A 61,140-nucleotide genomic window follows, 5' to 3' on the forward strand; every position below is an offset into this window, starting at 1 on the left:
AAATCAGCTAGAAGGGATCTAAATCCACGTGCTTCAGGGTGAAAACCAACCTCTGAGTGAGATAATCACATCCTCCCCATCCCTGGAAATTGCAGGGAGGTTTTCCTTCTGCACACAGTGATTACTGCAGGGCAGCTTTCATGGGACAGGTTCAGAAGACTTTTGCAGTGGGTTTGAATAGGATTCCTGTATTTGTGCGGCATTTCGGAGCCCATGTCAAACAGGCCAAGAGCTGGGTTCAGGAAAGGAAAAGAAAAAAGCTTTCACCTACCAATGCCTTCATCCTGCTGTGTCTTCTTTGTCTCTCTCTGCCCTCCCCCTCTTCGTGTTTATTCCCCCTGTGAAAAGGACAAACCCTATGAGGCATGAAGCACTGAGGGAAGCAAGGAATGTGTTACTGAAAGCCTGTTGTTTGATAGTTGAATCCAGATGTTAAAGGAAGGAGCAGAGCTGTGTGAGTGGGACAGAAAAAGGCTGGAGCGGGAGAAAGTAAGGAGCACCAAGCCTGCCCTCCCCATTAGACCAGTTGAACACAAAAGGAGTGTGAACTCAGCTCTCCAGGTACAACTCCTATTCTGCCACCAGAAGCTGGACCAGTAGGGAAGCCTGCCCAAATCTTCAATGAAAGAGAAGGGTTGACCAGCAAAAACTACTCAATTCTGCATTCCTGATCCCAGAGGAGAAGGCATCCACAGCCAACGCATAGTCATGAGTCTGCTTCACAAAAGCAACTATTGCTCACATAAGGAGCTATAGAACAGTATTTGCCACGAGGGAGATTTTTCCAAGCATTTCCTAGTTGCTCCCAGATGTACACCATCAGCATGAACTCTGAAGTCTCTCCTTCAGACAGACCAGACTTTTCCATATGATCCTTCCAGCTCTCATGGCCTTTCCAAGGAAAGGCAGCCCAGATCTTGACTACTGTTAGTGGACAGTCCCCACTAGCTCCCACATTTGAGGATTGTCTCTTAGGGCCTCAGGTCCCCTGTGAGGGATCCTTATCTGTACTGTGGCTTCACGGGTATTATTTTGTGGCATTTTACTATCCTACTCTATCTATGAACCAGGTCACACAGACCACAGCAGGAGCAGGATCATGCTTTTGAGTCTCCTCCTGTGAATTTACCCAGGAGAAAAGGGGCAGAACCCCTCCTGTGCCTGCCAAGAACCACTCCAACTGCTCTCCTCCCCGCTCCCTCTGCCTTTCTCATCCTCCCTGCAGTTGCATCCAGCCTCTGAATAAATAAGCATGAGATCTCAATTAATGTGCATCTAATCAGGACATGAGCATCTCTGGAAGAGAGTCTGCATCGGCCGCGGAGGTTGAGGACTCAGTTAACTTCCCAGTGCTCTGCCACTGGGGCCTCTTCATTTAATTACACCCAGGCTGCCGTACTTCTCAACCTTTTAATTGCCCAAGACAGAGAATAGCGTCGTAAACAGGTCAGAAATAGAAGATGATAGACATTGCTTAAAGAGAGCAAAGCTGTTTTAAACACCATTCAGAAGCTTGTTTCATGTAATTGCCAAGAAAAGGAGGGCATTCAGGAGGGGCAGCAGGGAACACTCAAAAGGGACGCTGAATAGTTTTTAATTAATGAAAAATGACTTGAAGCCCGATTCCCTTCTGTAACAGTAAGATCTTTACTGAACAGCACAACACAAATACTTTCCCAGAGCTTCAGATCAAGCCATAGGTCCTCTGTAGTAATACTCCTGATAATAGCTGGGATTTAGTCAACAAGTTGGGGACTAAGAGAGTAAAAAACATCCAATTAACTCTCCCAGAGCTCTGTTAGTTCTGCAGTGCTGTGAACAATAGTAAAAAGCTGGGTTTTGTGTGCTCACATCCCAAAAATAGTTGCCCTGATTGAATCCTTCAGAAAGCACTGATGATTCTTTCATGTAGCTTTAAAAGTAGAGTTTGGCATGAAAATGAAGGACGGAAGATTAAAGAGATCAAGGCAGAACATTTGGGTCTGATCCCTGACCACAGTTACACCAACTTCAGTTGAGATTAACACCAGTGCAACCTCACTGGTGTGCCTGCCCTGACAGCCAGAGCTTCCGAGCTGCTTTGTGGCTTCTGCGCTGAATTTCTGTTCAACAGATTGCATGATGCCTCTAAAGGGAAAGGCAACCTGAAATGGCAAACAAGAGGCCTTTCTGAAGAAGCAGAGACAATTTGGAGTACCTAGAGCTTCTTGGGAACCACTGTGGTTGTTGATTCAGCATGCTGTCTGATGGGAACCACGCTGGCAGTGATGAAGCTTGTTTCTACAATAGCAGAGTTGTGTGGGACTAAGATCAGGTGCTCTTCCCCACTGCCGGGTTACCAGGATTGTTTCTTACAATAAGCAGCTCATTCACAACAAACATCCTCGCTCTTTGATGTATTGGTGGTACTGCTGTTGTGGCATTTTAAATACCTTGGTTTCAAGCTCATAATAAGAAAACTGGCCACAAAGCCTTACTGTAAGTTGATGAGAAAGTAGCAGTAATTATTACTCTCTCCTCCATGGGAGAGTAAACTTCAGATGCTAATGGCCTCTAGAGTATTGACTGATTACTCACATTGGGGTGAAACAGCAAGGGGAAAGGGCTTTTATTCTCTCTGGTCTTAAATGCTTCTGTATTCAGGGGGTTGGTTGGGCAGGAAGCATCCTAGACTGCATAAGAGAGAGTTGCAACAGTCTGATTTTGGATTTCTTTGGGGTGGTGAGGAACAGGACTGGTGTATTCCTGGAATGGATGAAGGAGAAGATGGTGCAGGTATTTATGCATCATCCAGCGTGACAGCATGGACGCAACAGTGGGTGGGTGGTAAGTGGTGAAGACAGGGTGGCTACAAACATTTTTGTTTGCCTGGTAAATTTGCATGCAGGAAAGGCAGGGCTCTTGCAAGCAGCTTACCCACAGTGTGGGATGCTGTAGGACTTCTCACGCTCTCTGTTTCTGTTTTCCTTTGCCTGCTAGGGCTCTACGCTTTTACAGCAAGGGCTGTCTTTGAGTCCAGGTCTTACTGGGCATTGATCCTTCCTGGTTTTCCAAGGTGCTGATGTGACACTGAGCTTCTGTAAATGAAGTTTTGAGGCAGAGGGAATGAAGGTCTGTAGCTTGGCCAAATATTAGTGGTTTTCCCCAGGGATGACAAAGAATCCATCTCAGGCACCAAGGCAAGCCCCATGTCAGATTGTAATCCCTGCTGCCACGCACTGCCCTGCTGGAACATCACAACAAAGCACAGCGGAGAGTGTTTTCTTTTAACAGCATATTTCTTCCCTTAACCTTGTTCTCAAACACAGCTGAGGTATTTTAATGGAATTTTCCTCCCAGTAAAAAGACTGCAGCGTGCACACATACCAGAAACTCTTGGCCCAGACCATTAACATTCAGTAAAACTAAATGTAACTCAGTAACTCATCCTGCAATGGGAACGTCAAACTGCAAGGCATGTTTCACTTTTCCTGCAGTTCAGAAAAGAGATTGTGTGCATGAAGAGTGTCCCACATTAGCAAACAGCAAAGATAAAGAGGCTGGCTGACACTAGTAAAGTATTGGTTTGGCCACTCACTTTGTCCCAAAGTCTTTGAGCTGCACTTGCCATTCAGTACTTCTCCACTCACCACTAACCTGGTCAATGCCTCTTGCAGGGATGCTGACCAGCAGTGTCTGTCCATTTCACTTGTCAGCTTTCAGTCTCTTTCAAATCTCAGCAAAGCTCTGCTTCCTGTGCTCCCTGATTACTTTTCTGTTCTCTGCTATCTGCCAAAGAGCGACTTGCTCTTTACTTCTGTTTGCCTGCCAGAGTTTGGAATCCCCTTCCCACCTTCCAATACTTCTTGCCTGTGTGTCCATTCATTTTGGGACTGGGCTCAAATCTACCATTCCCGGGTCAGATTCAAGGTTCAGTTGTAGTCCGCTCAAATTGCAATCTGCACGACTACGGCATTCCTGGCAAGATGCTGAGCCTCATTGAGACAGCCTGTTTTCTGGTTTCCTTTGCTCTAGGACGTACCAGGAGAAAAATTATATCACTTGCTCCAAGCCAACTTTGTTAGCTCGGCAACACAGAGAGGAACAGTCCTGAATTACCTCTTGCACCCCAGGATCCAGGTACGCAGTAGGCACTGCTGAAACCTGCAGCTGACAGAGTGTATTCCCACAAATGCATATTGCTACAGAGAATGCAGGCTTATCCCTCCTTGTGCTTCATCACATCGCATCCAGCACAGACAGGGGACCACACTGTGTTCTGGTGCTTGGGGGTCAGTTGCAAACTGAAGGACCTGAAGTAACCCTGGTGCCACAGGGAAGTGGATTCCAGATTTGGGCTGAGAAGCAAGTACGGCCCTATGGACTGGAAGTCTTCCAAGGGTTATTTGTGCCCACTGACCTCATGGCACTCCTCCTTCCAGCCCCCGCTGGGGTCCTCCTGTCTTTTTGCATAATCTTTTCTGAATAAATACACTGTGAGTGGGGCCTTCTCCTTTGTATGTTTCTACCTTGTGGGCCCTCCCTCTCTCGCATCCAAGCTGAGCCATTTCTTTTCTCCCCTGTTTGCACCCCTTAACTTTTTCCTTTCCTCAGCTCTCATTTTTAGCACTGGTATTGTCCTGAGAAGTGTTTCGAGGAGACAGTTTGTTTGAGGGAGGCTGTGAAAATTTAGGGTTACAACTTGCGCAAGGTCCCACAAAAAGCACTATTTGGAGAAGAGTGATCTCTCTGCCTGGAAGCATGGATTTAAATGGTCGTTTCCTTTTTATTTCTGTGCTTCTCCTTGCAAAGCTCTTGCTCTGAGACCCTGATCCTGCTGCCACAGTGACCTTTGTGTTTGCAGAGAGACCTTTTGAAATCAAAGGGGCCCTTCACGAGCATCTGCCCATCTGGAAGTGATTGCAGAACTGGGTGGGTGAAGGGTAGATCGGGAGCCTTTTGACTGTGACCTGCAGAGTCTGAAGTGACCCAGGCCCACATGCCTGTGAAAGAACATCTGAAGTGGCCCAGGTTACATGCTCCGGGGCAGGAATTCATCCAGCATGCCTCGTGACAGACCTGTAACGGTGCACTGGCTGGGCAATCATGTAAATGTCGTTTGATTCACAACAACCACACGTTTGGAGGACTCTATTTGCACAGGCAGGAGAGCCGGGCTTTGTTGTTAACGCTGCCTTCTCAACTGCAGTTTGTAGATAGTTATGTATCCCGTGGGAAAACACCCAAACCACCCAAAGCAAGCACAGGATTGCTCCGAAGCTGCCCGGAGAGGACGTCTATCTCCATCCTCCCGCTGCACCCAGCTGACGGGAGGGAGCGAAGCATGTGCGGGGCTGCTCCCCGGCCCGGAGATCCCTATCCCGGCCGTTCTGCGGACTCTGCCCGCTCTCCCTTCCCCGACCGGGCGCAGCCGCGGGCCGGCGCTGGCCCTTTAACGGCGGGGCGGTGCGCTGCCTCGGTGGGGCAGGTCCCTGGGCCTGGGGAAGGAAGTGACGGGCGGGGGGCCAGGGAAGAGCCCGCCGAGGGCTTGAATGAAAAGGGCGAGCGGGCGGCGCGCCGAGCCACCCCAGCGGGGCCGGGGCTGGGGCCGCGGCGGGGCTCCTTCCCACGCCGCCGCCCGCCCCATGCCGGCGCTGCCCTGAGCCCGCAGCGGCCGGCCCCGGCTCCGTGCCCCGACGGGGCGGGCGCGGGGGGATGCGCGGCCCGCGGCACCGGCTGCCGGCGCTGCCCGCGCTGCTGTGGCTGGCGCTGGCCCCGCTGCCCGGCACGCCCGGCCCCGCGGCGAGGGCTGAGCTGCGGGTGCGGGTGCGGCTGCCCGGCGGGCAGGTGACGGAGGAGAGCCTGCAGGCCGACAGCGGCTCCGACTGCATCACCCTGGAGCTGCGCACGGCTGACGGCGCCCTCGTCACCCTCACCGCCGACTTCAGACAGGTAGGGCTCGGGCTCCCGCCCCGCTGAGTCGTCCCAGCCCTGCGGGAGAGGCATCCCCGGCGAGCACGGGAAGGTGCCGGGAGGAGGGTTCCCCGGGGGGGATGTGTGCGCTGGGAGCCTGTCTCCATCCGTGGTCCCCCCAGCCCTGAGGAGGGCGGCGGGGGGATAACCCGCAGCGCGTTTTGCGGGTCTGGTCTCCCACGGTGGTTCCCCGAGGAGATCAAAGGCTGCGGCTTGGGAATGCTGGCGCATCACACCTCGCGGGTCGGCGAGAGGATCGGGTCAGGGCTCTGGCATGTTTTTTGTGGCATGAGCGCTATGATAGCGGTACACGAGGTCCTTCCGGACTTGGGACTGATTTGGAGCTGGGGAAAACCCTGGCTGAGGTTGGAGGGTCCTTTTGCTTGTGCAAGGAAAAGTCCATCCAGCACAGTTTGGGGTCTTTGTTTGCAGTCTCTACAGAGCAATTCACTCATGTTTAGCTCCAAGTCTTTTAGGCAAGCTACTGTCCCCAGTGGTGTTACACCTGTACCTTGCGCTGCTTCTGTACTCTGGACAGGAGTGTCTGTGCGGTGGGAAGACCCTTCTGGATAGGGTTTTTATGCTCTGCTCTATCTCCAGGACATCTCTCTCCATGATGCGTGTGGGGTACAGTTAGTTCCATAAGTGGACTCCTGCTGCCTTTAGGAGCACGTTTGTGGTGTGGGAAATGCTTGACTGATAGCTCTCTGCGGGACTGACAACAGCCCCCCTGGAAGGGGAGCCTTTCCCCCCAGCCCATTGTGCAAGAAGTGGCCTCTCTGCAGGGAGATGATACCTGCTGAGCTGAAGCCCAAGATCCCATAGTGAGAAGTAAATGGTAGCTTCTGGGCCAGCATGGCATGCTTCAGAGCACGCCAAGCCTGCCTAGATGCATTAAGCTTTGTATTGCACAGGGAAGAGCTGTTTGCCACCATGTGGGTGGTACGGATGTCCAGTGGCACAGAGGTGTTATCTCGTTCCAACCCTCTGTTCAGACTGTTTGCTCGGGTGGACTTTGGTTTGCAGCGGGAGGAAGCTCAAAGCCACGAGATAGGAAGGCATTGTGTCCCAACCTGTTGTGAACCTTGGAGCCTTTTGCCAGGGATGGTTCTAGTGCCTCTTCCGCTTTCAGCTACACTCTTCGGTCTCAGCCTCCTTGCAGGCATCTCAGATGGTCCTCTTCCATCTGGAAGGTGCAGGGGCAAGCCCACCTCTTTCTGATGGAAAAGCCATGGTGATTTTGGAGGTGATAGCATGCTCGCTGTACTCCAGCACACATGCAGGAAAGCAGACCTATGATTCCTGTTAAGACAAGGCAAGACATGGCACATCAGGGAAGTTAAGGGAGGGAGGAAGGGCTTCTAAGTCAAAACTTGCATACTGTAGTGTATTCTTAGCCAAGGGCAATTCAAACTCAGTACAGTTCCTCTAAGTAGGCCCTTAGGGATCAGTGGGATGTGACAGGGGGACTTCTGGTGTCCTGAGCTGTTGATCATTTCAGCATTTTTCACTTCTTTCAGCTCTTCTTGAGGGGAGCTTGCTCTCAAGTCTCATCTACAAACCCAACAGAGTGTATCTTGGCTCTTATCTCGCTTTCATCCTTGTTATAGTTGAGCTGCTTCTAGGTACTGCTTCTCTGAAGATATCTTGACTTGAGTGTGTTAAATCCTTAGCTCCATGCATCCCTCCAGCTCTTGCTGGCAGTACAGAGGAGATGGTTGCTGGAAGGCTTGGCAAGCATCAGGCTTGCAGAAGTCCATTGCTAATCCTCAGTTTTAGAGCGATTGTGTACAGACCCTCTCTGTTCCATGGCTTTGCTGGAAAGTAGCTGGAAAAGGCCAGAAAAACATAAAGGATTGAGGAGATGAGGTTGTGGTGCAGTGAGTAATGATGTGTGCAGGCAGCTGCCTGGCCAGGCTTCCCCTGCTGACCCGGCTGCATGCAGGCATTTCCCTGTTCTGCTCTGGTGCTCATCTCTCAAAGATTACACAACTTCTCCTCTCTAGAGAGAAGGTCTTGAGGCTCTTAGCCTTGGTAGAAGCAGCTGGGGTTGTTGATCTGGCTTCCCCGAGCTAGATTGTGTGGTCATGCTGTGGCCAGGATGCTGAGGTTTTGCACAAATGATTTTTCCACTTCTCTGGCTTAAACTGCGGGGGGTTAGTCCAAAGGCAGACCTTTTTTTCTCCTTTGCTGACAAGGAGTTGCTGCTAGACTGGAGAAGAAAGGACTTAGAATGAGATCACAGTACACTGCTCTGCTCTGACAGTGGTGGAAGCTGGGTGGACTTGAGTGGTGGTTAAGGCTCCCAGAGAGGTGGGATTTTAATTGCTCTTCCACCCCTGCCTCTCCTTCAGAGCTGAACCTGAAGGATTCGTGTCCTCAGAGCACCCCAGTTTCTTTCCTCATTCTATAATGCAGCGCAGACCAGTCAGTGGGAGTTCAAACTGGGACTTGATGTTTTCTGGGTAGTGCAGTAGTGAAGATCATTTCTTGTAGTCTAAAAGAATGTGATGAAAACACTTCTTTTCCTGCATAGTACTGTCAGGCATAAAGTGCATTGCAAAAATGAGGGAGGGAGACAGCACCCCTAAATGTTGTGTCTAATTTGAATAGCGTGATCTTGCCAGTTGTTAAACAGTGGCCTGAGAACTAAGTGGGTGGTTATATTCCAAGGTCAGCACGAAGATATAGAAACCTTTCTTTTTCCTCTTGATTGCTGGAAAAGTTGTGTTGGAAACACAAGGGAGAAAGCATGGGCAATGATGTTTTAACGCTTGCACTGCCAGTCTTTTCAGTTTCCTTGTTAATAAAGCTGATGTTATGTGATATTCTGGGTGCTGTTTTGAGAATTTCCTTGTGCCCCAAGGGCCCATCGTGTTAAATGCTAAATGACCAGATGATACGGGAAAGCATCTCTCCAAAGATAATGTCTGTGTACTTTGGAAAGCGGTCTCTTTTCTGTAGAGATACCAAAAGTGTAAAAGAGGGTCATAAGGAGGCTCTGACAGTTACTTTTAGTCATCGCTCAGGCTGTGGGTGCTGAGCATGAGGATGCTTAACTAGAGGATGTTCTTCCAAGCATCTTGGAGCAATGTGGGGATTTCCGGCTGCTCAGTGCTTGTAAGAATCAGGGTCAAACCTTATTGCTCCGGAAAATGTGGGTTCCCCCCAGCACATCCTTAATTCACCTTTATAGATACTGTGATATAAGAGGCAAGACACCAAAGTTTCTTCATTCTAGTAATTTCCAGTAGGAGAGGGGTTAAAAACATGACCCGACCTCTTCAGGGTAACTCAGCTGGCTGGACCCCCAGTGTGGATGCAGTAACACATTCTCTGTGTTGTACAAGCACAAGGACTTTCTGGCCAGCTGTAGCTGTTCCCCTGGGGCAGTGCAGCAGGGCCCTGACCACAGCAAAGGCCGCTGACCGGGTAAGGAATATGGCCCAGGAGTGCTGGTGTTACCCAGTGCCCCAAGCAGCACATTCCGCTTTGCATGTATCCCCCACTCTGAGCAGGAATGCAACAACAAAGACTAAAGTGGTCCCACAGCAGCGCTAATGTCCTTGGGGAGAGAAATTTGGCAGGAAAGCTGAATGGGTTGCAGGGAGGAAGGCATTGAAATAATTTATTTCCCTGGGAACTGGTTTGCTCCACTCAACATGAAGTCAAGATGCTGGGCTCAGATCTAGACCACACAAGCTTGTAAGTCTCTACTGGGTAATCTAGAAATGGACTAGAAAGGGAGGTTGAATTGTTCTTATACATCAGATGACAGTCCCTGGAGGGAAAGGAGGTAAGGAGTTCAATGATTTCCCTGCTGCTCCTTGCAGGCTGGTCTTTACTGGAAGTCCCTTTGGTAGGTGCAGGCAGCCTGAGCTGTTGGGAGTTCAGTACGCTGATTTCCTTTCTGCTATAAGGAAAGAGGAGCTGCTCTCTGCTCACTGTGAAGGCCAAGGCTGCGGTTACCTCCAGTGCCATGGTTAGAGCAGGGCTGCAGAACTGGTTGTTCTCTGTAACACCAAGTGTTTGTCATCCAAAGCTGAACAATAGCTGTAACTGTACCCGCCACGAGTGCGGGTCAGGGCCAAGGACTCTCATCGCCCCCGTGATGAGTTCATCTGGAGAGTCCCCACATTGCAAAGGCAATGTTCTGCTGGGGCTTGTTCCCTGCTGGGAAGTTTTGCAGAGACCCAGAATTAAAGGTGTCGTTTGTTGCCTTGGCCAGGTACCCACCCTGGCACTGATTCACGCTGCTCCTGCTGGTGGGGAAGAGGTGGGGAGGGAAAGGTGCTCTCTCTAAGTAGGAAGAACACAGTGGCTCTTTCCGTGTGAGAAGCGTGACATGTTTGTGGTGTGACAAGCTTCAGTTCTTGCTTCACCTGAGGTTGCATAGTCAGGGCAGGGAGAGCTGGGAAGCTAGGGAAAGCCAAACAAGTCTTTGCGACACAGGGGTGAAGCAGGGCTTCCTTCAGGTGTCATGGAGTAAGACACTGCTGAGAGAGGTACATGGGCCAGAAGCACTAGGGACACAGGGAGAAGCATCCTTCCATCCCCTACCAATGAGCTCTTCTAGTGATGAATTTTGCACGGTTTTTCCTATGTGCTGGGAATTCAGAAACAAATAATTGAAACCTTTGTCCAAATGCACCACTGAACAGTGTCACTAAATCCAGAAACCCTTTGTATACTCTGGAAGTGGCACTTCGGGACCTGAACCAACTTGGGAGGGACCTTATCATTGCCTGGACTGTGTGAGGACAAGTGAGGGAAGGCTGCAGAGGAATTTTGGGTCTGCTTGCCCTAAGTAATACAGGGAGATAATGGCTATGTGATATTTGGTTAACAAAACAAAATGAGACTCCTTGGAGGTTTGCCTCCCTCCTTGGTAAAGGACAGAAACCCCCAGCTGTTGTTTGAGGAAGCCATGGATGTGGGATGAGACCTGGCAGCAATTTGTCCTTGCCACAGTGGGATTGCGAAAACCCTTGCTTCTTTACAGGCACCAGTTATTTATGCTGCAGGCTTTTGGGTGGGATTGAACCTGGGAACTACACCCCTGTGCTCAGGTAGCAGAAGTATGAGACCTTTGACTTTGTTCTTTTGGCTGGAGCCTTTCTCTTTGACCCTGACTTCTCAGTTCACCCCAGTGATGCCAAAGATCGGTGATTCTCAGTCTCTTTATATATCTCTTTGTCAGGAGGTGAAGATCTTCCGTGCCTTAATCCTGGGGGAGCTGGAGAGGGGTCAGAGCCAGTTCCAAGCGCTCTGCTTCATCACACGGCTTCACCGCAACGAGATCATCCCCAGTGAGTCTATGGTAAAGCTGCGGCAGGTAAGAGGCAACCTGCAGCTGGTTTCAGTCCCAGCTCCACATCCCAGTCCATCCAGGGTTTCTGGATACTCTTCCCAGGCAGCTACGTGATTGTTCAGCTATTAGACCTACCTTTGACCACCCTTCCTGCTTGAGAGACTTGGTATTAAACTAAGTTCATCAACAGTATTGATTCTGTTCTATTAATACACTAGAAGGAGGCATGATTTAGTCAAGCCTAGTCTGTATCAAAGGGTGGGTGCATGGCTAGAGCAATGCCATGAAAACCTCTGCCCCACACTGCCCAGTGAAGTAAGAACTGATTCGTTGAGAAACAAATCAGAGCAGTGATAAACTATCGTAAGTTTCGGCATCAACAGAAGTTTAAGTGCCTTCCATCCAGATAGGATGCAGGTGCATTTACAGGGGAACATCCATTTGCCCGTCTTCTGTTGGCATGAAATCACAACGTGCTATAAGGAATAATTTGTTGCAGCCAAGATCCAAGTTTTCATTATTTCATCCTCTGCAGAAGAATCCCAGGGCAGTGCGGCAGGCTGAGGAGGTGCGGGGCCTGGAGCATCTCAGCATGGATGTAGCTGTCAACTTCAGCAAGGGGGCCCAGCTGAGCTCTCACATCCACAATGTCTGTGCAGAAGCCAAAGAAGCAATTTACACCCGAGAAGAAGATGTCAAATTTTGGCTGGAGAAAGGTAAGTTTCCTTCGGTTTCACTGGCCCTGCTCCTGTCAAGTTGGCACTCGGCTGTGATCTCTCCTGCCAGGTTTCTAGTGATCAGCGCAGATCACTTTGGCTTCTCTGTAACTCTTTAACAGTGAATAAGGCATGTGTATTGCTTGCTTGCATGTCCCATTGCACTAGTCTCTTTGTCAGTATATCTGACTTATTTTGGCGGTGCTCTCCTAGTGAACCTGATTAGGCAGGTATTTTCAAGGTAACCTTTCACCTGGTCCACCACCCAAAAGAAATATGTTCTTAATGCACTTTGTCTATTTTTTGGCTTACTTTCCCCAGTGCCCTTTCTTCTCCCATGGTTTCTCTTCAGACTTGTGTCCACTCAGCCCCTGTCTAACCTCATTCTACTCTGCTGTCTTGGACACTGTGCAGAGGGAGCAGCACTTGCTTTGGTGGCTCCCACCTTTGCCCTCCTGGCAGTGCCCTGAGCAGTCTCTCTGCTTTCTCCCGCAGGGGTGGATGGCTCCATGTTTGAAGTCCTGCCACAGACATCGGATCTGCCTGACCTGCAGCGCTGCAAGCTGTGTGCAGACCGCTGGAAGCCCTGCATTTGCAGCTACACACTGAGCATCGAGTGGTACCCATGCATGCTGAAGTACTGCAAGAGTCGTGATGCTGGGGGCAAGGTTTCTTCTTATAAATGTGGTATCCGCAGCTGTCAGAAGGGCTACACCTTTGATTACTATGTGCCACAGAAGCAGCTATGTCTCTGGGACGAGGAGACTTAGCAGAGCCAGGCCAGATCTTTCCAAGGGGCAGCTCATGTGCTTCCTGCCACCATTTGTGATGCTAAGGGCCTCCTGGAGCTGGCTGCTCCAAAGAAGGAATACAGTTCACAGCGGTGCCTTGTACCAGGGGAGCTCTGTGTGTGTGCCTTTCCTTCTGGCCCCCTGTGAATCCCTCCCCACCTCATACTGTGATAAGCAGGCTCAGCTCACTGCATGTTGAAGCTCTCCTGCCAGCTGCTGGGAGATGTGGCTTCCTGGAAGAAGCAGGAGATGAGGTGAAGCACTGGGAGGGGTGTGTATTGTCCTGCTCTGGAGTTAGCAGATGTGAAAGGGGGCAGCTCTGATCAGTTACTATGCTCGAGCATCCTAATGAGTGGTCAGGGCAGGGAGACAAATGGTCTTGATGACCTGGGTTGTCAAACACCTCTGACACCGAAGAAACCCGTTCACCACCTCTTGGTGACGCAACAGCATTTCCCAATGGGAAAACAGCTGATCTATGGGACCACATACGCTGAACAAGGAAGGTACGAAGCCTACCCAAAGCAAGAGCCTGCCTGTAGCTTTTTCTAGTGTCTGACTGGCTGATACATCCTTCCTCTGGCTGGAAGATGTAATGGGGGGATATATCCCAGCAATGACATTTGGCCCTAAAGGGCTGGTAATTAGGGCTTTAATTAATCCCTTTGTAGACTAGTGAAGGCCCAACTTTTTGTGTTGGTCTTGTGACTCTCCCACTAAGAAAGAAACATCTAGAGACTTGTGACTACCTTCACAACACTGTGGTTGCTGGGGGGGAGGATGATCCCAGGTGGGTTCACGCTGTTGCTTTGAAGAAGACAACATTCTAAATCTACATCCAGTTTTATGTCCTATTCTGCCAGCTATTCACAAGAAGCTCTTAGATAATTGTACTGCTTTGCTGTGCCTTGGTTTCCCTTATGTGTAAAACAGGGATGACACTGAAGCTGACCTTGGCCCTGGTGTATATACCTGTAGGGCATCAGACAAATAGCACTGCAGAAGTGCTGCCTGGTGCCTGTGTCCTTTTCCACTCAAGTTAGAACAAGCATGGAAGGGAGAGAAGCTGTTGGGGTCATTGTGAACCCCTGTACCTCCAGGTGAAAAGCCTTCACAATGTGCCTTTTTGCCTAAAACACAGAAATTTTTGATGAAAAGAAAAGATTTGGTCACAATTATTTTTGTATTGATCACTTAAGGGGGAGAAGGGAAAGGTATTTTAATATTGCTACATGAAGTAAAATACACTTGAAATGATTTTTTTTTTTTTTAAACAAATTATTTATCATTTGTAAGGTTAAATAAACTGATTTTTTTAAAAGGATCCCTGTAGTAAAAGTTTCTCTGTGCAGCGTAATCTGTGTGTGCTCCGGTTGCTTGGGTTCTTGGTCAAGAGTTATTCCCTTATGGGTAAGTCTCAAGCCTGCACCTAGGATATTGAAGACTCATGGATTGGGGGGGGGCATCCTGCTTGTTCAGCATGACCACAGCACTTGTCAGTGTGGTCGTGCATCTCACCCGTACGGTCAGTCCCTCAGAAGGGAGACAGCTTTGACTCATCTCAAGCAACTGCTGCAACTTTGAGCCCAAACGTTGGTGACTAGAAGACCAGCAGTAGAAGCAAGTCCTGGGGTTGCCCAAGCTGGTGCCTGCTCTTCTCTCTGAGTGATGGTGGGGTCCCATGAGGGGATATGATGCAGATGTGGCTTGATGCTTGTCTGGGTCCAGCAGTCTCAATAAAGTCTTGTCTCTTCCTCTGCAGCTATAGCTGAGGGGAGATGAGGGCAGCAGCTCCGGGCCAGCCCCGAGCTCTTAGCTCAGTGGCTGTTCAAGGGAGAAATGTGGAGTGCTGATTCCCCCTAGTGTGGTGAATGCAGAGATGGACAAGCACTGCTGCAGCCTCAGCCCTTCTCTGCATGAGCCACCAAGGCAACTGATCCCTTTACTGTGATTTCTGGGAAAGCCGAAATAGCTTCTTTTTCACTTTCATGGTCAGCACTTACAGGGGTGTGTTCTCTGCTGCCTCGGCCCTGCTGCAGCAGGACATGGTGTGACTTTGTCCCTGCTTTCTGGAGTTAAACCCAGCTGTGGGGTGAGGTGGGCTGTGAGCAGAGTGGGAGATGATTGCAGGCGCTGCGTGCCTTTCTCCTGGGAGCCCTGCGTAGCCCATTTCCGCTGTTGCCTCCTATACAGGGCTGCTGGGAGGGGATATGAGCTCCCTCTGGGAGCATTGGGTCATATCCTGGCGAGCTTGAATATGCTTACTTTATAGCAGTAAGGCTCTGGGGAGCCTGGAGTGCAGAAACATCTCGGCCCTTCCTCAGTTCTTTCGGCAGCGCCAAGCTGAAGTATATTCCCAGGCCACTTTGGGAAAGCAGCATGGTGCACAGCAGAACCAGACCATCACCTCAGCAATGTGGGGTGATGGAGGAGCCTTTTGCGAGCTGGACCCATATCAGCAGTGTAGGTTGGAGGGTGTTCTGAGCTTCTGCGTGCAGCAGCAGCCAGTGCTGTGTCGTGGCGGCTCTGGGAGCAGCAGATGAGCAAAGGACATGAACTCCAAATAACGATGGGCAGTACACGCTGTGCTGAACTCCATGGGGAGCCCTGCCCGGGGATGGGGAGCCCGGAGGTGCAGGTTTCCCGTCCGCCACAAGTGGGTGCTGGCGGAGCACGGCGCTGCGCTCCGCGGTGCGCGCTGCCCGCGGAGCCCTACCCGGGCCAGGGCGGGCAGGATCGGGTCCGCAGCGCCCGGGTGTAGGGGTGCGTGTGATCCGTGCCCCGCGACACAGCCCTGCAAGGTCTCCCTATCTCCCCCGCCTTGCTAGAACTGCACTGCGGTGCGTGTGCCTTTCCAAAGAGAAATCCCCCTTCTGAATGCACTTAAATAACACCCTGGAAACGCAGCTGCTGCGAGCAGAGACAGGAGACCTTCCTGGCACGGAGAGAAGGCGCGGTTGGCCAGGAGAACTGGTATAAATCCTTGCTGCTAGAAAGAGTGGGGGATTTTGTAACGTCTTTCTGCAGTTCATGCTTTCAGGGCCTGTCCAAAGGCTATACTCCATAAATCAAGTGCTGTCTGCAGAGCTTATCTTCCTCCAAGAAGGGCATAAACGTTGGCAGCACGAATGCAGGAAGACGTACATAAGGTGAGGATGACAGCGGATGGATGATTCATTGATGACCATGGAATAAAAAAAGAGCAGCGTATCTGCTGGCATCTAGGCGCGATCATTTCAGGGCAAAGCAAATCTGCCTTTGCCCTGAGAAGGTGGTCTTATTTCCACAGCAGAAAAGAGGATGTTATGATCCGCCCTCTATTTTTATTCTTCCTGGGTAGCAGAGGTGTTTGAGTAGCTTGATAAGGAGGGTGAATTGTCTATTGCCTGCATAGCATGCCACTGGAGCCAAGGGTACCCAGGTGAAGGGCTTTGCTCCCGCAGCTTTTGGGGAGAAAAGCTATGAAATACTTATTTTTTCCTGCTTGTTGCACTGACCACAAAATAACAGTAAGAAAAAGCAGATGATAGCACCAGCTATAGAGAGGGGACGGAGGCTTCGCGCCTATACCTGGCTGCGCCCCCGGACCAGGAGAGGGCACTGCGGCCCTGGCAGAGCATCCCGCCCGGAGGGTACCCGCGATTCCTGTGCGGCTGGAGGTGCCACCGGGCAGCACCAGCCATCCTGAGCTCCGGGACAGGCTGCTCCGCTCGGGAGCAAGGGAAAAGCGGCAGGGAGCAGGGAGAAAAGATGGGTGCCAAATGAAAATCCTGGTTGGCATACAAAAGGTGCTCTGATGTAGGGGGGAAGGAGAGAGATCTCGTGGCCATCAGCCTTTCCAAAGCCTTCCTCTCGTGCCCTAGAGGCCTTTCAAGCTGGCTGGAAGCCACCAGCAAATCCATGTTTGACGCAGTGAAGACACTTGATCACGTCAGTCTTCAATATGGGGAAAACCCAGACGTGGGGGTCATGCTGAAAATACTAGAAAACAGACCAGAGGCTGCCCAGAAAGGCCCCGAGGATCAGGATCTGAATGGCTGGGGCTCCACCACAGGCTGGGGATTGGTGGCAGGAGTCCAGCCCCTCCAAACAGCTTGAAACAAGCCACCCCATGTCACCTTTCTGCTTCCTGGAGCAGCGCTAAACACAGCCTCTAGCCCTGTCCTGCAAATGTTAGCCTGACCTGGGAACTTCCCTTCCTCCCTCTTTTCCCTCGTCTTCCCTCCACCTTTTCCTTGTCAGAGTTCTGTTTAACACAGCCACCCTTTCCTCCCGGCGCGTTGCCCTCTCCTGAGGATGTCCTCTCTGACCAGGCAAGCCGAGGGCAGGCACTCCAGCCCCATAACTGGGTCAGACTGGGTTGGAGGTGAGGCTGGAGAGCCTGCCCGCCCGCCCACCCATCTCTTCGGAGAAACCTGTCTTTCCAGGGAGGGAGAGCAGTATGTGGGAAAGCCGAGAGCCCTGGAACGTGAATTAGCCAGGGAGAGATGAATGTGTGATAGCTTGTACCTGGCAGCTACCAATGGAGTATGTTAACGCTTTCAGGAGGGGGCTGAGCAGCGCTGGAGCTCAGGCGTTCAACGCAGGCATCCTGCTACCCCTGGGAAGATTTGGGGTCATCAAGGTAGCACATGGCAGGGACGGTGCCTGGGTCAGTCAGGGTGACTGTTGGTCCCCATCGCAGCACATGGTGTAGGCTGAGGATCTGGCCCCTGGCAGCTTTCTCCAGAAGAAGCCAACGTTAGGGGATTTTTCCCCCTGGCTTCCCTGGAAGTCTGTTAAATACTGCAGCTTTAAACAACATGGAGGAGGAGGAAGAAGCTGCTACTCTCCTAAGGGTACCGACATACCACACAGAGCACAGATCAGGAAAGGGGAGTCTCCATGTGCTGATCTTAACCCTGCCATGTGTCTTTAGCCAAGCCAGGTTACCTTTTTGCTCTTACCTTTCCTTTTTGTGCTGACTGTTTCACATGGCATCATTCGGGTGCAGCCCAGACCTAGGGGATGCAAAGACTCAACCATACAGGCTTACTGCGAGCAGACCCCAGGGTTTATCAGTGGCCACGTTCTGCTTACTGGAGGGGCTGTTCCCACAGCTTGGACACCTTCCCTTCTGGGTGCTGCCCAGCCTGGCTTGATGCCTTGACCTCTCTTACCCATGCATTGCAAAGGGCAGAGCCCAAAGCCTATCCACGAGGGCACAACTGGGATGGTGGAAGCCCCCCGCTCGCAGCCCAGCAGGCAGGTGCTGCGGGGTGTATCTGTGCAGCTGAGGGCGGGCAAAACCACCTTCCTTCCTCCCTCCTTCCCACCCCACCCCACGCCCTGGTAGCGCTGCAGGGACTCATCTATTCCCGAGTTACTAATATGCAAATGGGTGCTTTTGCATGGGCCGGGCGCCAGGCTGCTGGGTGTCAGGGCACCCGAGGGAGCCGGAGGTGGGGCGAGGCGTGGCGCGGAGCCGCATGCTCACCTGGCCCTGCATGGCAACAGGCAATGGAGCTCTAGGTCCCTTCGGGAGCGGACCCACGCCCGGTTTGAGAGGCAGCGGGTGGCAGAGGAGGGAGGGCAAACTGGCAGCCCCTGGCAACCTGGGGCTGACGGCAGGAGGCTGGGCGCACCGCGGATTTCCCTCCGCCAGCAGGATGGTGAACCTGGAGTCTGTGCACGCAGGTAAAGAGCACTTGAGGAAGGATCGGGCTTGGAGCTCGCTGAGTAGCTGAGATCGTGGGCTTGGGCAGGAAATGGGGTTGCTCTGATCCCTGTGACCTTTCCTCTCTTCTTTTCCCTCCTCTCTTCTCCCACTGGAGTGCCTGGTTAAGTGCCCACATTCCTACCTGGGCATGGATGCTGCCCTGATCCTATTTAGGGGGCTGCCAAGCCATACCCACAATGTGGGCACATCGCTCACGCTGCCAGCCCTAACGTGGGTCAGGGAGCAGAGCGCAGAAGTCCCTTGGGTACCTGGAAAGTGAGCATTTAGTGCCTGACCTGTGGGTTCAGTCATTGAGATAAAGCTGGGAGGAGTGAGAGGGCATAAATTCATAGAGGGATGCGTCAAGGGTGGAGGGGTGTGTGTGTGTGAGTGAGGATGAGATCTGACATGGTTTGGAAGGGGAAAAGTCAATGATAAGAGGGAAAAGGAGGAAGAAATGAATGAGAAGGGAACTGTCGGAGACTGGGCTGACTGAGGAATGAATGAACAGGGATATTCAGGAGGAGAGAGTTTCTTTCTGGGGGGTCTGAACCAGAGATACGGCTTAGGTAGTCTCACATCTCCTCTGAGCAGACCTCCCTTCTACAATTAGCTGGGGAACCAGAGCCATCACTGCCAAATCACTTGGAGATGCACTGGGCTCTGGCTCACCCCAGCAGCGTGAATTTAGCTTCTGTCATCAGCTCAAGCCCCTGTGCTCGAGGGGAAGGACTGCATCCCTGGGCATACCAGGGCTGAGGATGATGCTGGCGCAGGATGACAGCAGTGGCAGCAATGAAGGCCAGATATTGACAACCCCTTCTGTGGCAGGGGCAGGCAGCGGTGTGTTGGGGGTACAGGAGCCATGTATCCTGCTAGTGACCCATGTCCAGTGCTTTTTGTAGCATAAAATACTGTGTCCCCCCAGGTTTGGAGGGGAGAGGGTGGATACATCCATCAGTCTGTCTCAGACTCATTCCCTTTGCATAGCTATTGGCATGCTGCAGTGAAGCTCAGGCATTTGGTGGTCCTGCTATGAAGGGGAGAGCCAGGGGTCCATGCTCAATGCTTGCAGCCCCTCAACAGGCTCTGCCTGCATGTGGGCTCCTAGACAGGCCTGCAGGGCAAGGCGGATGCTGCAGAAATGCCACCACCTAACATGGTGTCTGCCTGCAGAGATGGCCAAAACCTCTGCTCCATGGGTGAGTTGCAACCTCCCCCTGGCTCTGAGGTACCCGCAGCCCCTCCGAGGCTGGTTGGCACCCCTCTGTGCAGGCTGGCTCTCTGTGACAGCCATGGGGAAGGCAGCTGGGGAGCCCCATGGCTGGCCGCGAGCAGAGGCTACGGGAGGCGTGAGGCTCGTGGTCTTGGCTCGGCATGTGAGCCCGACTAGTCTGAGCACCTGCGCTGGGTGTGCTTGTGTGTGGTGTCTCTCGGGGACGCATCCCCCGCAGGCTCCTATCCACCCATCTGCTTTGCTTGTGGGCGACTCTTTCTTCATGAGAAGATTCCCCAAATCGATACTGTGCCCTCTGTCAAAGCCAGTGGCATCACTCCCAGGGTGGATTTGGCCAGGAGCTGCGCAGAGCTGGGTGCGTGCTGATCTTCCATTCTCCCAAATCATCCCACCCTGCTGCCTGTCAAAGGGGCATAAGTTATAAGCAGACTTTTCACAGGGAGGGACACCAGCCTGGGCCCAAATGCTTTCATGTGTGAGAGCCCAGTGCTGATGGGAGGGTGTTTCTTCACCCTTGTGCAAAGGCAGCTCAGTGTGTTCATTCTTGGGGTCCCTGAACTCAAGACCTTGCAGTAAGCTGCTTGCAAAGGTGTGCTCTGCTTCTTCCCTGGCTGTGAAGAGACAACATGCAAGCTGAAGGTGGGCTGCTTGGGCCCCGCACACTCTGCTCCCTACTGAGAAGGTTTCCTTGCAGCAGCGTATACCACTACCTCCTCCCCAGGCATTCGGATATGTCACCTTTAGGGGCTTGGGCACCTAAAGCAGAGAAAATTCAAATAGGCTTCAGGTCTTGGTCTCAGCCAAGCGGAGTTCCCACCACCACCAGCTTTCTCTTTTCCTTTTAAAGTCATCAGGCTGGTTTACCCTAGTGCCCATGTCTGAACAACTACTAGGAATAAGGGCTTGGGAAAGCTTTATTTGCTGACACCATTTGTTTCAGCAAAAATAGAGATGCAGATCCATCCCCAGAGAAGTGTCTGCACTGGTATAGTTTCTTTGGTCTGGGTGAACAAACCAGACTACCCCTACTCCAGGTCTGTTTGCTAGCTGAGGTATAGCAGCACATTTTTAATATGGCCCAGGCCGCAGTGGCGGCTCCTAATAGTTCTGTGGTTAGGACTTAGGCAGGCCTAAGTTGCATTATTTTTCCCAGAGATTTTTTTTTCCTAAGCCTGCTTATTCCCTGCATGTTGCCAACCTGGCAAAGCTGTATGGAAAGAGCCTGCTTTTAGTTGGACTCAAAGTCTCACAGCCTTGGGACAAGATGGAGGGGACAGTCAAATCCAGACACATCACTCTGTCCTTGTTTACAGTGGAAGACCCTTGGGTGCCAATAAAAAAGATGTTGCCTTTATATTGGCTACAGTTCTATCATATTAGAAAGTACTTCCTCTGCATGTCTGCTTCTTGCTCTTGAGGATCCCTTGGAAGATGACTGGTGCTGTACTGCTGTCCATAGGCGTACAGAAGGTGGCCAGCCCCAAACCACTCAGATCAGTAGGCTTTGATCAAAAGGGGTTTCTTTTGCTTCCTGTTGTTTTGCTTTTTCCCCCAAGATATTTAAACTGTAATAACTTGTGTTATTTGAATCTTTGTGAAAATAAACTTCTGCTCTACGTATGAGAGAATCGCAGGGTATCTTGTATCTTTTTTCTCCCAAACTTGCAGGCTTTCTCACTAAAGCAAGCACTGAACTTCTGCCTGGTTTGAGATTTTTCTTCCTCTATTTTATGAGAACTAGGCTTTTCCTTTTAAGATACTCTTTGGCAGCAAGTAAAACTTTGTGCTTTGTAGATTGCCTAAGTTAGGGTCCCTTGGCAGTATTACAAGACAAGAAGATGTTTATAGCTGATGATAATTACTCTTCCTGCAGTAGAAACGCTTAGAAGCCCCACTAAATTTTCATGTCTTAATTGCAGAGGGTTTATTTGAAAGGGGGGGGAAGGGAAATCCCACAAGTCTCTTCTCTCTCCTTTCCCACCTTGTTCCTTCATACAGTTTGAGGAAAAGAAGCTTCTGAAGCATGTGAATGTTTCTGCACTTTGTCCCTGGTATAAAATCTTACTTTTTTTATTGATTTGTTATTTTTTCCTTTATTCATTTGCTGAATAAAAAGTTTCAAACTTAAACCAAAGCAAAACTTTCCCATTTTGGCCAAAAAGCAGGTAATCTGCTATTTGCACACCGGAAGTTTGATTAGGGGAAAGGAAAACCTGAACAAACCAAAAAGGCCTGCCTGTTTTAGTGTAATAGAGGGAAATAGGTATAAAAACCTATAGGATTCTTCTCACCCTTTTGGCTGTTTGGAAGTAATACAAGCATATAGAGGAAAGAGGAAAAGGTTTGCATGATGCCTTTAAGAAGGCTTCCACCTGCCTTTCCTACCCCAGCAAAACCACAGCAAACACTGGCCCAGCTTCCACAGTGTTGTTATTACCCGATGCAAATCGGGTGACTTCTGTGGCCGGGACTGGCTGCAGGAAGCACATGCAAATCAGTTAGTTCTTTAGAAAAAAATTGTTATCTTTTGGGGGTTTATTCCCCAAATAGCCAGGAAAGAGTTAAAATTCCCATGCAAAGGGTAGAATAGGTGAGGGGGGTGTCAGTCTGAATTTGAATAGATATTCTTCCTTCTTTCGCTGGTGTGTACTTTGACTCTTTTAAGGAGGGGATGAGCAAGTTAGTGTGAAGTTGACTATTGCCACCTTTTCTTTCAGCTGTCCCCGAAGGAGAAAGTGGCCCTGGGTGTGGTGGCGGCCATCACTTCAAGGGTAAATGACAAATCTATTGGCACTGATAAGGATGGGGGGAAATACGCAGGAGCTTGATGGCAAAGCACTCTTCTGGCTCCTGGGCTGGGGACAGTGCTTTGAAGCAAGGCAGCTTCTTGGTGGTTTGCAAGGGCTGTGAGCATAGGCAAGTGGGAGAAAGCAGGGTAAATATTTTGCAAATAGGCATCAAATGTATTGAGAGAAACAAGCTGAGTTTGCAAAGGAGCAGAGGAGAAGAGAGACTTCACATCGCTCTCTGAGAGCATCTTTCTGAGGCTGGTCCTCCATGCATATGCTTCACACAGCAACAAACACTGGCCCAGCTGAGCCATCTTGAGGGTCAAGGAAAGGATGTAGGAGAAGAAGGGAATGCTGAGAAGGATCCCCTGCCTCCACAGGTGTGGTGGAGGACAGTGGTAAATTGGGAGCCACACAGCTGGCTTGGGAAGTCTATATGAAGCTCAGGGGAGAGGTCTGTGTGGCTGTGAGTGCTCCCAGTGCTTCAATGGTCCTTCATCCCCTGTGCAGGAGAAGGTTGAAGAAGAAGAGAAGGAGGAGGAAGAGGAGGAGGAGAAGGAATGTGAGAAGTGAGAACACAGCAGCAAGTTGGGGAGGGGGGAGAGGAACGAGAGGGATGCGAAGAGCAACAGGAGGGAAAGTGCATCCTCGGAGCTGATGAATATTCTAGTGACTGTATGTTGAGGAACCAGAAATTTGAAAGTCTGATGGTTTATTATAATTACACATTCATTTGTGCTGTTTAGTGGAAGCCACATGTGCCTGTTGCCTGGGACTGTGACCTGTTATTAAAATCAGTTGTGCCTCCTTTTCCAGAGATCAAGATGAGCGGTGATGCAGCAGATTCCACAGATACTCGGCATGAACCTGACCAGGTGGAGCCAGGTAAAGAGGGTCTGGGATGTGGGGGGCAAACAAGGGAGCATAAGAAGGGAGGGAAAAGCAAAGAAATGGGGGGCATGGGTGCTGGAAGTTTCTGCCTGTGCTTTGCTTGACTCCTGTTGCTGTTACATTGAGCTCTTCCAACCAGCCTGGGAGTTGATCACGAATGTGCTCTGGGCTGGGATTGCGTTTGTATCTTGATCAGCATGCAAGATCCTTCTGTAACAGCACCGAATGAGTTTGTGCCTCAGTAATGTCCTCTGTGGTTTTAGCATGGCAATATGCTCATTTCTTGGCAAAGGAATAATGCCATTGAAATAGTCTTGGTCCACTCAGTTTAGTACAAACACCTCTCCATTTTACACAGGGTTCATATCAGGGATGCTTCCTTAGACAAAACTCCCCGGGGACTAAGCCGGTTTTGGCCACATATATGTAGAAAAATGGGAGGGACTTCTGGAATAGTCAAATCTAGCCAGGTAGTTCCAGCAAAAATTTATTGCTCTTCACCTTGAAGCATGATGGGGTTTCTCATCTCCACTACTCCCACCTGACGGCTGCTCAGACTCTCACTGCTCCGAGGCTGGAAGCCCCAGTTTTCCTTGGATACGGAAAGCTGAGGAACAGGGTGATCCTTTGAAGATGATAGCGCTGGTGTTAGCGCTGATTTCTGCCAGGTTACCTACCAACTTCTGCATTGCCACAAGGTGTGATATACACCAGGAAAATCAGTTTTGCCTTTTCCGGCATCCCTTCTGACTGCCTCTACCTGTAATGTGTGAAATTACAGGAATGTAATTTCATAAAGGCTCATGGTCAGATTCCTTTTTAGGCAAATCAACATCAATAACAAGTATTTTTAGCACCCACTTGGTGTAACAAATGAAGATTATTAGAAACCATGAGGCTCATCATAGACTTGGAAATAAACATCTTTTAACACCAAAGCTGGGAGAGACAACGTAGAAGAATCATTGTTCTTTGAGTAATGAGGAGCCCTAAAGTTGGGGTGTGCAGGATGCGCAACAGCAGATTAAAACTTTGCATGGAATAATTTTACTGTTTCTCTTCTGTCATTTGAGATTACTTAAAAATAAAGAGACCTTGGTAAAGCCAGGGAACTCCAGGCATGTTTTAATGAGACTAAAACTACCCCTCATTTACACCTTACACTGAGGGCTAGAAACCCTCTGTGCTCTTAGCTATTAAGATGTTATTTGACATAATCTAAGGTAGAGATGAAATCTGGTTCTATTCACAGCCGTGAGCTCTGATTGCCTTTGGTCAGCTCAGCTTTTGCTCAGGGGTCTCAGATGCCCTCAAACTGTTTTTTGAGGAGACAGTTTCCAAGCTGCTTAGCAACAAACATGTCCTCAACATCCCAAACTCTTTCAAACAAATCCTGGTACAGGACCTGAAGTTGAGAACCCGTCTCCTGAAGTATTTCGTGCACTTTGGCACACCGAGGTGATGGATAGCAAAGTCGAATCAAGATTAGAGAAAGCTTTATTGAGAGACAGTATTTGGGGTTGACATTGGCTGTTACTAAATGCAGTGGAGACTCTGGCTGCTGATGTTGCAGTCAATAGTGTTAAATAGGTGAGTAGCTGGCACCCTGGTTGATTGGATAATGTGTTTTTCAGCTTAAGCTTCCCAGACAGCCATTAGTGTTAGCTGTTGCACCTCTTTCTAGTCGTAATCGAGAAAAGAAAGCAGAGAAGTGAAGTCAATTTGTTTTAAAATAACAAAAATGTTTGCAGCGGCATTAGCTTTGCTCCGGGAGCCTTCAAATCAAGCAGGGAAATCAGAACAAGTAAATCGCCTTCATTTGCAAAAGAGCAACACTTCCCTGCGGACTGATACAAGGAACCTGTTTAAATTACTTTGCCCCCACTCCAATGCAGTCCCTGTGAGTGGTTGATCTGTTCGGGATCTCCAGAGATCACCACATCAGCTTTAGCTGTGATGAGAAACTGCAGACAGTTAGGAGCTGCTTATGGGAGTCTGTGGCAAACAGCACAAGTCCTCCCATTCCACAACAGAACTCGGAGAATGGGGTGCCCAGGGCAGGATCACAAGCTCTTTCTCAGCTGTACTGATGTGCTCTAACCTGGCACATCAGCCCTACCAGCAATCACGACCAGCCAAGCCCACGGAGGGTCTGCCTTGATGCTTTACCTAGAGCTGCTGCGCATCTTTGTCAGGGTTTGGTGTTTTCTCTTCTCTTTCCGACCATTCTGTTTATAAACAACAAAGCTCTTTGTACTGCACTTCCCTGGAAGTTTTTATTTTCCCTTATACACATCGTTAGAGGAATATTTACTGCAACACCTCATAGTTCAGTGTTTTGTTTACTAGCTTCATGTGGGAACACCTCTTTTCCAATGACTCATTAATTGAAGACCCATTTCCTGATGAACTGGACCAATTCACACAGCTTCCCCGGGAATCTTGTGACCCCCAAAGGAGAGGGCAGTTACCAGCCTAACAATAGAGCTTATAAAGAATGGAAATCCTTCGAGGTGCATATTTACAAGGGCCTTTCATCACTAAAAGATGCAGACTGGCTCCAAGAAGAATTAAAAAAAATACTGAAGGGAGTTGGGTGCCAAAATGCTTTTGTAAACCAAGCCCTTGATCTAAACCTGATGCCTGAAGATCTGATGGGAAGTGTCAGTAGTCAAAAGCATAATCTCATCCTTTCATATCTCCGCCAGTTCTAGGCTTGGGGAGGGGAGAACGGGGGAAAGGGTAATTTGGGGCATTGTTTTACTTTGAAAGTGTTTAAAATAATAGCGGGGGAGGGGGTTCTTTTTAGAGAAAATTGGCAAAATGGTTCATCTTTCGTAGGGGATTAGGAAAGCTAAGCTTTTTTTTTCCTTTCCATCCACACCAATCTTACAGAAAAGGTTTCAAAGTTGTTTTGTTTCATAAGATGTTCTCCAAACCCCCATTTTGATTTCACCCACCCCTTCATGTCTACTGGTTATAGTGAATTTTGCCATTTCACACTAATCTGAGTGAAAAAGAATATATATAAATCTAAGGAATATCATGTACTCTGCCCAGTCCTGTAAATCTTAAGCATTCCTTAACTTTAACTCTGCCTTTTTTATCATGGTACACGTGTGAGGGGAAGAGGGGAATAGGCACGAGTTTCTTCCCATGAAGGCCATGGATTCGACTGCCTTCCCCCATGGCCCATGAGCTGTGTAGGTCAGCCCCAGCCCGAGCACTGGGTCATGTCTCCAGTCTGAGGGTTCCTTTTACCCTGTGTTGTGTGATGCCAACACAGTTTAACGCTTGGCTGTGGCTGGGCTCGCAGGCAGTTCCGCTGACTCCATGGGGGGTAATGACAAGCATGAGTTTTATGCTTGGCTCTAAGCTCTTTTCATCTTTTTAAACTGATGAAAGCCATGCCAGCAAGTTCTGGGTTGATTTTTTTATGGGAACTGTGGGGGCTTGGCACTGCAGAGTGTCGCCCCTGGTCTTCAAGCCGAGAGGCAGAGATCTCCCCCTTCTTGTGGTTTATCTAAGCGCTCTCTATCTGATGCAACAAAATGCTGAGGTGGGACTTGCCTCTGTCTGTCTGTTTGTTTGTGTCAGACACTTGTTCCCCGTTTATCTGCTTGATCAAAACAGGTTACACCAAGCAAAGCTACTTCCCTTTGATTTCATCTGTTGAGGCTATGGGGGGGAAGCCAAAAGGGCGATAGGGAAGCTCTTCAAACACAACCATCGGTAACTGAATAGCTGCAGGCGCTCTGAACATCTTCCCTCCCCACCCTGTAACACGGGGAACTGGCCAGCCTGCCAGGAGCCCAGGGCGGGGTGCGATGGGCACCCCAGCACTTGGGGTGTGTATGTGTGGGTGCAATATAGGGCAGCCCCACAGTGCTATCACTGCCTTGGGAGCAGTTGATATCACTCCCCAGGACAGTGGTGCTTGGCTGACCCCACAGCTTTGCCCAGCTCTGTGATCTCGAACAGCAGCAGCCAGGTAGAGGAGTGCGGTTTCCTGAGGAGGGCACATGGAGCCAGAAAGATGGGCTCTAGGCCTGATTCTGGCTCTGGTGGCCATGGTAGCAGGGTTATCAAACCCTGACGCCTTTGATAACCTATCTGAGTGCATTGGGAAGCAATAAGGCAGATATCTTCTCTCTGACAGTAAGAAAGACGCTTTCCTTTAGATACCAAGAAAATGAAAATGGTAAGGAGCTATGCATCTGCTCCTATGGTCTTGCAAAGTGTCCCTTTTGGACACCATGAATGTCATTCTTCTCACCCTGCATCCTCAACTTCAACTACCTTGTGCCTATGGAGGGGCGTCAGCATCAGTCACTTTGTTCCACTGCTGCTGTCAGACACTTAAGGTCCCCCGGCAGTGGAAGAGAGAACCCAAAGACAGCTCTTAAACTGGACACCAGAACTTCCACCCAAACAAAAACTCCTCCCAGTGCTCTGGCTTCTATGTCAGTGCTTTTTGCATTAAATTCATGCCAGGGCAGATGGAAAAACGGAGGCCATGTCTAAGTCTGCCTCTCTGCCGCACACTCCCTGCACAAACTTAAGTCTATGTCTGTTCCTCAGCTCCAGCGTGAGGGTCCTGATCTCTTCTCCCACCTTTTTGCCTGGGTGTATGCTCTCTGATGCAGGTGCTGCTCTCCCTAGGGATGGGTACAGCTCTGGGGAGAGTGGAACCTTGATTTGTGCTGGGGTCTGGGAAGGCTGTTTATGGTATTCCAGTTGCAGGTGTTGGGGTAGGGTCTCTCTAAATGCCATGGCTCATGCTGGAATAGGGCACGGTGGCTCTAATGTCTGTGTCAGCTTCTAATTCAGACAAAAGGAAATGTGCACAAGCAAGGGATGTCAGCCTGAGCAATGCAATGGCTTGTGTGAGATGATCTGGTGGGTGCTCGCGCTGTGCTGCTTGGTGCACAGGGGCATTCCTCACTGCAGACAAGCTTAAGGGCTGCACAGCCTGAGCTTTTTTCTCTTGCCTTTTGTTGTTACCTCTTCAGATGGGGCTGGAAGCACGTTGCCAGGCCTAAGTCTTTTGAGGAAACTTGGCCTTCCCCAGCCCCAAGCCGAGCCTAGTCCTTGGCTACGCCTTTGCTCTCTAAGGCGAGCTCTCCCTGGTGAAACTTCCCTCAAAGCCTCCAGGATTTCTCTTGTCTCTTCCCCCTGCAGCCATGCACAGCCCCAGGACAAGTCCCGGATAAATGAAAGCAGCAGCAGTTGGGCTGGAAACAGCTGGTTGCTATGGCAATTGGGCCTGCTTAGGATTTGCATAAGGCTGATGATTTTCATAGCACAGCCACATTTAAGGCGAGCAGGAGAAATTTCCATATTCCCAGCTCCGAGTCAGTTGGGGCGTGGGGGAGGCCAGGAGGGGGGTATTTGAAATTCAAATGAAGGTGATTAGGGTTTGAGGTTGGGTTATTTTATATTTTATTTTATTTTTTTTTTTTTCTTAAACATTCCATTATGGAAGAGGATAAAAAAGGATGGGGAGGGGAAAGGGGAACAAAAGGCTGGTTTGACTTGAATTAGAGGGGCAAAGGAAGAGCTGGTCTGATCTGCCTCTTGCCTCTGGTCTAAGAGAAGAGACTTGCCCTCTCCCAGCACCTGCAGGTGAAATGTTTTCCGTGGGAACAAATGCTGCCCTCGGGTTTCCTTCTGGAAACTGCCCCAGTCTCCCACACTTGCTGTCCTGCTTTCTCCCCTCCCTGCCCCACACGAAGGGTATATTGCACTTGGAGCTGCAATGGGACTAGAAGATGGGATTTCTTTGAGGTGTTGCTGACAAAGGAAAGGTGTTTTTATAACCCAGGGGTTTCCACCCAAATGAAACACTTGTCTTCAATGAAAGCTTCCCCTGGAGTCTGTAGCTGTCTGACTGAGTCAGCACAGATTCACTTTTCTTGCTAACCAGCTTTAACTTTCCCATGGAGATGCTCTTGATGCCCCGGTTTGGTCTGTTTTTGTCTTTAGAGAAAATGGTTAAGATGAAAGCTGCAGCTCTATCTGCCCGCCTCAAACTCCCCATCCTGTTCACACTTTCCCCTGCTCCCTTTCAAAAGCACTTAAGGTAAGCCTTGGGAGCAGCATCCCAGCAGGGAACTGACTGGTGTCTGCTCAGCTTCAGTTTCTGCTCCCCAGTGCCACTGGATGCAGCTGGAGGGAATTGGGGGCAGCCAGTAAAATGGAGAGAAGGCAATTTAAGTGAGCTCCTGCCAGCAAGGGCTTTCCCTGCTGGTTCTGGAGGAGTAGCTGGTCTGACTACTGGGAACAGTAGCATGAGGGCAATGACTCGGTATTTGCTTGAGAGTCCAAAGTGAATTGAAATTCTGAGTGTATATTTGATGCTGAATACCTTTTTTGCTTAATAGAACACATCCTTCTCAGTGCAGGTGAGCATTTTGCCTAACTTAGAATATGTGGGTCAAGTATTTTTTTTAGTTGTAGTAATCGTTGCCACTCTTTACCCACTCTTGGATAATCTTTTAACTTCTTATGTTGTTCGAGGTGAGAGATTTGATTTTTGTCCCAGTTTAACAACTGTATTTCTCGGCTCCTAGAAAATGTACGTTGAAAGGCACTCTACATCTGGCCTGCTTTGCCAGTCTCTAATGGAGTTGTGCTTTATCAGTTGGAGTGCTAAAATCTTCGGGATAGGTGAGATTAATCTTAATTTTAGATATTCAATACTTTGAGGCTGAAGTCTGACCTGCTCACCCCGGGCTTCTTGTACAGTCAATGATGAAAATGGGTATCTCCAGAAGGTGATTCATCTCTCTGCCGTCTGTCTCGGGGGCAAGATGAATTGCCCTCTGGAAGCGCCTGCTTCCTCTACATGGCTGTAAAGGCAGCCTAGAGCAATTGGCTCAGAATTAGACACCTAAAAGTTAGACATCTGAGCCCAGGCAGCTGAATCCCCTGACTGGTGTCTGCCTGGCACTGTTCCTCCATCGCCGTTCAGCTGTTCCGAATTTCCCTCCCGAATGCATGCGGCAGAAAACTGATTCCCTGTGGGAATTCCCCAACACCTGTTAAAGATTGAAATCACCTTTTAATTCCCTGTCCCTCTGTGCAGCTGAGATCAAACCGTGGGGTGAATTAAGTGTGGAGTTGGGTGGGAAGGGGTATAAGGTTAGCCCTCTGGTTGCAGCCCTGTTTTTGTCATGGAGTGAAAAGCCATGGGCGGTTGTCACTCCCTATATGTGACATCTGCATGTTGCTGCATGTGTTTGCCTGGCAAAGATGAAGGCACATTGCAATCTTGATTTTACTTTTCTCCCATTCTGGTGCTTTTATCCTCAAGCGCTGGACTGGCTCGGTGGCTTCCAGTGGGAATCGTGGCGGTTCTGATAGAGCGCTTGTCTTTGGTTTTTAGGGCAAGCACCGCATTCCAGGCAGGGGGAATGGCAGCGGGTGGGGGGGAGCTGTCCGGAACTGTTCTTCTGCTCCCATCCCCAGAGAAACCTCCCCAGGCAAACTCGCACCAGATCTGATGCCAGTGCTATGCAAAACAGCTGCCAGGTGAACCAAGGAGAGCAGCAGAGTCCTTGTCTGCCGTGCCGAGCTTATCGTTGCCTTTTCCCCCCTGTCCAGAACACATGTAAAGAGGGGAATGAAGGCTTGTTTGATGGGGAAGCTCCTGGGAACCATAGTGCAAGGGGCTCAGAGTGATCTTTCTCCATTTAAATGCCAGGGCTTCCCCAGCCTGATGGAATTTAAGGAGGGCAGGACCGCATCTAGCAGATATTTTGGATCCGTTGTGCCTGACTGGTGTATCAAGAGGCAAGTTGCTGGCTGGTGTGAAGCTCCATTAAAATTAGTGGAGTTCTGGCTGTTTACAGCAGCCGAGAATCTGCTGCCACTTACACTTTTCTTTCTTTTTATCTCCTGGAGCTAGAAAAGATTAAATCTTAAGTGCAGGTCCTCATTGTTTGAACAGCCCCGTTCCTTTAAGGAGAGAAATGACTACTTCAGTGTGAGTCCTGAGGTTGATAGAAATGGTGAGAAAATGGAGTCTATTTTGATAATATTTGTAGGAAAGTTACTGATTTAACTGAAAGAGAAGCGTTGTCATCCCTATTGTACCCAAACCTTGGCTTGCAGCTGGGATAATTTTAATTTTGTTCAAACACAAGCTTTTACTGAAATAGACAAAGGCAAGATTTGTTTGCAAATAAACCTGTGCACAAACACTCACTGGTCCTGCTGAAACATTGAAGAGATTTGTGTATCCAGCTTCCATTTACATAACCACTGGGAATAGAAATAACCTCGCCCAGTTTTAAATATCTCACTATTGGACATCTAAGTCTGAACTAGTTGCCCCTGGCTCCTTTGTAGTCAATAAAGAGAAATAGTCATCTCCAGAGGGCCGTTCATCTCAGCTTAAGATAGGCGTCTAAGATAGGTCAGATGAATGGCCTCTGGAGGTGCCTATTTCTCCTTGCTGTCTACCAAGACAGCCTGGGGCGGTTATCTCAGACTTAGACGCCCAAGCTACGGCTGAGTTAATGTCAGTCTCCATGCATATTTGCAATATGCTCCACTGTCGCAAAATACCTGGCTGTGGTGCTCCCAAACACCCCTGCTGATCTGCAGTGGGATGTGCAAGAGAAAAGAGGGTAGGACTTGGAGGAAGCTGTGTCTGGCCTTGTGAGAGAGGAAGGGAAAAAGAAAGGCAAAAGCCTGTCAGCTCTGTGTGCTTGTGATGGGAGGAAAAAGTAAGAGATGGGGAGCTTGGAAAAGAAGGAAACAATATGCAGGAGAACTTGGGCATGGTAGTAGCAATGCAGAGGGAAACTCTGTTCCAGCTGTGCATCTCAAGTTCCAAGTTTTGGAAGTGTTTGGAAGTTTGGGGGTGTAAGATAGTGACTCAGAGCCATCAGCACTGGCACCTAGGGATTTCCCTCAAGGTCTTTGAATCTTGCCTCATCCACTCGCTGCATTTGAACATGAGCAAAGCTCTTGCATCCAAGAAACCAGAAGATTACCTTTTCCTTCCTGTTCTATTTTAGCAGCTGGGAACTTTATTTCCTCCTTCTCTCCTCCTTGCCTTTCTTCCCTTTAGCTACTGCCTCTAGATTGCATCAACCCGCCAAGGGTTTCAAAGGTAGAAACTGCAGGCCTTGAAGATCCTCACACAGTCCTGCTCAGGTGTGTGGATGCTGATTGCGATCATCTATTAACACTATCAGCATTCCCATCGTTGTGTGTGCAGTTGTTGGCTCTTGGGGCGTAGAGCTGGAACGCAATGAATGAACGAATTCCCCATGCAGGAGCAGCTGGAGAGGGGTGGTCAGGGAGCAGATGGCTACAGCGAGAGGCACGGAAGAGTGTGGCAAGTTGGAGGTTGCAGTAGAGTAGGGAATTGCATGGAAGAAGATAAAGACTGAGACTGGGAAGAGAAAAAGCTTTGAGAAGAAGGTCGGGAGGAAGACAGGAAGGGAGGGCAGGCTCTAGCACAGCAGAAATACAGACAGGCTGGGGGAGAAGGTGCAGAGCTGGATCTAGGTTGAGTTGCAGATGATGAGAAGATAGGGATTTCAGAGCTGGGGGGCAACAGCTTGTTCTGCCATGACATAGTGCTGTGGTATTGCTTGAAAGAGAAGACCTACAGCTCAGCCTAACAAAAGCAACAAAGGCAGCTCAGTTTCCACAGTCAGTGCTGTTAAGATGATACAGATTAAGTCTCCAGAGCTGTTTCTAGATAGCAGAGAACAGGGTGTCATGAAATTGTTATGGTTTGACTCTAAAATATTTTGCCATCTATGAATAATTGTACCAAGCATGCTCCTCCTGAGGATCTCAAAGAACAATGCTGACTTATCTGGGAATACTGTGTATGGTGCAAGCTGAATAACTGTGTGCTAGCGTAGGATAGAGGCTTGTTCTCCTGAAGAAAGCAAGTCAGTGGGAGAGCTGGATTTGCACTCCTGCCTGCAGAACCTCTCTTAACCACTTTCCAACTTTTTGCAAGAGAGAAATGAACTCCTGAAAAACATGATGTGTTGAAGCTTGATCAGATCACAGGCATGGGCTATGCTTTATGGGGAACGTTATACTCAAAAAACAGAAGGAAGAGGCCCTGGGGGCTTGCGCCTGTGGGATGTGAGCAATTTAAGGCTGTTTATCACAAACTCAGTTGGACTAGAAGAGAATGACTTAGGGAATGGATTGCAAAGGGAAGGGGTTTCTTGGGGTTGCCTTTGCAACTAAAGAGGCTTCGTGGAATCCCTTAAAGCATTCATATCTATGGAGCATACAACCTTTCCTCTGTGATATTCTTGATGAATTTGGCAGGTGTGATGGAGGGGGGGGGGGGGAATGTTTATCATCAAAGGGGAATGAGTGAGGGCCTGTGCGGTACCTTCAGGCTGAAACCTGTCTGATTTTTCCCCCTGTGCCTGCCAATCTCTCTTGGAATCAAGGAGACGCCTCTTGAGCACAACCCCACGGCACCCTCTGTTCCTTTAGATATCCCGTAATTACTTGGTGCCACATGGGTTCCCGAAGATCCCTGGTTCACACACGGCCTTGGCCACCTGTTTGCTAGCTTCTCCCACAGTCGGTTCCTTTATGTACGGAGCCTTGGTCCTGGATTTCCCTGGATACTCGTAATGTCCTCCCGCTCACCTCTGCTGGAATCTCCCTTGCAGTCAGTGAGGTTTCCCCCACCCTCACTGCTTGGCCAGGTATCTCCGGGGCAGAAGCTCTTCTGTTTAACTTCAGCAAAAGCTGATACCTCCAAATGTTGCAAAAGCTGCCTTTGTATTTCTATTGCTGCCTTCGCATTGACTCCACCTTCCTCCTCCTCTCTTTGCTCTTACAATAAACCGAGCTGGGCCAGCAGTGTGTCTTAGGTTATGTGTGTTCTAAGTTCTGGGAAGTTTACATTGGTGTTGACTGTCATTAATACTGAGATATTTGTTTGTTTCATTGTAGGGAATGAACAGAATGGGCTGGACTTTAACAGGCAGGTAAGACGCTTCCTGGGTTACCAGGTATTCTCCTGCTTTCTTGACTTATTGTTTTTTAATTGCTCATCTTGCTGAGTCCCAGCAGCTATTGCGAAGAGATAAAACTGTTAGGTCAGAAGCTACCATTAAACAGACCACATAAATTCTTCACAATTCCCCTTGTGGGATAGGATGACAGATTAAACTTCTGGTTTCCAGGCCTTCCTATTTCATAGAAGTTCAGATAATTATAGAGTTTCTTTAAATCACCGTTTGCTTCAGGCTTTTTCTGGCTTTTTAATTTTTCCCATTGTCATTTAGAAACAAAAGGGACCTCAGTTACACTGGCAAATGTGCAAATCCTGCCTCAAAGCCCCATGCATTACTACTGTTGGTGACACTGGCTCTGAAAACACTGTGGTATGCAAGTCTAAGAGCACAGGGCTGACTCATAGGAGTATCAGCAAGGACTGAAGAGGAGGTGGTTTGAGGTCTTGGAGTGCACAGGTCAAGACCAGGCCTGCCTACAGTGACAGATTCCTCTTTGCAAGACAGTGGGGAAAGGGACAGCAGATAAAAGCAAGTGTTTCTTGCAGAGCAAGCAAGCCCTAATTGCAAGTAAACATGTGAGGGACCGTTGTCCTTGCTTTGATTGCTGTTGTCCTCCTGCTTCATACAGCTAAAAGCAACCCCTGCCTCCTTGAGTGCCCGCAAAGGCTTCCTACTCGCAGCAGATGGGCAGCTGAAGCTTCTCACCATGGCTTTTCTGTCCTTCCAGCTTGCCTTGGTGGCTCTTGCCTGACAGATGTCAGCAAGTTGCTGTTTGTTTGTTTGGTTTGGCTGCTCTGGCTTTGGGTGGGTCGTAACTTCCTATCAAAGGTGTCTTAACATGTTCAGCCATCTTCCAGGTTTTTGGAATACCCAGCTGAAAACAAAAAGTCTTGTGTCTCCAGCTCTGTGGATTGCAGAGCCCAAAGCACAGGCTTTCTGCACGCCAAGAGAAGAATCCAATCTGCTTATAAGTAGTGATAAAAGAAAATTCCCCCAAGATAGAAATAAGCCATGAAAGTACAAGATTGTTACATGCTGCAAACTTTTCCTATGGCAACACCACAAAGATGTTAGAACTGGAAGCTGGGCTGAGGTTAATCAAGGAAATGTTATTGACTCTGGTGAAGCAGCTCTGATTTACAGCCACTGATGATCTGACCCATTATCTTTAAGGTCCTAGTGCTCTGCATGCCACTGAATAAGCAGATGTTGGTAAAGTCGTGGAGACAGACAGCTTCGCACTCAGTAGGATTTGGGCCAGACTTTGCTTGATGGAAATGTCCTGCTTCCAAAAAGAGATGGTGGTTTTATGACAGTCTTTGGTAGCATTTGCTTCTTTTCCCCTTCCACCAAAAGGGTGCTACAAACTCCCTTTCATTTGTGCCTGCACCTCTGTTTGTGTCAATGAACAGCAAACCTGACTGGGGACCTATCGAGATTTACAAAGCAAAAGCCTGTGAGAAAGCTAATTTTAATGTGTTTTGTTTGGGGTTTTTCTTTAATCTGCTCTGATTCCCCACATGGTAGTGTCTGCAGATGTGTTTTTCTAGGTTGTAACAATCCATGTGAGTGGACACAGTGTGTGCAAATGGCTCTTTGTCTCCCTCTCTTGGCCCTCACAAGGCCATGTGCAGACTTGAGCCACTATTGTTATTATTATTACTATTTTAAATGAGCAGGAGCCTAAATGCACACGGGTTATACACTCACGTTTCAGGTTAACCTCAGCTATTGGTGAATTCATCTTCAATTCACCAAGTAGATTTCAAATGCCGAGAAAAAGGAAGAGGGGAGATATGGAAATCTCCAAGTGTTTTCATGTGAAATCAGGTGCTGCGCTCTTTCATTAGGGGTGGAGGTTGGTGGGGTTTTAATTTTGGTTTTGGGGTTTGAGGTTGGTTTTGGGTGGCTTTTCTTCTTTTTGTTACCTTGCAATTCAAGTTCTCAAACTGAAGCCAAGACGTATGGTTTGAAACCCAACTCCAACCTGAATGCAAGAGCTGCTGAGCTCTCTTTGACTTTATTTGGAGTGCTGGGCGCTAATCACTTTGAAGATCATAAATCTCACATCGTTTAAGCCTCTCCCGCAGTCTTTGTAGATGGCCTACATTTCAGGTCTGTTTCCCTCCCAAGTTACGCTCCAGGCGGGAAGAGAAGGGTGGAGTGACCTGGTTAGACCCCTTACTTGCCTACCAATTCCCTGCTGTGGCTGCTCTCACCCTGAAAACGGGGAGGAGGGAAACTCTTGTGGAGTTTGAGGTTTTCAGGCAGTTTGTGGGTCAGGCCTGTGCTTTATGAGAAAGCTGCCTTCTGATCCCTCAACCTAGTTGGCAAACATTTCTTTTCCCCCCTCTCCTCTTAAAACTCTCCTCCCACCTGGATGCAACAGTAATTTGTATGTGAATGAGAGGGAAAAGGGTGTGTATGAAAAAAGCAGCATCTTCTGCCTTGCCTATCTGGTTTGGCTTTTTATTTAGCGAGTCTAATGCTGTTTGTTTCCTGTTTATATCAAGGGAAATGCAAAGAGACAGTAATAAACTTTCACCTTCAGTGCAGGCAACCTGGATAGGGACATCTGCTGCTTGATGGTTTGGGCTCATGTCCAGAGCATGTCAGGGACAGAACTGAGGAACTCACGAAGTTACTCAGAGTCTTGCCATGAAAGGACATTGTGTGGGACCAGGGAAAGGTCTGACTGAAAGTGTTGAAACAAGAACTTTTCCCTCCTGTAATGTGGTGATCCTCAACAGGTGATGCTGATGCGGTCTTACCAGGTCTTGTTTGGTTTATTTCCCCATTGGTACAGGCAGCATTCAGCCTTTAAGGAAATAGTGCATTGTTTGTTTTTGTAGGCTGCTCTGAAGAGAGCTGTTCTAGACATCCAGGTAATTCACCTTCTGCCTGCAGTTAATATTGCCTTCTGGAATACCCAACAGAGCTAGGGTTGATGATTTTGGGAGATGACAGGGTTTGTGTGCATGGTAACCCAGCACATAGTGCTGTGCATCAATCTGCAGCTGGAGGAGGAAAATACACAGATGCTGAATCACTGATTTCTTTTCCATCAGGGAAGTGATGTGTAGGACCATGTCACCTGGTCCTTGCAGTCTCTGAGTGCTAGGAAGGAACAAAGGCTCTTATCTCCTCTACTTCCAGAGAAGGGAATGAGAGATGCTCTCCGAGCCCCTTCATGCTCTCAAACACAGAGCTGCACTCCATTGCTGGAAGAGAATGTCTTTCTTGAAATCAAGCTGAAAGGTTATGTCTTGCCAGTGCAGAAAAGGCTTAGCAGGATCTACATGTGCTCTGTATCCAAATATGTCGTGGAATTTCATTCCAGCAAAAGGCTAACCCTTGCAGACAGGCTGTCATTTGTTTAATGATAATGACAGGTTTGATAGTCGTATCAATGTAAAGGTGATGCTGCTGTGAGACTCTACCATATTCAAGATAGACAAGCAGGCATTAGTGTGCTTGAGCAGCCCAGGGCTGGGCTCAGCACAGCTTGAATTTTCCTGTTGGTTCTTTACTCCTATTACTTTATTGTCTTCAATTTGCACCAATCGGGGGATTTAAGGATACATATCTCTTTCCCACAGGCTTCCTAGAAATACGATCTTGGGATGGATTTACCTGGGAGAAGTAGGTAGCTTGGGGATGTATTGCTGGGGCAGGAGAGATCTTTAGAGCACAAACAGAAGCATCCAGAACGAAATAAGAAAATAGGACATGCAATTGAAGTGGCCTTGTATTGCATATGCACATTAGCTCAATACTTACTTTTGCACATCAGGTAATAGTGAGTTGTCTCAGGTCTTGATAGCTGATGTGCTGTAGAAACATGATATGAGAAATTAAAGTGGGCAAACTGCACCTGAGATCTAAGTTCACTGGTGGCTCTTTTTCAGTGCCATTAATAACACTCTGACCTTGTTTGGTACTTTCCACCCACATGTCTGAAGGTACTTTGCTAATGAATTTAGAATCCTGGTGCCTCTGGAAGGTAGGGAGGTGTTTAACCCTGTCTTACAGGTGAAGCAGACACAGACTCACTACCTGGCTTTTCCCAAAGATGTGATTGCAGCTGAAATCAGTGGATGCTTTAAAGGACAGTTGCCTGTGGACATTAAGGTGTATTGTAATCCAGGGACCTGCTCCCTAGCAGCGCTGGGATGTGGACTTTGCTTCTCTGATTCATAGTCTTGTGCTCAACCACAGACAAGTTCTTCCTCCCTTCCATCCTTTTGAAGGTGGAAAGAAGGGCCTAACTCGCTAGGTAGTTTGTTATTAATATCTGGGATGCAAAACTCCCTGCAGATTTAATTTTGCTCAATCAGGGCTTCCCTTCCCCCAGGGATCTCTCTCAGGTTTTCATTCCACTTTGTGTTCCCACCTCCCCCTAATCTCATTTGTTCCCTATATGTCATTTCTGTTCCTGCTTGGCTTTTCCCTGTGGGTAGTTCAGGTTTCAGTCTGCCCTCCAGATTTCCATCCCAGTCCTGTTTTGCCCTCCTCTCAAGGGGAGGTTCACATCCTGCTTCCTTCTCCCCTCTGGGGATCAATTCAGATTTCACTCTCTCTTCTCTGCATTGCCCCGGGGTATCAGCCTAAGTCTTGCATCTGCTTTTCATCTCTTGAGCCTTCACAAACTGGAAATCAGCCCAGCTGTCCGTATCTGCCTTGACTGACACTGCACCTAAGCTGAACACTACCTTGGCCTTTCCCTTTTGAAGTCTCCTTGCTCTGTCCTAGGGACAGACTGATTGCATAAATTTGTATGTGTGCTGGTTCTTCATTGAAATGCAGCCCTTTGGGAAAGCATCAGAGAAAGCCCTGGCTTGAGGGAAAGTCCTCTGTTTCTATATATGGCACTGTTTTGCTTAGGACAGATATGTAGAGGAACCTCTTCTTCAAGCTAGTTTTGTTCTGGCGCCTTGCAGAGGCCCTCAGATGAGATGGCTGGGAATGAACTCCAAAACAGGCCGCTGAATCTCTCTGGGGAAGCTTATGAGGGAAAAAGGGATGGAAGCAGGAGGAAGGATTTGGCCTTTTAAATCTTCTTCTCAAGAGGTGGACTGATACCACTGGTTATATTAGCCAATAACAGTTGACAACAACCCAGCAATGCTTCAGGCGTGTCAGGATTGTAGTTTCTTAAGATCCAGCTCACATGCAGTCAGTTCATAGTCCTGCTTTCCTGCTCCAGGCTCAAGAACAACCTATGTTTATAAGATATTTCCTACACTTGTGGCCGTGGTCTACTGGCAATATATGTTGTACAGCCGTTTCAAAGCTATCTTATAGATGAGGGAGAGACAGATAGATCTTCTCTTTGTGAAAATTCCCTGCTCCAACAGGGCTTCTATCACCCTTTGGGAAATGTTTTCTAGGCTCATGGGGGACAAGCCCTAGTTTCATGGGCCTGTCTAGAGGGACATAACAATTGCTTCCACAGTAGAAACTAAGCTCAAGGCATGGTTGTCACTGTCAAACCACTACTGAGGTTGCCCGGCACCTTTTTAAGCAGTGAGTTGCACGAACTACTGTGCATGGATATGACTCTTGTGCCTGCTGGAGAATGGCTCATCGGTAATAAGGAGAGAACTCTGAATTCTCGAAGGCCTTTCATCTGGTGAGCTCCAAGAATTCAATCAAAAGTCTGCACCACCCAGCAAGGGTGGAGCCCTACACCCATTTTGCAGAAGGGCAAGTCATAGCATAAGAAAGTAAAGGTGATGGGGTTTCAAGCAAGGCCTCTAATTTTGGAAGCCTGACATCAGAGTGCACTTTCTCTCTTCCCAGAGGTGCTGATCTGCTAGCACTCCATGTGAAATCAGTGGGCTGAACTGGGGCTGCTCAGCCCCTTAGGAGTCAGACATTGGGTTTATCCTAGCAAGAAACTCTCTTGCCTTGCTTCCCAACGCATGGAAATTGCCCAAAGCCACCAGGTTGGGAGCAGAACTGGCTCTGAGCTCCCTCTTCCCCTCACTAGCTAGACTTCATCCCCTCCACCCAAAATGAAAACCTGTGATGCTCCAGCAAAGTTGATCTTTCTCACTCTCCCTTTCTTTTTTAATTATATTACTTGTGTGCATTTAATGCAATCCCTCTAGCTGCTCTTCTTGTGCCCCAGTTCCCTGGGGCGCAAGAACCGGTGCCAAAACTACTGGGAACCAATGAGAGAAACCTGCAGAGCTGGGATGGAGCCAGCCCCAGTCACGGGAGCCGTCCTATTCCAAGCGAATCCCTTTCAAAGGCGGGATGTGGTGGAAGGCGCCTTGCTACTGAGGGCTACCTGCTCCATGAATCGTTAGGTGGACACTGCTCTGCCCTCCTCGTGGATGACTGAGCTGGGGACATCGGTACTGTACAGCAGGGAGGCAGTGCCAGGTATTTAGATGTTTTGTGACTGAGTGGAAGCCGGAGAGCACAGAGAACCCAGAACAATCACAGTTTCCTCCTCCTAGAGAAGAGATCCATGGAAAGGGGAGTTTTTTCATGCAGGAGAATGGTGAAGGGTCTGGTTCTGGCCCCAGAAAAGCCCAATAAGGCAACTTTGCTGCTGACTTCAACAGGAACGTGATTAGGCTCCGGGAAACCTGTGTGAGCATGCAAGAGGGCATGGGAGAAGCCGTGAAGGCTGGTGTGTGTGAAATCGGATTGATAAGGAAAGGGGCAGGGATGCAGCCCAGGGTGGGAGCAAAGAAGATAAGCACAAAGGTGTAGGCAGAGGTGGAGTTCTGGAGAGCTTTGGAAGTTGGGCAAGTGAAGTTGAGGGAAATGCAGGGAGCAGTGCTGCAACGCATGAGAAGCTCGGGGCAGAAGGGCAGGACCCCTGGGCTGAGGATGGCTAGGCTGGAAGGGGCAGGGAGAGTCCTGGAATAGGGATGTGAGAGAACTGACAGCCTTAATGGTGGTAAAATTGTTTTCTCTGCTTTTTTTGGAGGTTCTCACCATTTCAATCAAGAAAATGGCATATCCTCCTCCCCTTTTTAAAAGTATTTCCAGTTTGGCCTGTCCACAGGCTTTGGCAGAGAGGGTGCCACGTGCCTGAGTACAAGCAGTAAGAGCAAAGATGCTGTAAGGGGTTGCGTTTCAGTATCTTTCTGCTAGTTCTGTGCTCCCTGGGCATAGATCACCTTCCAAAAGCACTAGTTAGCCTCTGCGTTCCTGAGGCTCTTGCAGAGGCTGCAGTTTCTAATGTGGAGAGCAGCCCTTTGCCAGGATGTGCTTACCTGAGCAGGCACTGATAGGAGCATGGCCATTCAGGGCAGGTGCTCTTCCCACCTCTGGTTTTGGTTCTTCCCCTCCCTTGCCCAGCACCTGCTTTTGAAGCCTACTGTGCTACATATGGTCCTTTTGAGGTTTGTCATCAGCACAGGGGAGGGGGGCGGCTTATTTCTTTGCCCTGTTCTCTGTTTAAATGCAGAAGCACGGGGGAAATGCTGTATCAGAAAGCCTGTGAATGCAAAGCTGGCTGTGGTTCTCTTCATTTTCTATTGTGAAGCATGTGGCTTGCTTACTGTTAGTTTTGATTTCCACCCCCACTTTTACTACAGCTAAGGCACAACTACTAACATCCCAAGCTGAAGCTCGGAGGATAAAGCGTATCAGATCAGGCCTCAATTAATGAACTGAAAAGCCTCATATAGCTGTGGTGCAGGTGTGTTGAGGTTAGGGATTGCATTTTAATGTTCCAGTGTGCTGTCATTGCTGAGCTTTAGGATATAGTCTGTTAGACATCCAGCGTGAGATTAACTGCCTTTTTGTCATGCTGCCCGCTTCTGAATAATCCCCCCCTTCAGTGTGAAAGCATATCAAACGTTATAGGTTGAATACATAAGGGTTTTCTGCTTTCTTCCTGCGTGTCTGTTAAGCCTTGCTGTATGTGCAGGATAGTACATGTGGAAATAGTAATTGCAAGCCCATTATTATTATTGCTATAATTTATTGTTAGTGTATTTTTTATTTTATGGTGCCCACGTGTGCGAGTAATTCACAGAGAAGTACACTTACACCATTGGAAGGTGGGAAGGCTTAGTTAAGTGCAATAGCCTTGGATCCAGTTTTCATACCTGTTTCTATCTATCTTAAAACTTCCTCCCTTGACTCCAGGCGAATCAATTTGGGCAGCTTCAGACAACCCTGTTGTATTGAATAGTGCTTTGGGAGTGACTGAGCCCTGGAAGAACTGTGCTGGTTTTTTTCGGTGAGGGGCAATTGGTTCAGACTTTCTTAAATCTGTGTGTACCTGATCCTCTTCTACCTAGTAAAATAGCCTTAACATCCTGCAGCAGGGGGAGGGATGGGTATGAGTAAGTCAAACTCTTAAACAGTTGTGAGTTGCTGACTATGAGATAAGCCAGATATGAAGGCAGATAAATATCTGTTTCAGAGAGGTTACCATCTAAATAGAAACTACACAACAAATACGATTGTCTTCTATCTTAGAATGATGACCGTAGTTCCTGCCTACTAACTGGTGCTGGAGAAGGCTGACATGGCTTTAACGGCCTCACTCTGGCATGGCACAGAGATCTCTTACCTAGATTTGGGGCAAGCATCCGAGGCTCTGGGTGCTGAATCAGTCAGTGGGTCCCACCTTTGTGAAGAGGATGACAGAGCAATGCTTACCTTACATCAGAAGCACTCATCAAAAGGGGCTGCATTCATGCTGCCTGCTTTGGTATCCAACAGGTGAGGAAGACCAATTCAGATTAGCAGTGAGCAGTGTATAAGCTGGATTTATATAAGGTGGGCTGCAACCAGCGTCCTGCCCAACCAATGGGATCTGACCATCAATTCATTGAATCAAATGAGGGTCAGTCTGTCGGAAGGGTATGGCCTTCTATGCGGTGAAATCAGAGCTGCTAAGGTGAATCTTTCCAACTTCCTCGTGTAAGGCTGGCTTTTTACAGCTTTCAATATGTCTGCAGGATGTTTTCACGAACCGAATGTTTGCCAAAAGTTCCCAGATCAGTTACAAAACAGATGTACTTTTTTTTTTTTTTTCCTCTCCCCTTCTTCCTACTGGTAAGGAAGAGTTTGTGCAGTAATTGCAGGCAGGTTGGGAGATGTTTTCTTCATAATTCTCCTTCTTATGAAATGTTTATGAAACACCTTCCACAAATCGGTTACGCAAGGAAGCTGAAGAGCTTTGATCACTTTCCATCACCCTCAATATGTTTCTTAGTTTGTTTTGCTTTTTGTTTTTGTGTTTAGGCCAGCGACAGGTAAGAAACAACCCATCCTTGCCCAGGCCCAGCAGATGTGCTAGCCAACTAAGGAAAGGACTCTCTTTCCACATAGTCACCCTTCCTGTGTTTTTCACTCTGATAGCTCGAGGGCAGCTGACCCTATTTTAAGGCTGCGAAAACATCCACTTGAGATTTGCAAGTGTGATTCCTTTCCTATCCCAGAGCCCTCACTAGCTCTGCGTTCCAGTGCCGCCACCTGCCGTTACCTCCTCAGGAGGAGCTCGAAGTTGCTCCCAGCCCTGCCTGGAGTCTCCCCTCCAGCCCAATGGGAAGAAGATGCCTCTAGATTCGCAGCCAGCAGCCCAGGCTCCTCACCTCAGCTGCGAGCAGGATGTGCTTGCAGTGCGTTACCTGGTCCTGCTGTTCTATGTGTTTGGTTTTCCTTAGATAGTGTTACTTCCACAAATCAAATTCAATGGGAAGAAACTTCAACTTGCTCTCAATGACTTCTCACTCCCCGTTTATGTGGCCTGATCACCATATAAAGCCAAGGTCCTGAAGAACCACAGTGGGATCTAAATCACTAAATCACTGTTGCTCACTCACGGTGTTTTAGCAAGGTTCTCATCACATCCCTACGTGAGGTGAATCTGTGATAATTTCAACTGCTTTTGTTTCCTTAAAGAAAACTTTTCTCTCATTTGCAGCAAATGCCTGCAAATCTGAGTCAGATGCACTGGGAAACGAGAAGGCACCTCCTCTCCTTGTTTTATTAACTGGAAATTTACATTGTTTTAAGGGAGTCTCATGATATTGAGTGGCCTCGCCCACAATGTGTGTGGTTTTTTGGGGTTTTGGGTTTTGGTTTTTTTAATGTACAGTTGGTAATACTGCCGGTTTAGCCAGGGAAAAAATGAAGGTGCAGGATTTGTATAAACCATCCCAAAAGTTTTGGATATACCCTGAACTTTTGCTAATGAACAATTAGCCAGCTGCAGACCTGTTGGGGAGAGGAAGAGGAGGGAGAGGTAAATTTGAGCCTAAACCCAATGAAAATAGGTGCAGGGGAGAAGGATTTGTCAAGAACACCCAGGTTCCCGCCCACTGCGCAGGAGGGAGCCAGAGAATTCCAGGGACGGGGGAAGGAGCAGTGGGAGATGTTGTTGTTTTTGAATTGGGAACCGGTCCTTTGCCAAACCCACCTCCCGTTCTCATGTTGTGCGATGCCGGGATGCAGCTACACACCCCTTTCACCCTGGAACACTTCCAAATCATTCTGCTTGGCAGCTGTAAAAATTGATTTCACTTTGGAAATGGCTTGTGCTTCTTCAACGCTCCACTCCTATTGGGATCGTAACTTAGGCGGGATCAAGCGCCTTGTTCTCTAAGACGTGGATAACTCTTCTTTTTGGGACTGTTCAGACTCGGATGACTGCATTGTGTGAGGCAGATACACATGAATTGCAAGAAGGGGCAATTTATTTTTTGCTTTTTGGCTCGGATGACTCCTTTTTAATGCACCCTCAGAAAGAAAAACGTGCATAAACCCATTTGCCTGTGATGACTGGATGGCTCAGGGGTAACGGTGTATTCTCCTGAGCCTTTTGTCTAACGTTTAGTAGCTTTGACACTATCCGCATTGTTAGTGATCAAGAAGATCTTTCCATCTGATTTTTCCTTTTCACCAGCTAAGAGGGATGATCATGCCAACCTGAAAGGTAGGAAAGAACTGGAATTCATAGCATGTATAACTCTTGTTGCAAGGAGCTAGTATTATTGCAAAACTAGTTTCGGCAGTGTCCAGAGCTATAGTTGTAATGAAAGGAGATGTTGTAAGTCTCTTCCCTCTGCAAAGTACCTTCCAAAATGCGGAGGGTAATGTTACATGGCCAGCTTACTGCAGTGCAGCCGCCAGTCTCTTGCGATCGCGTTTTCTCCTTTGCTCCTGTGGAGATCTGTGCGTTTGTTTGCTTTAGTCAAACTGAAACAAAACCTCCCTCAACCAAAAGTATTTGCTTGGGCCATTCTTTTTTACAAGCTGAATTTCTCGTCCCCCTCTGCTGGTAGGAGGTTGTATGACCTAAAGTCCAAATCGGCACCGCAAAACCCTGCCAAACGTGACCCTCGTTGTGGGCTTGGAAGTAATTTGATGGGAGATGGTGAGTTTCAGCCGTAGTAATCAGAGTTAATCTAAGATGCTGAGCCCATGGAGAGGGTTTTCAAGACCTCTCCTTCCTGATGCCGTCCTGCTTTTTCCAGTTTGTGGAAACTGGAGCCTCCTCTTGCACTAGAAAGGCTCAGATAAGGAATGGAATTCAGGATGTTGGCCTTGTTCCATGCATTGTCATGTTCAGGAAAAAAATTAGCCCAATATTGGAAATTGTTTGCTTGATCTTTTCTTAAGGAAAATGTATTATAGGAGCTCTGTGTGACTTTTCTGTCTCCTGTGCATGTCATCTGTGCATAGACAATCCTCATACCACTTTCAGGAATTAACCTAAAAACCTCTAAAACCACCCCAACCATGTTCCCCTCTCTCCCGTCCCCGTTAGCCTTTCCAAAGGATTTCAACTAGTGCAAAAAGATGTAATTTCTTTTTTAATGTAGTAACAATGTTAGAAATTAACACAGAGACTATGAAATAAACGAGAAACCAAGATTCAGTTCTGGCCCCTGAGTAAATTCTTCTCTTAAGAATGTGGACTCAGAAGTGATTATTTTCTTGTAGACAGGAATCTTTGTTGTACATTAAAGTAGGTCAAGCTTTGACCACTGGACAAAGGGCTGACATCTATGAAGTTTTCTAGTTCTTTTTCTACAGCGTGTTCTAGCTAAGAAAGTAGATATTTTCCTTGCCAGATGAGTATAGGTTTTTGTCACTTTCTGATAGAAGCTGAGCACAAATGTTTGGTGCCTGGGGTGCTGCATTTTCAGGTCTGGAAGATTACACTGCTTTTAGAGGTCTTTTACTTCATGACCTTTTCTTTTCCAATGCCTTGTACCATTCTCTCCTACCTGCAGAACAAAATGAGAGGCTATCTATAGCCAGCCGCGCCATGAGGCTGTGAGTCGTGATCTATAAAGGAGAATTGCTTTGTGTCTTCCTTATAACTCTACAAAATACCTCACTCTTCCATTTGAGGAAAGCACTCGCATGCTTTAAATCTTGCTAAGCCGCTGGAACTTGGTTACTTCTTAAAGTGTTTTAATTCATGCATTTTGGTTGAGCAAACTGCAAACCTCCCCTTGGCTTGGTAGAGCAGAAAAGCTATGTCCATGTGATAAACTGGAGAGCAGAATTGGGGAACCACCATGCCTTACTGCAAAGCCAGGGATAGAAGCAGGGAGCCCTGACCTCTAACTTTTCTCCGAAAGGAGCCCCTTTCCAATCCCTTCCTGCCTCTCATCCTCCTAGGCACCCCACACCTTCTTCATCCCCTTGTCTCTGCTTCCTAATGCTACAATTCCATTGCTCTTTTTCAGATTAAAACTGAAGACCTCAGCGACTCCTTGCAATCTACAATCCCCCCTAGGTCAGGTCACCTTGTTCAGGGATCATCAATGATGCCCGGAAGCCAAATTGCAGGGGTAAGTGACTCCACTGCTTCATGGATCCCAAAGTCTGAACTGGCACTTTGAGGCACTTGCCAAGTTATGTATTTTGTCAATGGCAGGGAGAGACTTGAGGGTATGATGGACACTAAATTGGAAAAGAGAGTCTGTGTTGGCAAAAGTCAGTTTCCTCCTCAGCCTCTTTCATTCCATAGAAAGTTTTACATGGGTTCAAAGGCAGACTGGACACGTACTTGGAAGAGATTTCCTTTGAGAGTTTACTAAGCAGGCAAACTCAGGAAATCTCTTGAACTGAAATAATTGAAGGCTGAGACAACACCAAGGGGAAGTGTTAGATATGCTTGCTTTCTCTTTCATGAACATCTGGTTAATGCCATTGCTGGACATAGGATTCTCAGCTAGAGTAATGCTTGATCTGAACCAGTATATCCATCCTTGAGTACATTGTCTTAAATTGATTTACACCAGAGAAGAAATTCCTTGAGGGATTTTTTCCTAAGGTAAAAAAATAGGAGTTTAGCAGTTAACTCTTGTTAAAGTCTAGTGAGAGTTAGATGCCAGAAGGCCACACAGCTGCTCAGTGATCAGAGTATCTTCCCTATTCTTTTGCAGGGTATTCAGATCCTTTACACAATTCAGGCACTGTTCGATTTCCCCAAAGCTTCAAAACAGTTCTTGAGAAGCTCAAAGAGCTCATCTTATTGAGCAATAAGTTCCTTTAAAAATGTACCTCTAAAGAGAGTTGATTTTACTGGGGCATTTGTGTGCGTGTGTCTGTGTCTATCCCAAGCAAATGCAAACTCTTATCCACCAATTCCAAAGAATACAGGGCTGGGACCCCAGTAATGTGACAGAGTGTTAGCTTGTAATCCTCATATCTCAGTACCTATTGCCTGATCTGCTGGATGCAGCTAATTTCCTCCAGGCAAAGAACAGCAAACACTTTTAGATGTGGTTACTGTGTTCATTACAGCGTGTTTGCTGTAGGTGCAGAGAATCAGGCACTGTTGGGCATTGCTTCTTTCCCATCTCAGCACATGGCTGGCTGGGAAATCAGCCTTCCATGGAAAGCGGGCTCTCGGTGAGATGGGACAGTCAGTTGCGCTTCCCTGTGTCATTTAAGGGAGTTCCCTCTCTGAAAATAAATTATCTGGAAGAAACTGGAATCCCAGAGGTTTCGCTGTGATTTCTAACAACCAGGTTTTGATTGCCAGTGCCTCAAAAATGGAATTTTCAAGAATAAAAGTAGACAATTCTCCATGTGCACAGAATTCTTCTTACACAGCTGAAAGCTTCAGATCCTGGAGAACCTCTGGATCTGTAGCTCTCCAGTGCATGAATCAAACCTATTGTGTTGGCAGTTAAAGTGTAAATAGGGTCGAGGACAGTATAAAAGTGCAGGGAAGCTTTATAGGAGAGGTGATGCTGTATGAAGAGCAGATATCTGAGTTTTGTTCTTCCTTTGTTTTTCCCCCTGTAGGATATGAGCTCTCTTCACACCTTGCAGCAGCTTGTATTGCTTCCTGGTCATATGCAGTCAGTTCCCCAGTTTCTTCTGTCTCAGTCACAGGCCGGGCAACAAGGTAAGAGCAACAAAAGCTGAAAGGGGAGGTGTTATAAGCAGATACATATCCAGGAAAAACCTCTCTTCTCTTTACTGTTGTTTTTAATCTGGTCTGTTGCTTTATCCCAGCATGATGGTGTCTGTTCCCCTGTATGCTACCAGATGCTGTTTCCCACGCCTAGGATGATCCCGTACATATGTAGTCGCAGGAAGGGTCCAATTCCAGAGATTCTCCCGGCACCTGCGGCTTGTATGCGCCAAGAGTGCCACCTTGGGGCTGGTCTTTGCAGACCTGGTAGGGATCCCACCTCTGAAATCCCGGATGGCTATGAGGAAAAGAGCAAGGAGCCTGCTCCCTGGGGAGAGTGCTTGCAGCCTGCCTGGGCTCCCAGCATCGCTGGGTTAGCACGCCTCATTTCTTCCGGAAAACTGAGGAGAGATTGAGTTGATCTAAGTACATCAGAGAGAGTAAATCCAGGGAAGGAACTGAGCTGCTCTGGTGGAAGGATGGTGGTGGCACTCAAACAAACAGGTCTAACCTAGCCAGGAGCAACCCAGGGATGAGAGCTGGGAGGCTTGGAGTTGCCAGTGGTTGTTCCCAAATCTTGCTCCAAGCCACAGAGGAGGATAGGAGGTCTAACTACTTCTGAAACGCAGTGTAATCAATCAGCTCCATGAAAGGGATGAAAGTATTGAGGACTGAACTCAGTTACTTGAGAGTCTCTGTTTCTATTTTTACTGACAATTTTAATGGCATGTCTCCAACAACAGGGATACAAACATGCCGTTGATCAAGTTTAATGCTGCTTGCAGACAGACAAACATAGGCGTGGATCCGTAACCTGACAGATGCAAAGGGACTTTGGTCCTTTGCTCACATTCTTGATTTATTCCAGCACAAAGGTCCCTCCATATGACCCAAAATGCAGATTTAAAACCTTAAAATCTCTGCAGCTTGAATCTGCTGATACATAACCTCCAAAAGAAAATGTTTGTTGTAGGCAGATGGGAAACCTATTTGGTTTTGGCAGTACATAAACTCTTCTCTCTGCCAAATGATGCTGAGTGATGTATAAAGAAACCACTTGATATACATTTTCCAATAATCTAGAATTTAGTTTGTTTGAAATGGCAGGGTCAGGATAATCTATTGCTTACTGCCTGCTTTTTTTCATGTATAATAGGAAACACATTATACTGCAAAACAGAAGTTGTTTCCTTTTATAGAGTGAGTTTTTTCTGTTAAGTGGCTTCTTTTGATAGCTATAACCCCTCAAACACAGAGACACTTGTTTGGCCATGACCTCTTTTGGTTCCAGACTTATAAAGACTGTATATTCCAGCTTTTTGTGCAAGAGCACTTCCATTTGAACAGATGATTGCCAAGTTTTAATCATCCTTTGCCATGTGCATACACAGCCAGCGGAGAGTGAAAGTGAAGACATAGACTGTTTTTGTGGAATTAATTGTTTGCTGCAGATACAGTGGAGTATCCTTCATACCAAAGAGATGCATGAAATATTCCTGAAGTTGTCCCTCAGGCCATGATAGGAAAACCCTTGATGTTCCTGAGGTCTGACTGAGGGGTACGTCGGTTCACGGATTTCATGGCCAAAGGGACCTGGCTGTGAGCTTAACCTGTGTGGGCTTAAAATGTGTGAGAACACACATTTTGGTTTGGTTCTTTGTGTTTCAAAGCTGTTTTTAAGCCAGGTATGTTCCCCGATCTGATTCATTATGCTCTGATGTGATTATTGTGCAGCAATTCAAGCAGCTAATGCTGGCGCACCTAAATAAGGAGGTGAGAGCTCTGTACTATAAAGGTGGAAACAAGCAGCCAGGAAGATGCTGGGAATACTGTCAGCCAAAATATTGCTGCTGAAGTCTTCATCTTAGGAAAACACAGCCTTGGTTCCATCAGCTGTCAAACCGGTGATTCCTGAATCCAAGCCCATCATTTTCATTTGAGCTATACCTTTGCTTTTGCAAAGGTGTTCAATCATGATTTTAAAGACTCCAAATGACAGAGCATCTGCCATGTCCCTAGGCAAGCCATTCCAGTGATTAATTACCTTCACTGTTCAAAATGTGCACCTCATTACGAGCCTGCATTTGAAATTCAAAGTTGTTCCAGCAGTAGAGAAGGCTTATTGAAACACCAATCTAAATAAATAAATGGGACCCTGCACATTCAGATCTAAATTAAAAGAGGGAAGACAGAAAGGGGGGGCAGTGATTGATTCTGGAGATGATATTTTTTCCCAGTTTTTTTAGCAGAAGTCCATAAATTTGTATAGCTTCCCTGTGATTGTCTGTTGCAATCAATAGAATATATGACTGTTTCAAGACAGGTTATAAATCCTCCCTAAATTCTATAGGCTTCCTTCACAATAGACTTGAATCTAACTGAATTTCTAGGGAACTATGCTGCTTTGGTCACTACTTAATCCTTTAGGACATTGCTTGTAAGAGATATAGTCTTGCACTAGGCAGTTTGTCAACTAAACAATTATGCAGTCTCCATAAATACTAAGTTTTGTTAGTTTTATAGATTTCCCTTCTTCGTTCCTTTAATCATTTTCTGTCAGTTTATATATGCCAAAAGAAATTCAATTTATTTGAAATACAGTAGGGTAGAAAATCAAGGGTCAGATGGCTCCAAAATGACACTTCAAAATGAAATGTAGAGTAGAAAGAAAAGTGGGTAGGCTCATGAGATTAACTGTAGGATCAGGATGGGGTTTTTTTAACAAGATCAAGTGGCTGAAAGTTGGAGTCAGAAAAGCTTATATCGGAAAGAAGATGCACTCTTCTTCTAACAGCTACAATGATTAAGCATTGGGAGAGATTACTACTAAGGATGTAGTAACTTCTCTGCTGTTGGCATCTAAAATCAAAGTTAGGTGTCTATGTAAAATCTCTGTACCCTTGTTCAGCCTCAGATTAATGAACTACATGTAGGGATCAATAGATATCTTACCTATATCATTCTTGTAATAATCCCTTTCAGGCTAAAAAGCCGTGAAAAACACCTTTTCTTTCTCATAATCCAACTTGGAGCCATCTACATTTGTAACAGCCGAAACGCTCGTATTTTGAACAAGAGCTAACTAGTGTTTTCCATTCAGAGCTTCATGAGGCTTTCTGGTGCAGAGTCATGTTCAGCTGCCCAGATGCTGATGAAGGAGCTGATCTGATCTCAGATGTGTCTCTTTTTGTCTCATCAGCTTTGCAGCCAAACATCCTCTCCTTCCCTCAGCAACAGGGCAGCCTTCTCCTCTCCCAGCCAGGACCCAGCCTGGCATCACAGGTACCTTGCCCCAGTCCCACCCTAAGAAGCACCCATCTACAAAAGGTGCTGCTTCATTAAGGGCAAGTGGCAGAGAAAACTGTGTACTTTTGTCATTGTGACTCTCTGCATCTTGGTTTTAACAGGCCGTGGGTCGTTCTGGACTCCCTGGCTCATCAGTTGAACCCCACCTAGATGTACCCCAGCATTTGCAAGTGGCAAAGCACCTAACTCCACCGGGAGCATCTGAGGAGCCCAGTGACCTGGAGGAGCTGGAAAAGTTTGCTAAGACTTTCAAACAAAGGCGAATCAAATTGGGGTTCACGCAGGTGAGCAGCCTCATCAGTGGGAAGGGTGGTGCCACTTGTGATGTGGACGTGTTGGGTTGGGGGAGCTTGTGGCAGAGGCATGGGTGGAGGGAGGGCTGGATTAGATACAGTTTGGTTTTCTTTGGAGAATCCCTTTCTAAGCACATGAAGAGACAAACCCTTCCGGGTACTTCATTACTGTGATCTCATTATCTTCACCTTCTCCAATATAAAAAGGCTCAGGGATGTAGGGCAGATTCCCATGGGAAAAGAATTCACTTTCTCTGGAAGGCAGGCCTTGGAAACCAGACTGAACCTATTCTGGAAGCAAAGCGAGAGGAGCTTCCTGGCAGCGGGAAGCTGTGAAGGGGTTTTCTGAGCTCATATTGTGATTTGGATCTTCCCTGGCAGGGTGATGTGGGACTTGCCATGGGGAAGCTTTATGGCAATGATTTCAGCCAGACCACCATTTCCCGCTTTGAGGCTCTCAACCTGAGCTTTAAGAATATGTGCAAGCTCAAACCCCTGCTTGAGAAGTGGCTCAGTGATGCAGGTAAGTAACATCACATGCAGAAATGCCATCGGCCTTGGCCAGGATGAGAGGATCCATCCTGGAACCTCCAATAAAAGCCAGGAAAATCAAAGCTGGAGCTAAGACCTCTCATATCCATAGCTGAGCTGGTAATAGACTACTTTGTGGATCTCACAGCAGGCTGCGTAGCAGACTAGATATCAAACCACATCGGCCCTTTCCCCCTGAGATTCACATTGTGACTTGGTGTTTGGACCAGTCACTTCCTGCATCACCTCTTGCTCTGTTGCAAGGCCTGGGGTGAATCACTGGGCTAATCCATTCAATCCCTCCCTGTATAAACTGTAAGGAACAGGAAGGGACTCCTACTAAAGTGCTCAGAGATCAGCCTTTAGGCAGTAATTAAAAAAGGAAGGTATCACCGCAAGGGGAATCCCCAGTAGTAGCAGGATTAGGCTGATGTCCTCTGCTGGCTGCAAACCGGTCTAGGAATGGCTTTAGTCTCATGTGCTTCACCCAGCTCTTTAGGAGTTGTATGGCTGACCAATTTATCATGTCAGGAGGTGTCTCAGCTACATGAGACCTGATCAGTGTGGTTTAAGTCAGTATCTTTAACTGTGCGAAATTAAGGCACTGGAAAATGTGTGGTCCCTATCAGAGCAGGCTGGAAATCAAGCTGGGAAAGGAAAAATAGTGTGTTGGTTAAAATTTCTTCCCTGATTTGGACAAGATCATTGATGGATTTGAGATTCTTGGAGCCATCTTAATCATCAGCAGAGGAAAGACACAATGTAGGAACATTTTACTTGCTTTAAGAGGTGCTGTATTTCACAGAAAGGCTCTAGGAATGGAAATAACTCATTATCTTCTTGATGATCTCCTTCTTTCCCCAGAATCTGCTCCTTTGGATTCTTCCATGAGCACTCCCAATTCCTACCCCTCAGTGAATGAGATGTTTGGACGGAAAAGAAAGAAGCGAACCAGCATTGAGACCAACATTCGCTCCACACTGGAGAAGAGATTTCAAGATGTGAGGGGAAAATCTTTCAATGTGTTGTGAACTCTCTGAGTTTCACATTTGCTTAGGTCATAGTAGCACTGAACCCTCAAAAAGAGAGACCTTGTTTGTTTGCTTGCTTTAATAGCAGTTTAGAAAGGGGGTTAACAGGATAAGTGTCAAAACCAAAGAAATCAGACCCCATTATTTCTTTGATAAATGTAGCTTTAAGACCTTAAGCAGGTCTTGTGAGACAGCAGAACTAGCTGCTCCCGAAATTGCTGCTGAATCGCTTCACAAGTGGAGCCTTTTACTTTTTAAGCATCAAGATTTTAAAAGAAAAAATCACTACAGAGAGCAAACAGAGCTTTAAATCAGTAGGACTAAATTGGGCACTGAAAAATGCTTATCAAAACTGGTTTTGACCAGCCCTTGTTTTCCCTTGGTTTCTCCCTCAGATGTGATCATTACACAATTTCGTCCTAAGACTGTTAATGAGAACAAAAGACACTCATTGTCAGATCTTTATGTACCTCATTTTTTAGCTAGTCTGAGGCATTCTTTGTAATTGGAGAACTGTCTTGGCATCTCCGTGCTAGGTATTTTTGACCCTCGAGTCTCCAACTCAGATCAAAACCCACAGAGCTAAATGCTGTCAAATAGCATCAGACAATAAGTGGCTCAGAAGAAAGGATAAGGACTATTATTTCCCTTTATAAATGAGAGATGGAGGAAGAAAGAGAATAAAGTTGGGGCTCTTCAGCCTGGAGAAGAGAAGCTGCGTGTAGACCTCAGAGCAGCTTCCAGTATTTGAAGGAGGCTACAAGGATGCTGGAGAAGGACTCTTCATTAGGGACTGTAGTGGTAGGACAAGGGGTGATGGGATCAAACTTAAACAGGGGAAGTTTAGGTTAGATATAAGGAAGAAGTTCTTCCCTGTGAGGGTGGTGAGGTGCTGGAACAGGTTGCCCAAGGAAGTTGTGAGTGGTCCATCCCTGGCAGTGTTCAAGGCCAGGTTGGATGGAGCCTTGGGTGACGTGGTTTAGTGTGTGGTGTCCCTGCCCATAGCCAGGGGGTTGGAACTAGTTGATCTTAAAGTCCTTTCCAACCCAAACCATTCTATGAAATGGCTTTTTTGAGATGCTGCAGGTAGGCGAACAAACAGCACTCAGAGCTTGTACGTCCTGTGTAGTGATAAGACCACCAGCAGCCATAAGCTTCCCCCCAAGCAATGATTTAGGGTGCTGTTAAGATCAAAGAGCATGGTGCTTAATGCAATAACAGGTCCAGGTACTGTGACTCACCTCCTACTGCTTCCATGAGACTTGATGTTGAATCAAAGGCACTTTCTGGTTCACAGAACATAATCTCCCACCCAAATATTTACCCTTTGATTTAGAAGCAAATTTTGTCCCTTCCCCAGTTTACAGCCAACCCCACCCTGTTGTCCTCTGCCTTTCCAGCATTCATTGATGCTCGAAGTTACAGCTCTTCGGGACTTTCTTTAACCTCTTGCCCTTTCTCAGCAGAACCCCAAGCCCAGTTCAGAGGAGATATCCTTGATAGCAGAGCAGCTTTCCATGGAAAAGGAGGTGGTTCGGGTCTGGTTCTGCAACCGGCGCCAGAAGGAAAAACGGATTAGCTGCCCAATACCATCCCCCATTAAATCACCTATCTACAACTCCAGACTGGTGAGAGACTTTGGTATAAGGAGTTCTCAGACAAGAAGGGAAAAGGGATGGGGGAATGCAGCAGGGTTTGCTGGAAAACGAAACAGGACATTTCTTTGTACACACAAGTCCCTGAGTTATTGGCAAGACCACTCCACAGTCCAGTGGGTGACTATACCTCCAGGAATGTGCAGAGAGGCAAGTGGGCTAGCCACGGATTGCACATATACTCTGCATCACAGCTTGGATGGAATCTCATGCCCACACTTATAGAGCATTTACTTTTATTCTATTAATGAACAATAGAAAGAAAATGCAAGTTTCCTAGAAGGTCAGTTTAGTTGTAGGATAATTTCTCTGAATAGGGATACTATCCCAAAACTTTTAGTCCTGAGATGGGTAAGTAAAGCTTTCCAGTGCCAATGGAGGAAGAATCAGCATTCCCTAGAATGAGAATAACATCCACTCATTCCAATTTAGTTCTAAACTCTGCAACCTAATGGTAACAACTTACATACTTTTGTTGTTTTACATCTGTGCAGAAATGCAGAATGTACTCAAGTAGTGCTAATTGTCCTCTCACGTTGTACATTTTGGCAAGTGTGTTTTCATAGTCAGGAAGGATAAGAAAAGGAGAAACTATTGTGAGAGATGGTGGAAGCGTGTCCTTGTAGCCTACTGTCAGTGGCTACTGTGGATAACAAGCTACTATTGCATTTCTGCTACTTAATAGTTGCTTCCACATATAAAAGTGGCAGGAACCTCCCTACGGTGTTTAGTGCTGAAGCACATGTGAGTGGGAGGGAGAATACATATTTGCAAGCACTATTTTATCTTGAAATCTGCTGGGTTTTGGAGTTATCCATCAGAAGGCAGGAAAACATCACAAGGAGTTTGGTCGCTTGTTGCACAACACATTTGGTTTACAGTCACAAACACAAAACGCTGCTTGCAAGCCATGAATTTTTAAAGCAGTAGCTTTGGTGAATAATTTCCCTGTGAATGCATTGTACAAAGTATGCCTTTTGCTCATCAGTCATTCTGAACAGCACGGAGTTCAAGTATCACAGTTGAACAACGAATGCCCCAGGCTCGCTTTGATTGCAGACACCAAATTACTAATTGTCACCTGAGAATTCTCACCCATCAAGAACTCCTTGAAGGAAAAGGGATTATTTGTGCTCGAGACCAGACTGAGCTGGGAAGTTTCAACTGAGAATATCCAGTGTGAAACATCCAAAGGGCAGCAGCTCCTACCAACTGGATCTCAGGATTTCCAGAAAGTTTGAGTTGTGTTGGATAATTTCAGTGTTTTCCATAGCTGATCCACAAATTTAGACATATGTAGGGAGCTTCAGGCACATGTAATATTCTGGTTTCTTTCCATGGCCATGGATATGGGAATGGTGCCTTTACGCTAGCATGTGAATAGAAATATCAGATGTGGATAAGAAGTCTGCCTGGGAGCACACACACTCTAAAGGGAATGTGAAAGGAGCAGTGGTTTGAGATCTATACCCTCACAGTGCCAACTGCTTACTGTTTGCTTCTGTTTCTCTCTAGGTCTCTACCTCAGGGTCCTTGGGGCCCCTCTCCGTCAATCCAGTGCATAACACCATGCCTGGGACTGGTAAGCCTTGAGAAACCTGCCTCACTCACCATTCCTTCCCTCCTTCCTCTGCTCTAGCTCTCTGATAACTTGGTTTCTAGGTCACATTTGCAGGCCACTTATTAAGACCCTTGGGTTTGGCCGGGGAAAGTACCCCCACATAACTAGTGTACAAGGGACAAAAACAGCTGAGTCTGTCTCTTGGCTGGAACAAAGACATGGGAAGCTTCCCAGGCACGATAACATTCCCAGGATAATCCTAGGCAAATTTTATTGGGGTGTTTAGGTTTGGGAGCCAGGCACACCTAGAAGCCAAATAAGAGGAATGCTTGGGGGTAGGTTACTGTTTACTGTATTTCTTCAGCAGAACATTGTCAGATCTCCTTTGAGAAGTGTGATTCACACTAATAGAAATCAAATACTACAGAAACAGCAGTCCTGGAGCCCACCCTGTTTCTCTGTGGCTGGGGCACAGATTCTGCCTTGCTGCTGTGGGGCAGGCAGTGAATGAGATGAGCAACAGGATGGGTGCAAGATACGGTGGGAGCATTCGGGTTTGGGCTGTCCAAGGCAGGAAAAGGAGATCCCAGTTTTATTCTGCTTTCTCTGCTATGCAGTAACATCATCGTGTTCCCCAGGGAACTCCAGCAGGCCCTCATCCCCTGGCAGTGCACTCCATGCCAGCAGCCCCGGCACAGCTCAGAGCAACTCCAAAGCTGCAATGAATTCTACTGGTTTCAACTCTTCAGGGTAAGGCACTGGGGGGTCACAGCTTGGTCCTTGGCAAGGGAAACGGGGGGGCTTGGGAGAAAAGCAATGGGACCTTAGAGAAGAACCTGCAAGCCCTTAGAGACTCCAGCAACATGGAGCTTCATGGTGGCATCTTCTTACGTGAAGCTTCATACCGAACTTGAAGCTTCTTGGGATATGGCTATTTTTCTGCTTGAAGACAAAAAGTAAATCAAGTTTTTCCTAAAAAAAACCCTGTGCTGGTTAAAAAAGGACAGGGAAAGGATGGACTGAATAGAAACACTGTGCATGAGGACTATCCTAAACTAGCTCCTTGTGTGGAGGAAGCAGAGAAAGACTTATTTTGTTGTTTCTGCTTGGATAACCCCCTCCACAGCCAGTTTTCTCTCCTGCAGTGCCACCCAAGAGATCTGTACTGCAGAATAACTGTTCCACTGGCAGATGAAAAGAGAACAAAGATTTAACTCTACCCTGCCTTTAGATGCTACAAAAGCTTTCAGCCACACATATAGGCTCAGAGCATTTCTAGTTATTTCACTGAACATGCTTTTGCTACAGTCTGAGCTGCTCAGGCCCCTCTGCACTTCTAGTTCCTGCTACATCACATAAAAGGATGCTGTGTTAGTAGGAAGGCAGCATAAAGCAGAGGGCGTTTACCCATAGCTGCTGGGCTTTGAGTCATGGATCATCCTGTGCTGTGAATCAGACCTCCTCTTACATGGAGGAAGTCCAACAGCCAGGTAAAGTGTGAAATCATGAGCACAATGGGAGGTGTTGCTTTGAAAGGCAGGGGTTTTGCTATAAACTTCCGAAGGATCATTTGCTGGATGCCAAGTTGAAGTAAGGTTACAGAATAATAATGCTTTTTATTTCAAAGGGAAACTGTTAACAACATGGCAACTGTAGCTCTTATTCCCTGTGTTGCAAACAGATCTTGGTACCGATGGAATCAACCTACCTACCTCCACTGAGATGACTCCTCCTCCACCATGTGTAAAAGGAGCTCTGACTTCTAGCTATGGACCAGCTTCTCTAGGAACAATGCTTGGGGCAACATCTGGTGTTCCAGTGCCTTCAAAATGCTGCCAAATGAAGGTCTTGTTTAAGGGAACCCATAGCAGCAGAACTCTCCAGGGACTCAAACTGCAGCTGACCTTCCCCAAGGATTCTCAACGCCAACAGTGACATTATAATACTCTTCCAGGCATTCACTTCAAGAATGAGCCCTTGCTTAGCCCTATTAGCATGAAACACTGCCCTCTGCTTGCAAATCTCTGCATTCACACTGGATTGCCTGGCAATCTCTGATCTGGAAGGATTTCTATGTTAGGACCCTCTTTTTCCCTCTCGCTCACTTCAGAGCTTCCCATAAGAAGGGTCTATCATGCTGTTACTATCACGCACACATACCATAAACCCCCAAACTGAGCCGAGGTTACCCAGTTCATTTCACCAGAGACCTGTGTCTAGCTGTGAACCTTGGATTTCAATAGATTTCCAAGGTCAATGGCACTGTGCTTTATCCACTACCAAACTTGCTTTGCTTTGAGCCATTCTGTTCTCTTTCTAATGGGGCTTTTTTTCCCTCCCCAGTTTTCTTTCTCTCTCTCTTTTTTTTTTTTTTTTTTAATTAAGTATTTTAGAGCCTTCTTTTTTTTTTTTTTTTTTTTTTTCCTTTTAAAAAAATTGTTGTCTTTTGCAAAATCTGTGTCCAGGTCTTGTTATTGTTCACAACGGGCCTCATTGCCGCACTGGAGGATGTCACTGTTTGCAAACCTTGGGTTTCTGACTCCATTGCACACAAAAGCAGTTTGTGTTGATTTGATGGGACAAGGATTAGTCTTGACCTTCCCTTTTTCTTTCATTCATCCTTTGGGTTCTATCTGATATACCAAACAAAACCAAACTGGAGTAGAGGTGTGCATGTGTTCTGGTCTTTCCTGAATTGTAAGTAATGTAGCTTGCCTGTTCTCTGCAGCATGCTCTTCTGTTCCTGGGAGGACAAGTTGTATTGCTCAGGTGTGAATCTTGAGGTCTGTGTGTGCAAGTGTTTCTTAACTTCGTGAGATGCCAAAGTGTAGGAAACTTCACCTTTCACAGCACATCACCAGGGAAATTGTTGTTACTTTGCAACTCTCCATTTGAAAAGAGGTAGATATTTAAGTAGACTTTAAGTAATACAACTCCCTGGTCAAGTTGTTTATGGGTACAAGGAATGAATTCAGTGGAACTAGAGTAAATGAGTATCTGGTTCACAGATTGTAAATAGACATTTTTGAGGAGCCTTTTTTTGGATGACTCTTTTTTAGGTAAAATGTGAGCTTTTTTTAAAAGTAAATATTATCCTTTTTCACTGCTGGGGGGGGAAAAAACATTGATGTTTCTTATCCTACTCGTTCAGTCCTATGTGATGAATTATTGCTGTAGGGAGTCTGTGGACCTTAAGAGTTTTATCAGCTACCTTCACACGAAGTATTGAGCTCTATATGCACATTTATATAGGACCGCAGTTGCTTTAAAGTAAGGTTTTGTTATAGAAGCAGACACTGATAATAATGAGAACTGGATAAGGTAGCATTTTTTTTGAAAATAGAAATTAAGAAAAAAAAATCTTTTTTTAATACTAAACTAAGTTGGGATTTTTATTTTTTTTCTCCAAATGTTCTAACACAAAAACGAAGAGAAACTGTATTTATGTGTCCACCACTCATTTACCTCTAACTGAAACACTTTCATCGTATCTGTCTTTCAGTGGAAACATTAAAATTAAAGGAAACTTTTGTTTTGGGGCAACAAAATCTCTTGTGATTTAAAAAACATGTTGAGGAAAATAAGACATGCAGAGGGGAAGTATTAATCCAACTCTCCTGGTTGCTATGGCCCTTCTTTCTGCCTTTCTTTCCTTGCATGCTCAGAGGGTTGGTTTCAAGCCTTGTTCTCCATTGCTTTCCAACTACATCTAGAGATGTGTAATGAACTATTTGAATATAACCACTCTGAAGAGAAGCTGTGACAGGTTCGGTACAGCTGCGCGAGTGGATTTTCTTGGCAGAGTTCTTAAGGTTCCCATTACTGTCTCTATCAGGAACTTCCTTGTGAGAACTTCCTTGTCTTCTACAGCTAGAGCGGCAGGAATTAAACGTGACAGATTCCTCTATGGTCTGCCTCAATCACAGGGTTCTTGAAGAAAAACACATTCTCCTCAAGCCAACAGAATGATCCTACAAGAGGATTGTAGTGCTACGACA

The 61,140-nt window shown here is 47.4% G+C and overlaps 2 protein-coding genes across 2 annotated transcripts; both read left to right on the forward strand.

The window, feature by feature from the left end:
• The first annotated feature begins 5,534 nt into the window (after positions 1 to 5,534).
• OAF (out at first homolog) lies at positions 5,535 to 14,094 on the forward strand. The gene is made up of 4 exons (XM_030505441.1): positions 5,535 to 5,931; positions 11,153 to 11,287; positions 11,799 to 11,979; positions 12,475 to 14,094. The coding sequence occupies exons 1-4, from the start codon at positions 5,695 to 5,697 to the stop codon at positions 12,747 to 12,749; spliced, it is 828 nt and encodes a 275-aa protein (XP_030361301.1). The 5' UTR covers positions 5,535 to 5,694; the 3' UTR covers positions 12,750 to 14,094.
• A 4,066-nt stretch (positions 14,095 to 18,160) lies between these two features.
• POU2F3 (POU class 2 homeobox 3) lies at positions 18,161 to 58,863 on the forward strand. The gene is made up of 14 exons (XM_030505338.1): positions 18,161 to 18,446; positions 22,423 to 22,476; positions 23,311 to 23,379; positions 34,339 to 34,373; positions 47,084 to 47,188; positions 48,654 to 48,756; positions 51,965 to 52,047; positions 52,173 to 52,355; positions 52,746 to 52,887; positions 53,760 to 53,896; positions 55,393 to 55,554; positions 57,097 to 57,163; positions 57,760 to 57,892; positions 58,824 to 58,863. Exons 1-14 carry the CDS (start codon positions 18,161 to 18,163, stop codon positions 58,861 to 58,863), a joined length of 1,599 nt encoding a protein of 532 aa, XP_030361198.1.
• Positions 58,864 to 61,140: the final 2,277 nt, after the last annotated feature.

The sequence above is a fragment of the Strigops habroptila genome, chromosome 17, assembly GCF_004027225.2.
Source record: "Strigops habroptila isolate Jane chromosome 17, bStrHab1.2.pri, whole genome shotgun sequence".
Taxonomy (NCBI): Eukaryota; Metazoa; Chordata; class Aves; order Psittaciformes; family Psittacidae; genus Strigops; species Strigops habroptila.

Excerpts from the sequence above, each read along its gene's own strand:
- OAF (XM_030505441.1), top strand. The coding sequence starts at position 5,695 with ATGCGCGGCCCGCGGCACCGGCTGCCGGCGCTGCCCGCGCTGCTGTGG. Across the intron at positions 5,932-11,152 it reads TCACCGCCGACTTCAGACAG|GAGGTGAAGATCTTCCGTGC; the intron begins GTAGGGCTCGGG and ends TCTCTTTGTCAG. Across the intron at positions 11,980-12,474 it reads CAAATTTTGGCTGGAGAAAG|GGGTGGATGGCTCCATGTTT; the intron begins GTAAGTTTCCTT and ends TTTCTCCCGCAG.
- POU2F3 (XM_030505338.1), top strand. The coding sequence starts at position 18,161 with ATGGGCCGGGCGCCAGGCTGCTGGGTGTCAGGGCACCCGAGGGAGCCG. Across the intron at positions 34,374-47,083 it reads GGCTGGACTTTAACAGGCAG|ATTAAAACTGAAGACCTCAG; the intron begins GTAAGACGCTTC and ends GCTCTTTTTCAG. Across the intron at positions 57,893-58,823 it reads ACTGGTTTCAACTCTTCAGG|ATCTTGGTACCGATGGAATC; the intron begins GTAAGGCACTGG and ends TGTTGCAAACAG.